Source organism: Callospermophilus lateralis, chromosome X (assembly GCF_048772815.1).
Source record: "Callospermophilus lateralis isolate mCalLat2 chromosome X, mCalLat2.hap1, whole genome shotgun sequence".
Classification (NCBI taxonomy): Eukaryota; Metazoa; Chordata; class Mammalia; order Rodentia; family Sciuridae; genus Callospermophilus; species Callospermophilus lateralis.
This window is the reverse complement of record NC_135325.1, coordinates 63,285,357-63,357,445: the sequence shown is the minus strand read 5'-3', so window position 1 is coordinate 63,357,445 and position 72,089 is coordinate 63,285,357. Positions and strand designations below refer to the sequence as shown.

At 33.0% G+C, this 72,089-nt stretch overlaps 1 non-coding gene across 1 annotated transcript; it reads right to left on the bottom strand.

Moving 5' to 3' along the window:
* Positions 1 to 32,424: 32,424 nt before the first annotated feature.
* Trnav-cac (transfer RNA valine (anticodon CAC)) lies at positions 32,425 to 32,497 on the bottom strand. Its single transcript has one exon. It is a non-coding gene; the product is annotated as a tRNA-Val (tRNA).
* Between the last annotated feature and the right edge of the window lie 39,592 nt (positions 32,498 to 72,089).

Genomic DNA, 72,089 nt, shown 5'->3' with positions numbered 1-72,089 from the left:
AGGCCATTGTGAATCAAATCGTTTTCCTAATTTCATTTTCAGCAGATTCATTATTGAACTATATGAATGTAATTGATTTATGGGTATTGATCATATATCCTGCTATTTTGCTGAATTCATTTATGAGTTTTAGAAGACATGGATTTTTTCCTTGTGGGGGAGTCTTCTAAATATAGGCTTACGTCACTGGCATACAGCTTATTTGAGCTCTTCTTTTCCTATGTGTATCCCTTTAAATTTCCTTCTATTGCTTGACTCTTCTGGCTCAAGTTTCAAGAACTATGTTGAACAGAAGTGGTGAAAGTGGACATCCTTGTCTTGTTCCTGATTTTAGAGGAAATGTTTTTTGTTTTCTCCATTCAGAATAATGTTGCCATGGGTTTGTTATACATAGAATTTACAAAGTTGAAGTAAATTTCTTCTATCCCTAGTTTTTCTGGTGTTTTAAACCTGAATGGGTGCTGTAATTTGTCAAGTGCTTTTTCTGCATCAATTGAAATAATTATGTGATTCTTGCCTTTAAGTCTTTTTATGTGGTGCATTACATTTATTGATTTCCATATGTTGAACCAACCTTGCACCCCTGGTATGAAACCCACTTTATCATGGTGGAGTATCTTTTTTTATATTTATTTTTTAATTGTAGTGGGACACAATACCTTTATTTTATTTATTTGTATGTGATGCTGAGGATGGAACCCATGGCTTCACATGTGCTAGGAGAGCACTCTACTGTTGAGCCACAACTGCAGCCCCTAAACTATATTTTTTAATGGGTTTGGTTTGCCAATATTTTATTAAGAATTTTTGCATCTATGTTCATCAAGGACATTGATCTGAAGTTGTTTTTCCTTTATATATCATTGTCTGGTTTTGGTTTCAGAGTGATACTGACTTTCTAGAATTAGTTTGATAGTATTCCCTCCTTTTTGATTTCATGGAATAATTTGAGAGGATTGCTATGAGCTCTTATTTAAAGGACTGGCAGAATTTGGTTGAAAATCCATTGGGTCCTGGGCTTTTTAATGGATGTTTTAAATTCATTGTTTGAAATTAATCTGTTTAAATTTCCTATATCCTCAATGGTTTTATTGGGTAGGACATAAATCTCTAGAAATTTGTACATATATTCAAGATTTTTAGTTTATTTGAGTATAAATTTTCAAAAATAGATTATGATGATCCTTTGGATTTCAGTAGTGTCTGTGATGATATTTCCTTTTTCATTTCAGATTTTGATAATTAGAGTTTTTCCCTCTTTCCATTTAGTTTGACTAAGGGTTTATCAATTTTGATTGTTCTTTCAAAAAACAACTCTTTGTCTTGTGGATCTTTTGTATTGTTTATAAATCTCAATTTCATTGATTTCAACTCTGATTTGCCTTATTTCTTGTCTTCTACTGATTTAGGTTTTGATATGTTCTTTTTTTCTAGGAATGTGGTATTTACTGTTAAATTTTTAGTATCTTTTTATTCTTTTAATGTATGACCTTAACTCTATAAACTTTGTTCTTGGAACTGCCTTCATACTGTCCCAGAGATTTTGATAAGTTGTGTCACTGTTCTCATTTACTTCTAATATTTTTTATGTTCTCCCCTGATTTCTTCTGCTCTCCATTTATCATTCAAATGTGTATTATTTAATCTCCAGGTGTTAGAGTAGTTTCTGATTTTTATCTTATAGTCATCTTTAATTTCATTCCATTATGATATGATACAATGCAAGGTATTATCTTTATTTGGGGGAGATTTGCTGAGATTTGCTTGTGACCTAAATATGGTCTTTTTAGAACATGTTCCATTTGCTACTGATAAGGAAGTGAATTCAGTCATTGGTGGAGGAAATATTCTATAGATATCTTTTAGTTTCCTATCATTAATCGTATTTTGAATTCTGTAGAATCTTAGTTTTTTTTTGTAGTTGTTTTGTTTTTGTTCATTTGTTTGTTTGTTTGATCTATCCAGTGATGAGAGAGCCATGTTAACCTCTCATGGTATTATTATATTAGCATCTATTTTATTCTTAATAGTGAGAAGAGTTTGTATGTTAGTACATAGAAGCTTCATTGCTTGTGACATACCTATTTACTATTGTTATGTTTTGTTGATGTATTTTTCCTTTATGCTGTATGAAATGGCCATCTTTGTTTTTTGTTATTAATCTTGACTCAAAGTCTACTTTATCTCATGTGACAATAGCATATCATAAATCTGATATGAGACAAGCATTGTCTGATAGTAGAATATCTCATTTAACAGACCCAGGTAAATTATATGGCTTTTTTTCCCCATCCTTTCACCTTCAGTCTGTGAATGTCTTTGCCTTTGAGATGAGTCTATTATAAATAGCATATTATTGGTTCTTTTTAAAAATTCAATCTTCCAGCTTATGTCTTTTCATTGAAGAATTTAAACAGTATAGATTCAATGTTTTTATTGAGAGATGATTTTTATTTCGTGTCATTTTGATTTATTCCTAATGTTTAAATTAGACTTAATTCTATTAATTTACTATTCTTCTGGTGTAATTCATCTCAATGCTGGCATCATTTTTATTTTTCATTTCTCCTTCATGAGTATGTTTTGTAGTGTGGGTTTTCTAGTAGTGAATTCGTTCAGCTTTTGCTAATTATGAAAGGTTTTAAATTCATCTAAAACCATGCTATTTAATTTTTCTGGGTTGCCATCCATTTTCTTTCCATGCTTGGTATATACTATTCTGAGACCTACTAATGTTTAGGGTCTGGCATGAGAAAGCAGCTGAAATCCCAATTTGTTTACCTCTAAATGTTACCAGACGTTTTTCTCTTGCAGCTTTTAAAATGTTATCTTTATTCTTTATGTTCAGCATTTTGAAAACATTGTTTTAGAGTGGATCTATTGTGATTTTGTGTATTTGCAGACCGATATGCATCCTGTATTTAAATTTCATCTCGTTCTTAAGATTTGGATTTTTTTATATTATTTCATTGAAATGATTGTGCATTCCTGTGGTTTGTGTTTCAAAGCCTTCAATTTCCCCAATGAATCTTCAATTTGTCCTTTCAGTGTTATACCAGGCTTCTTCAATATTCTGTTCATTGTCTCTTAACCTTTTTTTTATGGTCTACTTTATTTTCAAGATTATATCATTTGTCTTCAAGGTTTGAAAAATCTATCTTAAAGTGCTCTAATCCATTGGTGATACTTTGCATTAAATTTTTAATTCGTTTTATTCATTTCATAATTTTGAGGATTTCCATTTGGGATTTTTTCATAATTTCTGTTTATTGAATCAATGTTTCAGTTCTTGTATTTTCTCTCTGGTTTAACTCCCTACATCTTCTTTTAACTCATAGAGCTCTTTAACTATGAACTTTCCAATGTTCTTCTCTGATATTTCCTCCATTGTATTGTCAATGAAGTCTGTTTTTGAAGTGTTATGGACTGTATGGGATTTTTTTCATGCTTTTTCATATGGCTTTTATGTCTACTCATCTATTGGTATAGTTCTTACTTATTTTAGTGAAGGACTACTTTGTGAGCTTGCATTTCTTAAGAGTCCTAGTTGGGTGAATATCCTGATAATGACATTTTAATTCAATGTGTGATATCTGGTGATCCAAATATCAGCACCACTTTAAGGGATGCCACAGAGCAGTATTTATTATGATCACTTCAGAGCCAAGCCTGTTATATTAAACTTTTTAACAAACAAAAACTTGTTTCAAAGGCTCCCTGTGTTTCAGATATAAACCTAATGCAAAGTTCTGGAGTAGGTAAAAACATTAGTTGTTAAATTTATTAAATTTACTATAACCTTAAAAGTGGGAAAGAAGATTGGGTAAATAGAAGAGGGAGAGACAGGGGTATGAAAAGATAATTTACACAAAAGTAGAAAAAAGAAATAAATGAATCATTCTTATTTGAGATGGTTTGGATAATGCAAGAGGATGAGTAGGGGTAAGAAGATTATGTATAAACTAGACCCAGGAAAACAAAGATAGGAAGATTGACTACAAATAATGCTTTAAACTATTACATAAAGTACTTTCAAATGGATTGAAGGTTCAATATTGGCTAGTGAGTTAATAATTATCATTCAAGTTAAAGAGTTATTTATATGATCAATGTTAAAAATAGAGTTGTTTATAGTATACCATGACAAGGTGAAAAAAAATCTTGAAACTTTATTTGTATTTCATTGGAGTTTGGACATTTATCAGATGTTCATTGTAAATCTATCCTGAGTTGCAGGGGCAAAAGGAGCCAATTTTCTAGTTGCTATAAACTTCTACAAGCAGCTGCTGTTTCGCTATGTCAGGGTCTTGCAGCTGACTTCTTAGGGAGTGCAGGGTTGTGGGTAGGATGCTTTTATTGTGTGCAGTAGTTGAGGATGCAGACTGTGGAGTGCCCCTGTGATTGTTGCGGGTTACTCTATACCTGCTCCTCTCTACAGGATTTTTTTCTCTGTGGTGAAGATCTTGGTGGCTGTCTTAGAGCATGGTAACTCTGGTTGTGGGTTTTCTTTGTGTATTCTGTAGTCCATAAGTATTCCCCTGGTCCTTGCTGCTTACTGAGGTACTATAGTGAAAGGTCTTAGTTGGACCACCTGGAATCGTGTTTCCAATGTCCTAGGTTGTGAATGATGCATGTTGATTTCTTCTGATTAGTAAGTCTGAAGAAAGGTTCAGCCAGTATCCAAAAACTGCCTTATTACATGACAGCTGTAATTATGCTTCAGGCTGTACACCATTTATGGCTGGGATCAGCCCCTTCTTGCTGCAACTCAAGATAGCTTTAGCTATTCTGGGAATTTTATTGTTCAAAATGTATTTTAAGAATGAAATTCTACTTCTTTGAAGAACATTATTGTTATTTTGATGGAGATTGTATCAAATATGTATATTGCTTATGGTAGTATGTTCATTTTGATGATATTAATTCTACTATTAAAGAACATGGGGTGTTTTTCCATCTTCTAAAAACTTCTTCAAATTTTTTCTTTAGTGTTACACAGTTTTCATCATAGAAATCACTTGCCTTCTTGGTTAGTTTTTTCCCTAAGTATTTTTTAGGCTATTGAGAATGAGATGCTTTTCTTTATTTCTTTTTCAGCAGATTCATCATTGGAGTATAGGAATGTGATTGATTTATGAATGTTGATCTTGCATCCTGTGAATTGTTTTTTTTTCTTTTTCTAAATTAGGTCCATGTTGTCAGCAAACAGATAATTTGAGCTCTTCTTTTTTAAACTTGTATCCATTTAATTCTGTTCTCTTGTTTGACTGCTCTGGCTAGAGTTTCAAGAACTGTTATGCTCAAATTCGGGATCCCCAAAAGACCACTAGAGACTAAGATCGATGTAAGCAGCAAAGAGGTGTTTATTGTGAGCTAGCTGGGTTCTGCCCGCACAGCAACTGGTGACACTGAGAGGCCCAGAGCCCAGGGTTTGCAGCAGTTTTATACATTCTTTGGAGAAGAAAGGGACCCCCACATACATCATAGCATCTCTTAGCAAATCATCACACACCCCAGGGAAAATTAAATAACAACTCTAAAACATGATTAGCACATTCACTGGTGGGAACAAGTTGGGTAGGGATGATTGGTTACTACAAAAGGGGTATTTGTTTGAACTAATTGGTTTAAGCCAAGAGGGGTGTATGTGCTGAACTACATGGTTTCCCAACATGTTATCAACCACCATAAACTACTGGGAGGGTCATCTGGCATCCCAGGTATTTCCCTGTCTCATGCTGATTGGTGGCTGCTAGGGGGTTGCTATGGATCTCCACCTAGCCTGACTGAGTCAGGGACACCTGACACAGCAGATCTCTCCTGTTATTTGTAGATAAACAACTTAGCAGGGTGGGAATGTGCCTAGGAGTGCTCTGTGGGTCTTTCCAAGGACAAAGGTCATGTCCCTTCCTTGGACAGGCTTTGCTCTGAGATAGAGGCTGGTTTTTCAGAACTATGTTGATTAGGAGTGTGAGAGTGGGCATCTTTGTCTTGTTTCTGCTTTTAGAGGAAATGCTTTCAATTTTTCTTCATTCAATATAATGTTGGCCTTGGGTTTGTCATATGTAGCCTTACTATTATAAAGTTTACTTATTCAAAAATAGTGTGTTCAGTTAATAATTTTCTGTTACTCAGTAAAGTTTTATATTTTTATATAGGATAAATGTAAATATATACATATATATATTTATTTCTTTTCCCCAAATATTGGCTACTTTATGGCTTCATGTTGTCAGTACTTTCTAGAAGGTAATAGCCTTATTCAGAGCATATAATCCATTACTTATTGGCATGATTAATTTTATCTTAGAGAAGTTCTCCACAATTCCATGATAGCATGATAACTACTGAGAATATATATATGTATGTATTTATTTATTTTTGGATAGGATCTCAACATGTTGATCAGGCTGCTTTTGAAGATTTGAGCTCCAAATATTTGACCACTTCAGCCTCACAAGTAGCTGAGATTGTTTTCAGCTATATGCCATCATGCCTGGGGGGGGGGAAATATATATATATATATATATATATATATATATATATATATATATACACACACACACACACACACACACACACACACACACACTCTTTTGTATAAGGCTCAGACCTAATTATAAAAAAATTATTTAATCAATTTTAATATGCAGAAAGAGTTATAATCATGAACAATATGAAGATAATTTTAAAGTACTATAGGAAGACCTTTGGTGGCTCTAAACATGGCTTTCACACTATCTAAAATACTTCATATAACTGTGACAGTTTCTATTATAATACTCATACACTTAAGTTAACCAATTTATATCACTCCAGATTATATGATTTCAGGCATAATTAGCTTTTGTAACAAATATAGTCTAAAAAACAATAGAAATTTTAAAATGTCAATTTGGGAGGGCAACCATGAGCATGGTTATCCATGGACATAGGCATTTTCTGTTTTGTGGGTCAGCTATTTTTAACACATGTTTTCTGAGTCTTTTCCATTCAATTAGCATATAGGGAAAAGGAGTAAGTTTGTGTGGGAGAGTCTTTATTTCACTCTTTATTTCTCAATACAGTCAGAAATATCTCACTCACTCTTCACTTAACTCCCTCAAATGTGTATATCTTATGTAATTATAACATAATAACAATGTAGGAAATTGTCATTGTGTATGTGCACAAGTCTTTTTATCACATGTAGATTCATGAAATTACCACCTCATTTCAGATTCAGAACTATTTCATCACCAAAAATTCCCTGTGCTGTTATGCTTTTGTAGTTATCTTACTTTCCTCTCCTAATGCCCAGTCCTTCACAATAAATATTATTTTCTCCATTGCCAAAATGTTGTCATTTCAAAAGTTTTATATAAATGGAATAATATACTATGTGACCCTTTGTAATTGGATTTTTTTTTATTCAGCATTATTCACCTGAGATTCATTAAAGCTTTGCATCAATAGTTCATTACATTTTTATTATTGAATAGTATGCCATAATGTGGATGTACCACTGTAGATTTTTGTTTTTTGACCATTTTTCTATTGAAAAATATCTTGATTCTTTCTCATTAGGGACTATAGATACACTGGTTATGGATGAGGATTCCTGCTTCCCCACATGTTGAAGTTTGAATGTTAGAGAAGCAAGCCAAAGCAAGCATATGAAGAAGGGTTTATCTAAAAAGGGGTAACATAGACTTCTCCTGGGAGGGAGAAGGGAGCCATAGCTGGTATCCTGGTATCCCAAGAATCCAGGTATTCTGCCCTTTTTAATATGTCCTAGGCTTCCTTTGTTCCCCTGCCCTTTTCCCCTTATCTCTCTCCTTCAGGTACAAGACTAGGCCTAGGAAAGGCTCAGTGGGGTGGCCAAAAGTTGGAAAGCAGGTGGGCTGAAGGGGGAAGGGCAGGATGGAGCAGTCAAGGCCAAATTAACAATCCTATAGTTCCCTGTAGGGAGGGGCAATTCCTTGAAGTGGTTACCTTGGCAACAGGTTGGAGCAGGGGCAGGTTCTTGATAAGGGTGGAGGATGGGCTCTGAAAGAATTAACATTTCAATCCCCCAAAGCACAGACTCCAACTTCCCAGACTCAATCATAATTGACCTCCTGGATCCAACCTGACTGATTTACCCATCTCTACTGACTGCCTGTCTAATTCTGGCTTCACTACTAAAAATAGGGTCATAATTAAAATTTATGTAAGGCTTTTGTATGAACATAAATTTTTATTTCCTGGGGATAAAAGTATAAAAGTTCAATTGTTATTGTCGCAGTCTGGCTGGGCACAATTCAGGAGCCACTTGTCAAAAGAAATAAACTTTATTTTTAGAACCACATATCAAACCACAGAGCTCCTCAGGAAAAACCTTCAGGGCCCAACTGCCACCACCGGCTTCCCACAAGCCTCTCAACCTCCCCCACTCCTCCTGCTCTTGAGGCCGATTGGGTGGGTCGTGTGGGCAGAGTCAAAAAAGTCCCCCAATGAGCAGCTCCGCGGTCTGAAAGGGCAGGGAAATAACCCAATGAGCATCACTGCAGAGGAACCAATCAGTTGGCAGCTAGAAGTTGCTGGGGCCTCTGTGAGCCAATCATCAGCTGGCAGCTGGAAGTTTGCTGGCAGCTGGAAGTTTGCTGAGGCCCCTTCCGCTGTGGCTCTCAATAGTTATGTCAAATGGTGGTTTTGTATGTTTAATATTAAAATAAACTGTACATGAGAGGTTCTTGTTTTTTTTTTTTTTTTTTTTTTTTTTTTTTTGTGTGTGTGTGTGTGTGTATGTGCATGTATGTGTGTGGCTTGGAAATGGTTTGCTTCATTTTTTGGCTACATTGTTCTGGCTAGAAATGAGTTCAATGGCCACTCCTAAGTGAAACAGGGCCTGGGAAATATAGTCTATTTGCTTATGAAAAAGGAAAGTGTTTTTGGTGAATGCATAGAAATAGCTGGTACCCATCTTGTGAGCCTCATTCATTTAGTTTGTTAAAAATCTGTTTGAATGTTGTTGACCAGAATCCCTTTACTATTTGCAATATGAATAATGATTTAATTAAAATAGATGGGGGTCAGAATAATTAACTGCTTAACAGGAAAGTCTATCTGCCCCCAATATTATTTTCTCTTCTGTATATATGGCAATAATGTGCATTGCTCTCAATTTACAATATATTGAGTATGGATATAAAAATCTTGTTTCACTTTTTATCTATCTAACTGAAGAGTGCAGCATTTATTTGTCATGTGTTTTAGTTCAATTCATTACATAAAGATATGGTAATTAAAATGATTTGATCATTACAGGAAGTACACATGTACAGAAACATCACATTTTGCCCCATAAATATGTGATTATTTACTGTCAATATAAAATAAAACAAAACTTTAAAAATATCTCTAAAGAGTTTATGACATCAAGTAAATTACTTGAGCAGCTTCTATGCCCTTTCATTTTGAAGTGACTGTTTTGCATTTTGTACTCAAAACCAGAAATTGCCTTTGCTCAAATGTTCTTATTTATTTACTTATTTTTATTCTAATTTGTTATATATGATGGCAGAAAGCATTAAATTTTATATTACACATATAAATTACACAAAACTTCTCATGTCTCTGGTTGTACACAAAGTATAGTCACAACATTTGTGTCTTCATATATGTAGATGTAAAGGTCAGGCGAACATTGGAGGAAAAGACCACCAAGAGACTGTCTCATGCAACAGCAAAGGGTTTATTGGGGGTCCAGCATGCTGGGGCTCCAAGCCTACCTCGAAGAGGTAAAGAGCAAAGAACAAAGAGCCCCAAGAACTATTTAAGCAGAGTTTATATACATTCTTTGGAGAGGGCAGGGACTTTATATACATCATAGCATCCCTTAGCAAATCATCACATACTGCGGGAAAATCAAATAACAACTCTAAAACATGATTAGCACATTCACTGGCGGGAACAGGTCGGGTGGGGGTGATTGGTCAGTACTAAGAAGGGGTATACATTCAAACTGATTGGTTTAAGCCCTGAGGTGTATATGTGCTGGACTGCATGGTCTCTGGGAGGGGGTTGTTAAGCAACTAGGTGGTCAGGGGAGATTTCGACACACATCTAATAGGGAGTCCTGGGAATTGTTTTACTGCCACATGAATTTCAGGTTCTGAAAGCAAATTAAAAACTTTACAAACCTTATCCTTTACATTCCAATTTCTATGTCTTTTCATAATTAGGGTAATGGTATTTGTCTCATTCTACCATCTTTTCTACCTCAACATCTTAAGCAATTAGAGAAATGCAAATCAAAACTACTCTAAGATTTCATCTCACTCCAGTCAGAATGACAGCTATTAAGAATACAAACAACAATTAGTGTTAGTGAGGATGTGGGGGGAAAGGCACACTCATACATTGCTGGTGCAGCTGATTATGGAAAGCAGTATGGAGATTCCTTGAAAAACTAAAAATGGAACCACCATTTGACCCAGCTATCCCACTCCTCCATCTATACCCAAAGGACTTTAAAAAAGCATACTACAGGGAAACAGCCACATCAATGTTTTTACTAGCACAATTCATAATAGCTAAACTATGGAAACAACCTAGATGCCCTTCAGAAGATGAATGAATAAAGAAAATGTGGTATATGTGGAATATTATTCAGCAATAAAAGAGAATAAAATCATGGCATTTGCAGGTAAATGGAAGAAGTTAGAGAATATAATACTAAGTGAAGTTAGTCAATACTGAAGCCAGATTTAAAATTAGGTAGTCAGTGTAGTTAGGTAAATCAGGTCTAATATCCAGTGAAATCTAAAATGGAGGCCATGCTGAGAACCAATTCTGGAAATGCAGGACAACTCATGGAATGTTAATGAAGTCCCGGAAAAAGCCCTAGGCCCAAAGTCCATCCCAAAGGAATGTTAATGGAGCCCAGGAAACAGCCCCCAACAGATTTGTAGATAGCCCATCCCAAAGAAATATTAATGAACAGATTACTTGTTTGGCCCACCTGTGTCCCCCCTTCGGACCTACATTCCATCACCAAAACTATAAAAAGGGGAACCTTCAATGGATTCCACCTCTTGGGTCCCCTTCTTCCTCCGGGAGAAGTCTTTTCTGCTGTCCTTTAATAAACTCGGCATGCTCTCTGGTGTTATTCTTCAACACTGGGGAAGCAAGGACTCATCACCGGTCAACAGCAGTAACAATACCTAAAAAACAAATGCTAAATGTTCTCTTATATAAGGATGCTGATTCATAATGGGGTTGGGGGGGCACCATAGGAAGATTAGATGAACTCTAGATAGGGCAAAGGAGTGGGGGTAATGAGTTGTGGGGATAGAAAAGATAAAATAAAATAGACATTAAGTGTTCTTTATAGAACAGACATGTATGTGTTATGCTCGAATTCGGAACCTCCAAAAGACCACCAGAGACCAAGATTGATGTAAACAGCAAAGAGGTGTTTATTGTGAGCTAGCTTGGTCCTCTTCATGCACACAGCAACTGGTGAGGCTGAGAGGCTCCAAGCCCAGGGTTTGCAGCAGTTTTATACACTCTTTGGGGAAGGCAAGGATCCCACATACATCATAGCATCTCTTAGCAAACCATCACACACCCTGGGGAAAATCATAAAACAACTCTAAAACATGATTAGCATATCAAGTGGCGGGAAAGAATCTGGAAAGGATTATTGGTTAGTTCAAGGGGTTGACTCACTTAAAATTGATTGGTTTAAACTATGAGGATGTCGCAAGGGGGGTCCGCAAGGGGGGGTTCTGCCAAGCTGCAGGGCCTCTAGTTTAGATATTGGTCACCACACCTAGGTGGGTGCCATCTGGAATTTCAGATATTTTGATATCTTGGCCTATCTTAGGTGATCACCATCAGTGGCTTTTCCCAGAACTATTTCTGCAGAGCTTTTCTGTGGTATTTTCCTGATTTTAGGTGTGGGAAGTCATTCTCGCATGTGATTGGGCACCTCCCTGACTGGGTGTGAGGCATTCAGGCCAAGCTGTGTCAGAACTAATCCCCACCCTTTTTAGGTGTGAGAGCCCATCCGTGTGGGGGGCTGTGACTGACCATTGACCCTGAGACCAATCACTGACCCTGACCTTGGAATGCTGTCCCCCTCGACCTTCATTGGATGGAATTTTCCCATGAATTTCTTGTTCCCCAATAAAAGGCCATCCTCTGGCTCTCTCTCTCTCTCTCCTTCTAGTCCTGAGTAAGCCTTGCTGCCGAACTGGCTGGCTCCAGGTAGGAGCCAAAGGGGGGGCCCCGTCTCAGACCTGGTCAAAGAAAAAGGTAAATCGAGTTTATGTGTGTTTATTTTGATCTCACTAGTTAACTTCTATGCTTAGAACCTCTAGTATGAAGCTAGTGTGCTGGTCGCATGGCAGATTTAGGACTGCAGTAGGTCAGAGGTTAAGTTTCAGAGCAAAATGAGGTCCCAAGTAGAATGAGATTGCTTAGGTCTTTCATATGAGGCATTGGGTTCGATCCTCAGTGCTACATATAAATAAATAAAAAATAAAGGTACACCAACAACTTGAAAATATTTTTTAAAAAATTTAAAATATTTATCCCAATCCTACCCATTATATTTACCTCAAATATAACAGATGCCACTATTGCTAATTTCTTTTTATGGGATATCTTTTCAGAAAGTTTTGAATTTATATTCAAGTTCACAAAATATTTATTACTTAATTACTTCCTCAGCATGAAAATGGAAAGCTCTTATACATACTTTTTAAAATATTTTTCTTTTTATTAATTTAATGTGGTACTAAGGCTCAAACCCAGTGCCTCACACATGTTTAGCAAGTGCTGTACCACACTGAGCCACAAGCTCAGCCCTATATATACTGTTTTAAGTTAGCAAATATATGGTTGTCATTTCATATTAAGACAGAAAACATTCTCATTTTCTGATTTGTTTATAAATTATTAGGTTTATTTCTTAGAACTATTTTAAATTTATAGAAAAATTTGCTATAAACATTGATGTGGCTCTAGAATATATAAAGAACTCAAAAACCTTAACACCAAAAAAAAAAAAAAAATAATAACCCAATCAATTAATGAGCCAAGGAATGAACAGATACTTCTCAGAAGAAGACATACAATCAATCAACAAATATATGAAAAAATGTTCAATAAATCTATCAATTAGAGAAATGCAATTTCACTTATTGTATTTAAATGCAATGCAAATAACAATAAGTGTTGCTGAGGATGTAAGGGGAAAAGGCACATTCATACATTGCTGGTGGTACTGCAAATTGGAGCACAAATTGAAAGCATTATGATGAATCCTTGGAAAACTGGGAATGGAACTACCATTTGACCCAGCTATCCCACTCCTCAGTCTATATCCAAAAGACTTAAAAAAAAACAGCATACTGCTTGAGCCACATCCTCGCCTGGCATGCACACAGCACTGGGTTCGATCCTTAGCACCACATACAAATAAAGATATTGTGTCTGCCAAAAACTAAAAAATAAATATTAAAAAATTCTCTCTCTCTCTCTCTCTCAAAAAAAAATCCATTTAAAAAAAAAACATACTATAGGGACACGGTTTCCTCTATTATTAACATCTTGTATTAAAGTATATATTTGTTATCATTGATAAGCCAAAATTAGCACATTATTATTAACTAAACATAATTTATATTGGGGTTTCTTCTTTTTGTGTTAGTGACTTGTGGAATTTGCCAAATACAAAAATTTTTCTTTTTAAAAACTAGAAAATATTTCATTATATGTAAATAGCACATTTGTTATTAATGCATGAGTTCTTGGTTATTTCCATCATTAGTTTTTCTGAATGATGTTTCATTGAACACAGGTTTGAAATGATCTCTTCAACATTCTGCTTTCAGTTCTTTTGAATATATGCTCTATATTGAATTTCTGTGAAATAATGTAATTCTATTTTTAGCATTTATTTTATTTTATTTTTGTTGGTACTTTTTAGTTATACATGAAAATAAAATCCATTTTGACATAATTATACAAGCATTGGATATATCTTGTTCTAATTCAGACCCTAGTACATCTCCTTCCCCTTCCCTTTCCCACCCCAGCTCCCTTCCCTCTATTTGTTTTAATTTTTGAGGGAAGTCCATATTACATCCCACAGTAGCTGAACTTTTTCACATTCCCAGAATGTGCATAAATATATAAAAATTCTCGTCATCATGCCTTGTTTTTATTCTGTTTTGATTTCATTTTTCAAAAATATTTTTAGTTGTCAATGGATATTTTAGTTAATTAATTAACTAATTAATTAATTAATATGTGATGCTGAGGATTGAACCCAGGGCCTCACACATGCCGGGCAAGTGCTCTACCACTCAGCCACAACTCCAGCCCCTGTTTTTTTGGTTTCATTTTATGCTACTAAAATGGTGATTTTATGGTATAATAATGGCTATGAAATGATAGTTCATTGTGTTTTTATTTTCATTTATCTTATGACTATTGACATTGAGCATCTCTTCCTGTGCTCATTAGGCTTTTGTATGCTTTTGAAGAAATATCTCTCAGTCCTTTGCCCATTTTAAAATTTGCTGTTTCTTTTGGATTGGAGGAATTCTTTATATATTCTAGATATTAAAACCTTAACATAAGCATGATTTAACAATATTTTCTCATAATCTATAAGTTGCTTTTTCAATCTGTTGTCTTTTTCTTTTGGTGAGCAGACATTTTTAGTTTTGAAGTATTCTAGTTTATCCACTGCTACTTTTATTACTTGTGATTTTGCTGTTATATCCATTGAAGCTTTGGCAAATACAATGTTACGAAGATTTTCTTCTATGTTTTATTATCAGAGGTGTACAATTTTAACTCTTACATTTAGTTATTTAATACACTTTTATATAATTTTTATATATGATGACTATAAATTTATAGTTTTGAGTGTGTGTATCCAGTATTCCCAACATCATTTGTTGAAAATATTTTCCTATTTGTATTTTCATGGCAGCCTTGTCAAAAATGATTTGACCATATATATATATTGGGATAGATTTTTTTGGTAGTTCATGGTATTACAAGAGACTGTAAATCTATTTCTTTCTTTCTTTCTTTTTTTTTTTTTTGCCGCTTACTCAATATTTTGTTTACTGCAGTTCTATAGTATATTTTGAAATAAAAATGTGTGAGATCACCAGTTTTGTTATTTTTTACTGTTTTGTTGAGTTGAAGTCTTTTGAGATTCTATATGGATTTTTTACTCTCATGAAAAAATATGTAATGAGATTCCATAGGAATTGTAAGGATTTTGTAAATTGCTTTGGGAAATATTTATACTCTAACAATATTAAACCTTCAATTCCATTATTATGAAATATCATTTTATTTATTGATATTTTCTTTCATTTCATGAAATATATACATATATATATATATTTAATTTTCAGGATTAAAGTCTTTTATTTTTTGATCAATTTTATTCCTAAGTATTTTGCACATTTTGATGCTAGTGGAATGTTTTTCATAATTTTTCTTGGATTATTCAGTGTTACACTATTGGACATGTACTTATCTTTGATGGGTTTGTATCTTGCAAATATGTTGAATCTCATGCATTGCTGAATTTTTTTTTATTCCAGAGAATTGAACCCAGGGGTGCTTAAACACTGAGAAAATACTTTGAATTCATTGATTAGTTGTAATAGAATTTTGTGCAGACTCTTGGTTTTTCTAAATACAATATTATTTTCAAAATGTGATAAAGAGATTATTTTCCTTCTATTTTACTAATTTGGGTGACTTTTTGATGGTTAAGTCTTTCAGTACTATTCTGAATAGAAGTGGCAATGTACATGTCCTTTTTTTGTCTCTGATCTTAGAAAATCCTTCATTCTTTCATAATATTTCAGGAACACAACAGAAAAGTAAGACCAATATTCCTAATGACTATTGATGTAAAAATCATGGACAAAATAGTAGCAAAATTATTCAATAGCACATGATAAGGGTCATGCATCATGACCAAATGGGATTTTATTTTTTAGGATGCAAGATTGGTCTACCACGCGCATAAATAAATAAATCACACCACATTAAATTAAGAATAAAAATATTATTTTAATAGGCATAGAAAAGGCACTTAACAAAATTTGACATCATTTCATTGTTAAACCTCTCAAGAATTTTGTATCAAAGGTAAGTATCTTAACATAATTCAGTTTATATACAACAAACCCTCAGATAACATCATACTCAATAATGAAAAACTGAAAGGTTTTCTTCTAAGTCCAAGAAGAATATAAAAATGCACAAACTCACATCTTCCATTTGTTCCCCCCCTCAGTTTCTTTGTTTTCAAACATGCTTATAATAGTTTCTTGAATAATTTTTATGATGACTGTTTTAAAATTCTCACCAAGTAATTTCATACTTTTTTGTCATCTTGGTGTTGGTATTTTTTGATTGTATTATAATCAATTTTTTTTCTCATTCATTCAAATTGAATTTTTTTCTGGTTCTTAGTACAAAGAGATTTTTTTTATTGTACGAAGGACATTATATTATATTATGAGACTATGTACCATATTTAAGTAATGTAGTTTAGAAGACTTCTTTTCACAATGAATAATTGAAAGAAGACAGGGAGTGCTAGCACATTATTAACAGGTATGTGTAAAAAGTTTCCCATTCAGCTTGTGCTAATAATTGGTAGGTATTGGAGGAGAGAACTTTAGCATCTGCTGGGAAGGATTGTAAATCCAGACACCTATCTTGTTTTCAACTGATGGAGAGGAGCTTGACTATCTCCATACTACCCACTGGGATTGGAATTTCACACTTTTTTTTTTTTTTTTTTCTGAATGGAGGCAGAGGTCCAGGTTCTCACTTGGCTTTCATTTACATTTTAGGGAAGATGGATAACTTGTTCTTTAGGTAGTAATAGAAGTTCAGATTCCTCCTCCCTCTTCTGGTTCTGGAGGGATTTGGAAAGCAGTGTTTTCCATGGTGTATGGCTGGATTAGATTTGGTATTGTTAAAAATGTTCCTGTCTTTCTACGCCAAATATTTGCAGGTCTTTTGATTAAAGAGACCATATTGATTTTAGGACTTTGTTAAGTGCCTCTTGGTGTTCCTAAGTTGTCAAAACCTCCAGCTCCAAGTTTTGGATATGTGAAGAAAAATAAAATCCAGAGAATTTATTCCTGTGATTGTTATAACAAACCTGAGGAACATATCTATATCTATGGACTCGTTGTACCATTCAATTTTCAAATTTGAATGGCTTAAGCAACTGAAATTTAATTTAAGGAAATGGTTCATCTGATTGTGAACTCTGACAATCCCATATCTAGATGTTTTCAGGGTTGTCATTTTCTAATGGACCTCTCTTGGCTTACACACAGCTGTCTTCTTCCTGTGAGTTAACAAGGTCATTCCTTTCTGTGTGTCTGTGTTTGATTTGTACTTCTATGGGGACACCAATCACTAGGTTAGAGTCTACCCTAATAACCTCATTTTAATATAATTTCCTCTTCTAGCAGTTGTAAAGTGTCTTATCTTATTACTAAGTGTTTGATCCATTTTGATTTCACTTTTGTGAAGAGTGAGAGATATGGATCTAGTTTTATTCTGTAACATGGAAAACTGAGTGTTTTCAAAACTGAATATTCAGTTTTCTCAACACTATATCTTTAAAGTCTATATTTTCAAAAATATATTTTTGACACCTTTATCAAGCATCAGATGGCTGTGAGTATGTATTTTTCTTAGTGTCTTCTACCCTATTCTATTAATGATTTTCTTTATTTTTAAGCCAATGTCATTGTTGATACCATTTTTATGTTATTGTTATGTAGTATAATTTCATATAAGGTATTTTGTTATCTCTATCATTTCTGTTTTTGCCCAGTATTACTTTGGATATTCCATTATTCTTCTAAATAAATTTTAGGACCTTTTTTCTTTTTTTTTGTGAAGAATGTCATTAATATTCTGATGGGGATTGGATTGAAACTTTATAGCACTTTAGGTAGTGTGGCCATTTTGACAATCTTAATTCTGTTCATCCGTGAACATCAAAGGCCATTCATCTTCTAAAGTCTTTAGTTTATTTTGTGTTTTTCAAATTTCATTGTAGACATATTTCACTTCTTTTGTTATATTAATTCCAGACTGTCTTCTTTTTTTGGTTATTGTGAATGGGATGATTTTTCTGATTTCTTTCTCAGCAGAATCACTGTTGTAGCATAGGAACACTATTGATTAATGAAGTTTGGTTACGTATCCTGCTACTTTGCTGAATTAATTTATTATCTGTAGAAATATTCTGGTGGAGTTTTTATTGTTGCTATTGTTATTTTTGTTCTTCTAGATATAGGATCATGTCATCAACAAAAAGATAGTTTGACTTCTTTTTCTACAAGTGTCCCCTTAATCTCCTCTTGTCTGATTATGCTGTCTAGAGTTTTGAAATTTTGTTGAACAGAAATGGGGAGAGTAGACACCCTTGTCTTGCTCTGATTTTAGAGGAATTTGTTTCAACTTTTCTTCATTGAGTACCATGTTGATTTGGGTTTATCATATATAGTATGTATGATGTTGAGGTAGTTTCCTTTTGTACCTATTTTCCCCAACATTTTTAACATGAATGGGTGCTGGATATTATCAAAAGAATTTCTCTTCATCTACTGAAATGATCATAAAATTCTTGTCCTTAAATCGATTTAAGTAGTGAATTTCACTTATTGCTTTGTTCATGTTGAAACAACCTTGCATACCTGAAGTAGAATCCAGTTAATCATGGTGTCTTATCTTTTTGATGTGTTTTTGAATGTGATTGGCTATTTTATTAAGAATTTTTGTGTCAATATTCCTCAGGGATATTGGTTCGTAGTTTTTATTTCCATCATGTGTCCTTTTTTTGACTTTGATATTAGGGTTATATTGATTTAATGGAATTCATTTATTAGTGATACCTTCTTTAAATTTCATGGAATAATTTGAGAAAGACTGGTGCTAGATTTTCTTTAAAGATCTGGTAGAAATCAGCCTAAAATTTTTTTGGTCATGGACTTTTGTTTGTTCGACAGCTTTTAATTTTTGTTTCAATTCCATTTACTTGAGATTGGTCCATTTAGGTTTTCTATATCTTTCTCAGTCAATTTTTTTCTAGCTTATATGAGTTTATAAATTGGTCAATTTCTTCTATATTTTCTGGTTTGTGTTAGTATAAATTTTCAAAATAGTTTCTAATGATCCTCTGGATTTCATAATTGTCTATGCTGATGTCTCTCTTTTCATGTCTAATTTTTTTGATTAGGGTCCTCTCTTTCTTTTGTTAGTTTGGCTACAGTTAATCAATCCTTTATATTTTTGGAGAACCACCTCTTTTTTGCATTAATCCTCCATATTGTTTTTATTCTCTATGTCATTAATTTTAAGTGTGATCTTATTTATTTTATGTCTACCATTGATTTTGGAATCAGTTTGATTTTTCCATTTCTATTCCTTGATGTGTTGCATAAGCTCAATTATTTGGATTCTCCCTATTTTTAACTTAGTCACTCAATACTATAAATTTTCCTTTTAGAATTGCTTTTGTATTCATACTCAGAGATTTTGATATGTTATATCTCTATTCTCATTTGCTTCTAAGAATTTCTTTTATTTTTCTGTAATCCAATCTTCATTTAAAGAATAGTATTCAGTCTTCATGTGTTTATGCAATTTCTATTATTTTTCTTGATGTTGATTTCTAGATTTATTCCTTTATCATCTGATATGATGCATGGAATTATATCAAAATTTTTGAGTTTGTTGAGACTTGCATAGTGACATTGAATATGATTTATTTGGAAATGGTTCCTTGAACTTCTAAAAAGAAGGTAAATTGAGAAGATTTGGAGTGCAATAGTCTCTAGATATCTATTTGGTTCATTTGATTTATAGTATTATTTAAGTCAGAAATATCTTTACTATTTTTATGTTTTGATGACTTATTTGTTATAGCATGTGTAGGAGTTACCCAGTATTATGTTTTTAGGGTATACCTTGGATTTAATATCAAGAAATTTTTATGTACTTATGAGCACTGATACTTGGGGGATATATATTTTCTACCATTATATCTTCTTCTTATATTGTTCCTTTATCAGTATGCAATGGTTTTTGATACTTCTGATTGACTTTTGCTTTGGATCTGCTTTGTCCATTATGAGAATAACTGTCCATGCATCTTAGACTTCATTTACATGCAATATTTTCCCTTTCTTTTAACATTTAAACTATGGGTGTGTTTGCCTATGGGATGAGTCTTCTACAAGTAGGATGGATTTTAATCTGCTAATTTATGTCCATTCTGCTAATTTATGTCTTTCAATTTATTCAGTTTCTCTTCTAGTGATATTCATCTCTTTGGGAGTTTTGGGACTCATTTTTGGCTTCCCATGTTGTACAGTTTATCTTTTTTTAAAATTTTTATTGTTGGTTGTTCAAAACATTACATAGTTCTTGATATATCATATTTCACACATTTGATTCAGGTGGGTTATGAACTCCCATTTTTACCCCATATACAGATTGCAGATTCACATTGGTTACACATCCACTGTTTTACATACTGCCATACTAGTGTATGTTGTATTCTGCTACCTTTCCTATCCTCTACTATCCCCCCTCCCCTCCCCTCCCCTCCCCTCCCCTCTTCTCTCTCTACCCCATCTACTGTAATTTATTTCTCCCCCTTGTTTTTTTCCCTTTCCCCTCACTTCCTCTAATATGTAATTTTCTATAACAATGAGGGTCTCCTTCCATTTCCATGCAATTTCCCTTCTCTCTCCCTTTCCCTCCCACCTCTCATCCCTGTTTAATGTTAATCTTCTTCTCATGCTCTTCCTCCCTACTCTGTTCTTAGTTGCTCTCCTTATATCAAAGAAGACATTTGGCATTTGTTTTTTAGGGATTGGCTAGCTTCACTTGGCATAATATGCTCTAATGCCATCCATTTCCCTGCAAATTCCATGATTTTGTCATTTTTTAATGCAGAGTAATACTCCATTGTGTATAAATGCCACATTTTTTTTATCCATTCATCTATTGAAGGGCATCTAGGTTGGTTCCACAGTCTAGCTATTGTGAATTGTGCAGCGATGAACATCGATGTAGCAGTGTCCCTGTAGTATGCTCTTTTTAGGTCTTTAGGGAATAGACCGAGAAGGGGACTAGCTGGGTCAAATGGTGGTTCCATTCCCAGCTTTCCAAGAAATCTCCATACTGCTTTCCAAATTGGCGCCACCAATTTGCAGTCCCACCAGCAATGTACAAGTGTACCCTTTTCCCCACATCCTCGCCAGCACTTGTTGTTTGACTTCATAATGACTGCCAATCTTACTCGGGTGAGATGGTATCTTAGGGTGGTTTTGATTTGCATTTCTCTGACTACTAGAGATGGTGAGCATTTTTTCATGTACTGTTGATTGATTGTATGTCCTCTGAGAAGTATCTGTTCAAGTCCTTGGCCCATTTGTTGATTGGGTTATTTGTTTTCTTATTGTTTAATTTTTTGAGTTCTTTGTATACTCTGGATATTAAGGCTCTATCTGAAGTGTGAGGAGGATGTTTGTTCCCAGGATGTAGGTTCCCTATTTACCTCTCTTATTGTTTCTCTTGCTTAGAAAAAACTTTTTAGTTTGAGTAAGTCCCATTTGTTGATCCTAGTTATTAACTCTTGTGCTATGGGTGTCCTATTGAGGAATTTGGAGCCCGACCCCACAATATATAGATTAGAGCCAACTTTTTCTTCTTTCAGACACAGTGTCTCTGATTCGATATCAAGCTCCTTGATCCATTTTGAGTTAACTTTTGTGCATGGCGAGATAAAGGGATTCAGTTTCATTTTGTTGCATATGAATTTCCAGTTTTCCCAGCACCATTTGTTGAAGATGCTATCCTTCCTCTATTGCATGCTTTTAGCCCCTTTATCAAATATAAGATAGTTGTAATTTTGTGGATTGGTCTCTGTGTCCTCTATTCTGTACCATTGGTCCACCCGCCTGTTTTGGTACCAGTACCATGCTGTTTTTGTTGCTATTGCTCTGTAGTATAGTTTGAAGTCTGGTATCGCTATACCGCCTGATTCACTCTTCCTGCTTAGAATTGCTTTTGCTATTCTGGGTCTTTTATTTTTCCATATGAATTTCATGATTGCTTTATCTATTTCTACAAGAAATGCCGTTGGGTTTTTGATTGGCATTGCATTAAACCTATAGAGAACTTTTGGTAATATCGCCATTTTGATGATGTTAGTTCTGCCTATCCATGAACAGGGTATATTTTTCCATCTTCTAAGATCTTCTTCTCTCTTTAGAGTTCTGTAGTTTTCATTGTATACGTCTTTCACCTCTTTTGTTAGGTTGATTCCCAATATTTTATTTTTTTTTTTGAGGATATTGTGAATGAAGTGGTTGTCCTCATTTCCATTTCAGAAGATTTGTTACTGATATACAGGAATGCCTTTGATTTATGCGTGTTGATTTTATATCCTGCCACTTTGCTGAATTCATTTATTAGCTCTAGTAGTTTCTTTGTAGACCCTTTTGGGTCTGCTAGGTATAGAATCATGTCATCTGCAAACAGTGATAATTTAAGTTCTTCTTTTCCTATTTTTATGCCTTTAATTTCTTTCATCTGTCTAATTGCTCTGGCCAGTGTTTCGAGAACTATGTTGAACAGAAGTGGTGAGAGCATCCCTCTCTTGTTCCAGATTTTAGAGGGAATGCCTTCAATTTTTCTCTGTTCAGAATGATGCTAGCCTGAGGCTTAGCATAGATAGCTTTTACAATATTGAGGTATGTTCCTGTTATCCCTAGTTTTTCTAGTGTTTTGAACATAAAGGGATGCTGTACTTTCTCGAATGCTTTTTCTGCATCTATCGAGATGATCATATGATTCTTATCTTTAAGTCTATTGATGTGGTGAATAACATTTATTGATTTCCGTATATTGAACCAGCCTTGCATCCCAGGGATGAATCCTACTTGATCATGGTACACAATTTTTTTTATATGTTTTTGTATCCGATTCGCCAGAATTTTATTGAGGATTTTTGCATCTAGGTTCATCAGAGATATTGGTCTGTAGTTTTCTTTCTTTGACGTGTCTTTGTCTGGTTTAGGAATCAGGGTGATGTTGGCCTCGTAGAATGAATTTGGAAGAGCTCCCTCTTTTTCTATTTCCTGAAATAGCTTGAAAAGTATTGGTATTGTTTCTTCTTTAAAGGTTTTGTAAAACTCTGCTGTATACCCATCTGGTCCTGGGCTTTTCTTAGTTGGTAGTCTTTTGATGGCTTCTTCTATTTCCTCAATTGATATTGGTCTGTTTATGTTGTGTATATTCTCCTGACTCAATCTGTGCAGATCATATGACTTAAGAAATTTATCGATGCCTTCACTATCTTCTATTTTATTGGAGGATAAGGATTCAAAATAATTTCTAATTGTCTTCTGTATTTCTGAAGTGTCTGTTGTGATATTGCCTTTTTTCATCCTGTATGCTAATAATTTGAGTTCTCTCTCTTCTTCTCTTCGTTAGCATGGCTAAGGGTCTATCAATCTTATTTATTTGTTCAAAGAACCAACTTTTAGTTTTGTCAATTTTTTCAATTGTTTCTTTTGTTTTGATTTCATCTCTGATTTTAATTATTTCTTGTCTTCTACTTCTTTTGCTGTTGTTTTGCTCTTCTTTTTCTAGGATTTTGAGGTGAAGTGTGAGATCATTTATTTGTTGGTTTTTTTCTTTTTTTAAGGAATGAACTCCAAGCAATGAATTTTCCTCTTAGAACTGCTTTCAATGTGTCCCATAGATTCCGATATGTTGTGTCTGTGTTTTCATTTATCTCTAAGAATTTTTTAATTTCCTCCTTGATGTCTTCTATAACCCATTAATCATTCAGTAACCTATTGTTCATTCTCCAAGTGATGCATGATTTTTCCTTACTTCTTTTATCGTTGATTTTCAATTTCATTCCATTATGATCAGATAAGATGCATGGTATTATCTCTACTCCTTTATATTGTCTAAGAGTTGCCCTGTGACATAATATATGATCTATTTTTGAGAAGGATCCATGTGCTGCTGAGAAAAAAGTGTAACTGCTTGATCTTGGGTGGTATATTCTATATATGTCAATTAAGTCTAGGTTATTAATTATGTTATTGAGTTCTATAGTTTCCTTATTCAACTTTTGTTTGGAAGATCTGTCCAGTGGTGAGAGAGGTGTGTTGAAGTCTCCCATGATTATTGTATGGTGGTCTATTAGACTCTTGAACTTGAGAAGAGTTTGTTTGATGAACATAGCTGCACCATTGTTTGGAGCATATATATTTATGATTGTTATGTCTTGTTGGTGTATGGTTCCCTTGAGCAGTATGTAGTGTCCCTCTTTATCCCTTTTGATTAACTTTGGCTTGAAATCTATTTTATTTGATATGAGTATGGACACTCCTGCTTGTTTCCGAAGTCCATATGAGTGATATGATTTTTCCCAACCTTTCACCTTCAGTCTATGTATGTCTTTTCCTATCAAATGCGTCTCCTGTAGGCAGCATATTGTTGGATCTTTTTTTTTTTTTACCCATTCTATTAGCCTGTGTATCTTAATTGGTGAGTTTAAGCCATTAATATTTAGGGTTATTATTGAGATATGGATTGTTCTTCCAGCCATATTTGTTTATTTATGTTACTAAACATGGTTTGTTTTCCTCTTTGATTATTTTTTCCCTTTACTGTACTACCTCCCACTGTTGGTTTTCATTGTTATTTTCCATTTCCTCTTCCTGTAATGTTTTGCCTAGGATGTTTTGAAGAGATGGTTTTCTAGCTGTAAATTCTTTTAACTTTTGTTTATCGTGAAAGGTTTTAATTTCATCTTCCATCCTGAAGCTTAATTTCACTGGATACACAATTCTTGGTTGTAACCCATTTTCTTTCAGCGTTTGAAATATGTTGTTCCAGGATCTGCTAGGTTTCAGAGTCTGTGTTGAAAGATCAGCTGTTATCCTGATTGGTTTACCCCTCAATGTAATCTGCTTCCTTTCTCTTGTAGCTTTTAAAATTCTCTTCTTATACTGTATGTTGGGCATCTTCTTTATAATGTGTCTAGGTGTGGATTTCTTATGATTTTGCACATTTGGCGTCCTGTAGGCTTCTAGGATTTGGGATTCTGTCTCATTCTTCAAGTCTGGGAAGTTTTCTCAGATTATTTCATTGAATAGATTGCTCATTCCTTTGGTTTGGACCTCTATACTTTCCTGAATTCCAATGACTCTTAAGTTTGGTCTCTTTATGTTATCTCATATTTTTTGGATGTTCTGCTCATGGTTTCTTAACAGTCTTGCTGAGCTGTCTATGTTCTTTTCAAGTTGAAACACTTTGTCTTCATTGTCTAATGTTCTATCTTCTAAGTGTTCTACTCTTCTGGTAGTACTCTCATTTGAGTTTTTAATTTGGTTTATTGCTTCCTGCATTTCTAGGATTTCTGTTTGTTTGTTTTCTATAACCTCTATCTCCCTGTATAATTGATCTTTTGCTTCTTGGATTTGTTTATGTAATTCATTGTCAAAGTGATCTTTCATTGTCTGATTTATCTGTCTAATGTCTTCCTTGAGACTCCAGATCATCTGAAGCATGTATATCCTGAATTTTTTTTATCTGACATCCCATCTGCTGCAGATATTACCTCTTCTAAAGTTGAGTTGACCTGCATTGCTTGTGGTCCTTTCTTTCCTTGTCTTTTCATACTGCTCACATTTCTTTCTGCTTGGTGAAACTGTTGTGTTATTGAATATTTCCCCTATATATTTATATTGCTCTTGTATAGTTGCAAAGTCTCCCTTTTGTGGAGAAAGAGAATGTTAACAGTTCTCAATATCAATAGTACATCATCTAAGCACACGTTTTTCTTATTACTACATTTATATCTAGACTTTATGTCTACAAGTGTTGGTTTCGATTATCATTTAATAATATAGTCATTAGTTTCATGAAAGGCATACCGTTTCTGGTAGCTTAAAGAAAACTGAACTTGAGGTGTAGGATGTATGTTTATGGGGAAAGGAGTGAGTGTATGGGATTAATCTAACTTAGTAACTTTGGAGAGCTCTAATCAATAGATGGGTAATTTATGGAAGAATGTATATATTCAAATTCCTATCTGTATTTATAAGATTATCGTACTTATGAATAGTAATATTTAGGGGGTTGCAAGTGGGATAGAGGTTGTAAGAGGGAGGAAAACAGATAACAAGGAAAGGAAGATACAAAAGAGAGCGGGAAAAATAAAATACGAGAAAAAAAGAAAAGAAATAAAAAGGGGGAAGGGAGGTGGGCATATGCAATTCCTCTATAGTATATTATTCTGGTGATTCAGTTGTTAAATACTTTTTTCATGCACAATTTTTGGTTTCACATATGTTGAGGTTGCAAAGACCCGAGGGGGAAGGGTAGAGGAGATTGGGTGAATGAATGAAAAGAGAGAGAGAAGTGAGAAAAAGAAAGAAAAAAAGAAAAAAAATGTCTCTCAGAACTCTGTTTTCATTTCTTCCAGGTGGTGGCATTATCTATTCCTAGCTTGAGTCTCTGGGTTCAGGATGGTGGTGGTAGTCAGTGTGAGAGGACTTGAGATTCCACCTGTGGCCTCTCTACTCTTATTCTCTGAGATGTAAACCAGGTGTTTGATCTGCTGCAGAACCGCACTGGTAGCCACACCAGCCAACCGGTTGATGGGTTTTAATGGTTGGTGGGATTTTTTAAAATGAGTTCCATCAGTTTTTCTCATAAGGTGTTTGATGAAGTGGGGGTGTTGGGGAAACCTTATGTTTGTCAAGAGCTAGGTCAGGTGACCGCACCGGCGGGCAGCAAGGCCCCTCCTCGAGTTGGAGTGGTCTGTCAACCGCACCAGCGGGAGGCTGGACTCCTCCAACTGGGGAGGTCTGTCTACCAAGCAGGTGAGCCACTGGGCCTGTTCTCCAGGCCGCAGGTCTGCCTACTGTGCCGGCGCGGGCGGCGGCTGGGCCCTACCTCCAATAGGGGTGATCAGTCTACTGCGCCGGCGGGCTGCTGGGCCTGTTCTCCAGGTCGCAGGTCTGCCTACTGTGCAGGCGCCGGTGGTGGCTGGGCCCTTCCTCCAATTGGGGTGATCTGTCTACCACACCAGCGGGCCGCTGGGCCCCTTCTCCAGGACGCGCGGTCTGCCTACCTTGCAGGCACGGGCGGCGGCTATCTACAGTTTATCTCTGAGAACACTTTGTAGTGCAACTTGGTTAACCTGATATTTTTTTAGTTTGTCCTTGTCCTGTAAAATTTTTATTTCCTCATTAATGTTGAAATAAAGTTTAGCTGGATATAGCAATCTTGACTAGAAACTGTTTCCTTTTAGAGCTTGTAATGTCTCATTTCAGGCCCTCCTTGATTTTAGGGTTTGTGTTAAGAAATCAGAAAGAAGCCTAATTTACTTACCTCTAACTGTGACCTGACACATTTATTATTCAATTTTTATTACCTCTTCATTATATTCTGTCAGGCATTTTGATTATAAATTTTCTTTCTGATGTTGCATTTTGATCTTTGTTTGTGGTCCTATATGCTTCCTGCATGTGGATGTCTATTTTATTTCTCATATGTGGAACTTTTACTTTTACAGTCTTATTGAAAATGTTCTTAATACCCTTAACCTGTATCTCCATGTTTTCTTCTAATCCTATGACTCTTACTTCTGTTCTCTTAATGCTGTTCTAGAATTCTTGTATATTGGGATCATGATGTTTTATTTTGTTTCCTTTATTGCATACTGAGTTCAAGTTCATATATCTTGTCTTCAATGCCTGAATTTCAGTTTTCAGTGTTTGAGTTTCTATTTTCTATGAAATATAATCTGATATTGATAATTTCAAGTAAATTTTTAATTTGACTTATTGTGTCTTTTATTTCCAGGAGTTCTGATAGGTTTCTTCTCAATAACTCTGTTTCTTTATTGAAAGTCTTTTATCTTTTGCATTTATTCTCTTACTTCATCCCATAGATGGTATTGTAGTACATTGAATATTTTGATAATCTGTTTTTCATACTATTTTTCTGGAAATTCATTAATTTTTATATCTGTGGGATTGTTTGTTAAGGGATTGTGAATTTGGGAGAATTTTCTCCCTCTTTTCTCATGTTTTTAGAAGTTTTGAACTTGAAAATCAATTAAAAAAATTACCTTCATCTTTTATATCCATGTCCTTTTATGTGTAGTTATCTTTTTTGTTCTTTGTTTCTTTCTGTTTTTGATGTATGAGTATATGTCCAGGAGTGGGAGATGAGGTCCCCCTCTGGTTGTTGGTTTGGGGTTTTTGGCTCCCTAATTCAACGTACTAAAATAATATTGAGGTTTAGGTGGGATTAGATCATGACTTTTCTGAATTGTGAGTATTGCTTTTCAGCAGGATTTCTGCTCTTGGTATATGAAGTATTCCAATCACTTTTCAATCCTCTTAGAGAAAGGAGAGAGAGACAAAAATAACACCAATATTAGCAACATACATAAATTCTTAAGATAAATCTCTTAAGTCTTCTTGACATCAATAATACTGACTTTCACATATATTGCAATGGTGGGGTTATTTAACACAAGTACCAACAATATGTAATGATAATCAGGCATTAAACAGCAGTGTCTACTACCTCATTCACTGTATTAATAATCACAACAATATAAATGGATTAAGAATTCCATATGGTATATAATTCTTTTAGTGAGATTACAGTTTCTTAAGTCAAGGAAAAATAGGATAGTAAGGCAAGAGTCAGAAATATTCAAGTAAGTAAAGAGACCCTGGGAGTGGTGGTGCACATCTATAACCCTCACGGCTTGGGAGGCTGAGACAAGAATATTGAGAGTTCAAAGCCAGCCTGAGCAACTCTAAGGCACTAAGCAACTTAGTGACACCCTGTCTTTAAATAAAATACAAAATAGTTCTTGGGATGTGACTTAGTGGTGGAGTGTCCTTGAGTTCAATCTCTGGTCCCCCAAAAACAAAACTAAAAAGTAAACAGAGGAGAAGCAAGAGGTAGTTAGAAAATGTCAGCTATAAAAAAAAGATGAATAACAAATTACCTAAAAATAATAAAGAAACAAAAGAAGAGGGCACAGGAAATTTTGGCTGCTAGTAGGGGAAGAAAGTGAAGAAGCAGCAATAAGAGGGATAAAAATCAAGGTAAGAACAAATACAGAAATGTAAGATCACAGAAACTCAAACCTATATGTAATTATAACCCACCTAAGTCAAACCAAAGCTAAATAACAAACAGGTTCAGAAGAAAGCAATTAAAATGAGAATAAAACTATAACTCTTTGGAACCTATCTATGCAGTGAGATTATACACACATACACACACAAAATCTTGCAGAATGGGGAAAAGTATAAAATAATAACATTTAATGAAATAATATTTGAAAAAATTAAAAAGCATAAATTCAAAACAGAAGAATAAAGAATGATGGGAATATGGAGGAAAGAAATTAAAAATAAGGAAACATTTAAAAAATGTGTCATACATAGCTTGGTTTGCTTGAAGTGTTGAAATTATTGAAATCGTGGATTTTCATTCTTATTTACTTTTGAGCTCTCTATGCCTTTGGTAAAGGGTTGGAAGCTGTTATGTACCACACTTTTTGTGTTTCCTACCATACTGTCAAACACTTTAGCTAGGAGTCAAAGCTAGTTGTGGTAGCTCTCAGCTTCATGTCTTCCAGTATAAGGTGGGGTATACTGGGAAGTATTAATAAATCATGTGTTTCTGTAATGGGGTTGATATAGAGTTCTGAATTAAAAGTTTCAGTGGCTGTATTTTGTTCTTGGGTGATCTTTGGAACATTATCAGTGGGTATTTGAGTTTTGATCAATGTACCCTTGCTAGGGAGATGCTGGTCTTTCCTGGTTGTTTATTTCTGGGGCCTCTAGTAAAATCCACTTTTACCATGTAGGAACTAAATCTTCATAGGCTTTACATTCAACTCTATGAATGTGAATTTCCTAATATCAGTCCTAAAATATAGACAGTCTTGTGTGGTCATTATAAGCATATTCCCGATAGCTTTTGCTTGGTGCCAGTAATAAGGGAGATTTGTCTTCTTGGTGTCTAGAGCCTGTATGCCCTTTGGATGTGTGTGTGTGTGTGTGTGTGTGTGTGTGTGTGTGTAATTTATTTGCATAATTTTTAGTCACTCTGCTTTAGGAACACTCTGAGGATCATAATAGGTGAAAGCTGTATTTTCTGGCAACTTTCATTATGAATTCCCAATCTTCTGTTTCTGCTTCCTACCTGACAGGACTTATAAATGGTTCTCTTACCCCATGCCAGCAATCCATTTCCTGTGCCAGCAATCCAGTTCCCATGGAACTATTCACCCATGCATTGAGTTGTTTTCATTTATTTCCACTAAACCATTTCTCTCACAGACTCTAGGCCCCTTATAATCAGCCTGTCTCCTTATTTACAAGTCATTTTTTGTTATTATTTTTTATCCAAGTGCTTCCCTCTCTGTTTGTGCTCCCTACTTCCCACAGCAATCAATGCTGTCCCTACTTCCAGCCTAGATGAATTATTTCTATCATATGATTTCTAATATTATTGAACTTTCTGACTTTCTGTGTCTCTGTTGTTTATTTTAATGTCCAGTGTTAAGATTCAGTGAGTTTCCTTCTTAGTTAACCACCTCACTGAGGAGAAGTCTTCCCATATTTTATGTCTGATGCTAAGGAACTACTGGGAAGTGCATTCTTCCTCTACTCCTGTATCTTATCTCCCCTTATTAATTGTTTTCTGCTGTTCACAATACTTTTTTATTCTATTTAACATATTAATATATGGTACCATTTCCTGAGCTTTAGGAGTCCTATTGAGGAAGCAGTTACTTTTACCTATGTTGGAGTATTTTCCTATCTTTTTGTTTTCAAGTTGCAAAATTACTGGCCTATTCCAGGGTCTTTGATATATTTTGTATTGACTTTTCAGCAGGGTGTGAGATAGAGATATATTTTTTATAATTCTGCATACAGATAACCAAGCTTTTCAGCACTATTTCATAAAGAAACTATCATTTTTCCATCGTGCTTTTTTGTACCTTTGTCAAGGATCAGATGACTATCTGTATAAGACACTCTCTATGCCTTCTATTTTGTTCTTTAGGTATACATATCTCATAACTGTACTTCTGTTACTGTAACTCAGTAGTATAATGTTTTTTAAAATTATTTTTAGCTGTCAGTGGACATTTATTTTATTTATTGATATGTGGTGCTGAGAATTGAGCCCTGTGCCTCACAATGCTATAAACCACTCTGCCATTGAGCCACAACTCCAGCCCGAATAGTATAATTTAAAATCCAATATTGTGCTGTCTACAACATTGCTCATTTTGCTCATAAAACTTTTGGCTACTCTGGGTCATTTATTCTATTTGAATTTTAGAACTGTTTTTTTTCCTACATTTTAAAGAATGACTTTGATATTCTGATGGGTATTTAACCACTGAGTCACTTCCCGAGCTCTTTTTAGAGAAAAAGTCTTGCTGAGTTACTCAGATCCTCACTAAGTTGCTATAGCTGGTTTTGAACTCTCAATCCTCCTGCCTCCGTTTCCTGAGCCACTGGGATTACAGGCATGTTCCATTATTTTGAGCTCTCTATCATGAGTTTCTTCAGAGCTTTTGTCATTAATGTGTAACAAATTTTGTGAAGTACTATTCTGCATCTTTTGAAATAATTACGTGATTTTTGCTTTAAGTTTTATTTATGTCATGTATATTTTATTGGTTTGCACATATTGAAACATCCTTGAATTTCTCAAATGAAGCAACATTGATCATATTGTACTTATGGATGTGTTTTTAAATTGATATGATAATATTTTATTAATGATTTGTGCATTTATTTTTATTGGTTCTTTTTTTATTCGGACAGTATAATTCATTTTGAGAAGCACAAAATATATCTTATTGTAATCAAGCACCCTGTTATGGTTTGGATGACGATTAGGTTATAAGAACCTTAACTTAATCAGTGAATTAATTCCCTGATGGGATTAACTGGGTGGTAGCTGAAGGTGAGTACAGTGTAGCTATAGGAGGTGAGTCATTGGGGGTACACGTTTGAGGTATATATTTTGTATCTGGTTAATGGAGTCTCTCTGTATTCTGATCATCATGTGAGCTGCATTCCTGTGCTGCACTCTCTGCCATGGTTTGATTTCTTCCTTTCCTACTTATATTTATTTTTTTCCTGCTTCACCTAAAGCCCTGAGAAATGGAACTAGCTGTCTATGGACTGAGACCTCTGAAATCTTATTTATTTATTTATTTATTTATTTATTTAATTTTTTTAGTTACACATGGACACAATATCTTTATTTTGTTTATTTATTTTTATGTGGTGCTGAGAATTGAACCCAGGGTCTCTCGCGTGTGAGGCGAGTGCTCTACCACTGAGCCACAACCCCAGCGCCCCCCCCAGACGTCTGAAATCTTGAGCACTGAAATAAATGTTTCCCATTTTACAATTGTTCCAGTAAGAACTTTTAATCACAGTAATGAATAACCTGACTAAAATAGCCCCATTCTTGTGGATAGAAACAATGGTGAAATTCAGTGTGGTTTATTCATATATGTAAAATAGAAAAAATATGTCAGATTCATTCCACTGTTTTTCCTTTTTCTATCCCCCATCCTTTTCTTTCATGCCCCTTTGTGTAATCTATTGAACTTCCATTCTTCTCCATACCCCTTTATTGTAGGTTAGTTTCCATATACCAGCAAGAACATCTGACCTTTTTTTTTTTTTTTTTTTTTTTTTTTTTGGAATTGGCTTGTTTCACATAGCAAGATATTCTCCAGATTACCCATTATTGTCAAATGTCATAAAGACATTTTTATTGGTGGTTAAATCATATTCCATTGTGTATATATACATCACATTTTCTTTATCCATTTATCATTTGGAGGGCACCTAGATTGGCTCCATAGCTTAGCTACTGTAAATTGTGCTGCTATATATTGATTTGCATCTATTTTCATTAATGATATTACTCTGTAGCTTTCTTTCTTTACATGTCTTTATTTTGTCTAGGTATCAGAGTGATACTCAGCTCATAGAAAGAATTTGAAAAGGTTTGCCCCTTGCTGCTTAATGGAATAATTTGTGTAGTATGGACATTAATTCTTATTTAAGGAATGTTATATAAGTAAGGTGTGAATCCATCCTGTTCAGGGCTTTTTAAAAATATTTTTTTAGTTGTCAATGTTACTTCATTATTTATTTATTTATTTATATGTGGTGCTGAGAATCGAACCTCATGCCTCACACATGCTAGGCAAGTGCTCTACCACTGAGCCACTACTCCAGCCCCAGGGCATTTTTTGTTAGAAGACTTTTATTGATTTTATTATTTTTTAAATACACAACAACTGTGGAATGCAGTACAATCCTTATTACAAATATTGAGCATAATTTTTCATATCACTGTATATAAAGTATATTCACGTCAATTTCTTCCATTATACGTGTACTTTTTTTGCATTACAATTTGTAATACACATATATACCACAATTTTTCATATCTCAGTTTGTATATAAAGTATGTTGACACCCAATTCAAGTCTTCATACATGTAATTTGTATAATGATGACCATCACATTACACCTTCCTTGCTAATCCCCTTCCCCCTCCCTTTCCCTCACACCCCTGTGTATTTAAAAAAAATAAAATCAATAAAAAAATGAAATGCCAAAAAAAAGAAAAGAAATAATGGAGTTTTTATGATGAAATGGATGGACACTAGACAGCAATTTGAAATAGCATAAAGAAGTAAAGAACATCAATAATGGTAATTATATAGGTAAGTATTAAATATCAGTATAAATGTAATTTTTGAATATTGCATGAAGCAGTAATGAAACTGGTATTTATGAACATGAAGTATATAAAGATGTAATTTGTATATAAATATAAAGCATAAATTTGAGGAAAGTTATATAGAAGCAAATATTCTATAACTAATTGCAATAAAACAAACATTTATATAAACTAAAAAAAAGACTTTTATAACTGCTTCAATCTCACTGCTTATTATTGGTCTGTGTCTTCCTGTTTCAATTTTGGTAGGTTGTATGAGTCTAGAAATTCGTTCATTTCTTTTATATTTTCTACATTTTTGGAATGTAGTTTCCAAATCTGTCCCTAATGATCCTATGAATTATAGTGGTGTTTGTGATGATATCTCCTGTTTATTCTCTATTTAAGTTTTTTTTTTTTTTTGAGATCTCTTTTGGTGAGTTTGGATAAAGCTTTTTTAAACTGTCTTTTAAAATATATTTTTAGTTGTAGATGGACACAATACCTTTACTTTATTTTTATTTAGTGCTGAAGATTAAAGCCAATCTCTCCTATACAAGTGCTCTACCACTGAGCCACAAACCCAGCCACCTGTCTTATCTTTTGAAAGAGCCAACTCTTTGCTATATTGATCCCCTGTACTGTTTTTTATTCTCTGTCAATTTTATCTCTAATCATGCTCATTTCCTTCTTTCTGCTGGATTTGAAATTGATTTTACTTTTTTTTTTTTTTTCATTTTCTTGGTCTAGGATCTTGAGGTGCACCATTGAGGATTTTTGTTTGTTTTGTTTTTAATCTGGGATCCTTCTATTTTTGTCGCTCCCTGCGACAAGGGTACCTGGGAGACCAATTGAAGGTGCACAACTTTATTGTGTCAGGGACAAGGTTATATAGTGATAGGAGGGGTTAAAAAGAGACAGTAGCAAGAACCAATAAGGGGCAGTTACTATCACTATCACTTTCACTAAGGGGCCAAGGCAGATTTCAGATTAAACCATTAGGCATGGCTAAGGTCAAAAACCAGTGCTAGGGCTAAAAGCCCGTGAACGCCGATCCAGCCAGGTCACATATATGGAAATGCTCTGGAAGAACCCATGAGGCCACCTCAGCCAACACCCAATAATGGCCGCCATCCCAAGGGAGGTAAAAGGTCCCAATAATTTTTCTTTTTTAAAATTATTTATTTTTTTAGCTGTAGCTCCACACAATACCTTTCTTTTATTTATTTTTATGTGGTGCTGAGGATTGAACCCAGGGCCTCACAGGTGTTAGGCAAACACTCTACCACCCCAGCCCCCTATTTTTCTTTCTTTTTTTTTTAATGTGGGTATTCATAGTTAAAACTTCCCTCTTAAGACCAGCATTATAGTGTCCCAGTAATTCTAATATTTTGTATCTATTACTGTTTAATACTAAACACTTTAAATTTTCTCCTCTGATTTCTGATATGATCCAATAATTGTTTAAAATTTTATTTCTAAATCTCAATGTGTTTTTATGTGGTTTAGTTAGCTTTTTTTGTTGAAGCAACAAAAAAAAGCATGACAAGAACAATTACAGGAGAAAAAGTTTACTAAGTGGCTCACAGTTTCAGAGGTCCCAGTTCATAGAAGGTCAACTTTATTCCTTGGGGCCTAAGGTGAGGCACAGCATATTTGCTGATTTAATCATGGGGAGGATTTATAACCTTTTGGATGTATTTTATTTATCTCCTTTCTTGTGTTTTCTGTGGTTTAATTTCTGAGCATTTTTTGAAGTGTATTCCTCTTCTTTTATGTGAGGGTCCTTCAATGAGCCTTGGGTTGGAAGTATATCTTTGCTTCAACACATCTGATGAAATTAACCAAAGTTCTGATTTCAACCACTGTCATCATTTGGGGAGAAGAGAGTAACTACCCGCAATAGTGGTAATTAAAAAGAAAACTATACATCTAAATATGCTAGAAAAATTTTCTTAATGATCTCTGCAGCTTTATTAACTGAAAAGTATGTCAGAGATAACACAGATAGGTTGAAATAGTGAAACAATTGATGATTGTACACTAAATTGAATTACAAGAAGGGATATATTTTTAAAAAATAAAAGAAAAAGCAAAAAAGAAAAAATAGTGGAGGAGGGGGAGATAGAAGAGAAAATGAGGCAAGAAAAAAGTTAGTAAATGAAGGAAATGGAATGGAGATGATAAAGAAGAAAAGAGGCATCAGGAGATGATGCAATTATTTGACAAACGATGTAAATTAGAACTCTGAAAAAATGTGGGAATGCATTAGAAATCAGTTTGCATCAAGTAGCAAATTCAATGACAATCATAAAATGAATTACTTTGCTTTCTGCTGAACTGCTATAAATTGATATATTTCTTTCTGGGTTTTATTTTATCTGCTCCTGTATATGAGGAAATTTGTTTGACACAAATATCATATTTTTCAGTTGTACTCAGCTTTGACCCAATCTGGCCAAACCTGATATGGGAGATTGTATACTCAGCTCTGCTTCCTCCTTGTCTGGCATCATCGATTGGGGAAGTATTGTCTGTTTCAGAGAAGATTTATCCCTCAAAATGGCTTTGTTATTGTGACTAAGTTTGGGAGTGTAAGTCTGACAGGGATGTTGGCCTGTTGTCTCACCTCCAAAGCCTGTGGACCAATCTGGATTGTGCTGCACCCCTTGTTCTGAGAGCCTCAGTATACTTGCTGGAAGGATGTGTATGGGTCATATCATCTTATCTTTGACACACTTCTTGTTGAGGGAGATGTGGCATAGGGCCTGAGATAGGATGTTTTGGGGTCATTAACTTCCATCTGACTTTTTTCTATCCCAGTTCCACACTGTCATCTATGTTTCTTATGAAAGAGTTCCGGTTGCCAAATTCAAATGAAATTATCCTTCACTCTTTTTCACTCTGCTAACTTTTAAACTTAGAGATGTTACTTTCTTTATTGTCCTATGCTTTTCCCAAATTTGTGTTATAATTTTGCTTCTATGCCCTCAGAGATTTATGGATTGGACACCCATCAATCCAGTGAAGAGTAATTTTAAATAACTGTTTGGTATTGGGTACTCAAAAAACAAGTGTACAAAGAACAACAACAAAAAAAAATAAAAATAAAGAGGGAAACGATGAAAAATAAAGTTACAGTGCAGGAATTTTTTTTTTTTCATTTAAACCTCATAAAATACTCATTTTCTGAAATCATACAAACTGGTTTTCTAATTATATTTCATAAACTCTAGGATTACCAAAAGGATAAAGGGAGGATAATGTACTTCCTAAGATTCAATTATACTAATTTAAATTAAATTTGTTTGGAATATTGGAGTTGTATACCAAATTCCATTTAAAAGTGTGTTTACTATTTTTTTTCAAAATGAAAGGTAGCATGTATCTCAATGCCTGCTTTTCTTGGGTACACACCATCATACTTCAGTAATGGAACAAGTCGTTCATATATAATTTCCATTTTACATAATATTATTAGAAAGTTGTATATTTGAGAATTTTGATAAACAAAATTAAATATCTTTACTGCCTCACCAAGCATATGAAGTGTAACTGACTTTTATCTATATTTAACAGTGAAAATACAATAACTGCTGAGTTTTGCAAAGGTTCCTGAGCTTTAATGCGCTATTGTTTTGTTGTCAACACAGTGAACAAGACAAATCATTACCTTAGTATTTTTGTAATATCAAAATTAATTTTCATAATTTGATTAATTTCATTCTTCATAATAAAGAGTGAAATTAGTGTGAAAATGATATTAACCAAATTATGTAAAAATTTTTTTTCATCAAAAATTATTTGATGTTACAATCTCCTTGAAAGTTGCTTGGGAATAGTAACAGTTCTTCTCCTACTTTCAAGAAACCACACTTGCCAGGCATGGTGGCATATGCCTGTAATCCCAGTGGCTTGGTCTGGGGTGAGGGCCACTGAGGTAGGAGAATTATGCATTCAAAGCCATCCTCAGCAATTTAGTGAGCTCCTAAACAACTCAGAGACTCTGTCTCTAAATAAAATACAAAAAAGGATGCTAATGTAACTCAGTGGTCACACACCCCTTTGTTTAATTCCTAGTACAAAACAAACAAACAAACAAGCAAACAAACAACTTGGAGGCTTAAAAATAAGGAAACTTTTGTGAATTGGTTTAGTCAGAGAATGACTTCACAGAACAAGTATGATAGTTTGATAAGGATTGAAGTTTGGACATGTGGTTCTGGGAAGAGAAGGCATCTCAAGTTTATCATCTGCATGAGTCAATTATGATCAGTGCAGTAGAGGAAGGGGATTGAGGGGAGGAAGAAGGGATGGGAAAAGGGAAGAACTAAAAAATGAAGTTAAACAAATTATGCTATGTACTTGTATGAATATAACACATTGAATCCCACCTTTATGTACATCTATAAAGCACCAACTAAAAAATCAATAAAATAAATAGAGTGAACACCAGCAAATTGGAAGGGAGGAAGGGAGGGGAAGAGAAAGTACTGGGAACTAAGATGGAGCAAATTATATTCCGTGCATGTATTCTTACATCAAAATCCCAGTATTAAGTGTAACTATCATTCTTCAATTTTCTCTGAACTATATTTGTAAAGAAAATGTTTTGAGGGCTGGGGTTCTGCCTCAAGCGGTAAAGCGCTTGCCTAACATGCGTGAGATACTGTGTTTGATCCTCAGCACCACATTAAAATAAAGATATTGTGTCCTCCTAAAACTAAAAAATAAATACTAAAAAAATGTTACAAGAGCACAAATGCCAGGCTGGGGATGTGGCTCAAGCGGTAGCGGGCTCGCCTGGCATGCATGCGGCCCGGGTTCGATCCTCAGCACCACATACAAACAAAGATGCTGTGTCTGCTGAAAATCAAAAAATAAATATTAATATTTTCTCTCTCTCTCTGTCTTAAAAAAAGAGAGCACAATGCCAGGCTCTTCTGTTAAAAAAAAAAATAAGAAAAAAAATGTTTTGAGACAATCACTGATATTTTTTCTTCTTCCTGTGGGAGATTTTGTTTGTGTTAATGGTCTTCATACTCTGTAGAGTCAAGTGAAAGGACCCGTGCTTTTATTCATTGTAGCTCACAGATGGAATGCTATGAATGTAACCATAAAAGGTCTTTTCATGAAGGAATACCGATTTGGGAAAAAAAAATGTTAGATGGCAGTAGAAAACCCTAGAATGTACCAATCATATTTGGATACAAACAAGAACTTTGTTAATTTTCCTGATGTGAGTGAAGAACCCTGCATGCATTTTTCCTGATTCTATTTTGCCTATAAACTTTTGGAAACAAACAACACCATAAGCATATTGTATAAAATCCAGTTTTGTTATCTTACTAGTCAGTGAAATAACAAATTAGACTCACTCAAATGCACACACAACTAAATTCACAGGTTCATTAGTTTCAATTAGTTGTGTGTTTTGGTTCACAGTGATTATCATTGATTCCCCATCCCTTTCCTTTTTCCATTCTAAGTAAACCAAACTAAATATTTTATAGCAGAAAAGTAGTCCCAAAGAACTTAAGTTTATTTTGAGTTTCTTCCTTAATTTGGTTTAAATCTTCAGTAGGTTTCAGTTTTTGGAGCCAACTCTACATTTATTTAATAAAGAAGGAAAAGGGATTGGCACAGTGGTGCATACCTATAATCCAGTGACTGGAAGGCTGAGACAGGAGGAGTTTATGTCCAGACTCAGTAACTTAATGAGGCCCTCATCAACTAAGTGAGCCGCTGTCTCACAACAACAACAACAACAACAAACAAAGGAGATTGGTGATGTAGCTTACCAGTAAAGTGCCCCTGGATTAAATTCCTAGTGCTAAAAAAAAAAAAGAAGAAGGAGGAGGAGGAGGAGGAGGAGGAGGAGGAGGAGGAGGAGGAGGAGGAGGAGGAGGAGGAGGAGGAGGAAAATGTCCTGTGAGTGTCTCTGTGACAGAGGAAGAGAAAAATTGTTCATGTGGTATGTGTGTGTGTGTGTGTGTGTGTGTGTGTGTGTGTGTGTGTGGTGTTCCAGGGTGTACATGTCTTCTTTCACACATAGATATTATAATAAAATATCTAATTTTGGCTCTTAAAAAGGTCTTAGATCCTATAATGATGACAGGAATAAACATCACTCTCCAAGTAAAAAAATTAAACTCCTTCTTTTACTCAGAGGTATTCAGTTAACTATTTTAATATGGAAATCCATTTATCTTAAAATTAAAAAATGATTTTTCTTATGGCAAAATGTGCCTATTCATTATAGAAATCTTTAATTAGTTGTATTTAATATTTAAACATACTATTAGAATAGAGTCATAATTTTCTGTGATATTGCAATTTTGAGAATGTCTCATCATTGTAATGGAGGCTGTGTTTACGTATCCATGTCAATGTATATTAAAACATCAATTTATGATAACTATAATGTATTACTAACCTAGAATTACCAGATTGAGCAAATAAAAATAAATGATATTCAGAGAAATTATTTAATTTTTAGTATTTATAAGCCTCAAGAATTTTCCTTCCTTTTCTAATTTATAACTCTATTGCCAGAACTTTAATATTATCCTCTGTGTTTCAGTGAATGACAGACAAAGATTTAAAAATCACAACAAAAACAAAACATTATTGGGGAATTAATTATAATGGAATTAGTAAAACATAAAAAACAATTCTGGAGCTTTGCACACATGTGGTATCACCTGTGAACCAAAATAACTAATTAGTTGAATTAAAGAAACCTGTACTCTTCCATACTTACTAGTGTTTCTAGTCCCAGATGGTGAGAGTCAGATCCATATTAAAGCAGAGACATTCAGAGCCCAGTGAGTTTTGTTACCAGAGCTACTTGTATACTACTATTCTTAACTCTCAATTTCTTGTCTCATTTCTTGTCTTTATAATTGGGATAATGCCTATTCTATATTGATATAAAAAATGAAAATAATATGTATAAAATATTTGCTTTATAGTTACATGCTTTTTTCTTCACTTACACTAAAGTGAACTCAATTACATTTACCAAACTCCATTGTGGCAAAATTGTTCAAACTAGTACATATTTGACTTTAAAATTTTTTACTGTAAAAATATCAAATATAAGCAAAGATAGAATACTAATATTAGTATGAGTTGAGAGTGTGGCTAAGTGATTAAGCATTCACTTGGCATGCAAGAGGCCCTAGTCTAATCCCCTAGGATTGGGAAAAAAAAAAAAAAAAAAAAAAACCTATATGTGAGAATAGTAAGAATGGTATCCCATATTCTTAATACCCTAATTCAATAGCAATTCACATTTTACCATTTATATCCCACTCTGCTTATTCTGAGGAATTCTAAAGTACATCACAAAAATACTTTTATTCATGCATATTTTAGTATCTATTAGGAAAATTTTTAGAAAAAAGTAGTATATTTCTTTTCCTAAAATTATCTGGAAATTGGACTCTCCTCTCCTATTATTTGAAACTTCTAGTTAATTGGAATATATTATAAATTAAATGTCAAAAGAAAGAAAGTTTTTAAATATGCAGATTATATATTGTTGCAAAATTGCAGTTTGTGAAACAACAGCACAATGAGACAAAAGTTCTCTACTCCAGAATTAAAAGTCATTTCACAGACACTAAAAATAAAATTCTTGCGAAATAAAGAATTTTTACTTGCTATCACAATAATATATTTATACCCCTGGGATGAAATTATGTTCTTAGAATTAACAGATGAGTGGAACTTGATGTATTCTGTTTGAAAACCTCAATTTTTAAGGTGACTTCAAGCCTACATAGTAATAAATGAGTTGAAGCCCACAAAATAATTGCCAGATTATCCTTCTAATAGCTGATTTTTTTCCAACCTGCCAATCTGAGTAAATGGACCATTTCTCAGTTTTATGTAAAATTTAAAGTACTTCAATTAAGGTAAAGTAAAAGTAAAAACATAAAATGCATCCACATAAACTTTCTACTGGAATGTGTGCTGAGAACTGGGGGAAATTTAATCACTATGAAAACACTGAAAATCTTATCATCTCCAATGGAAATAAAGTGGAAAATGGGGAAGAGACTCATACTTGAAAGACCTGGAATATATTCTCAAGTTCTACTACTAACTAGCTATAAGGGTATAAAAAGGATGTTGTGAAGATGAGTGCCCTCCTTCACAAAGGCAGTGTGAATAATACATTGTTATTGTGACATACACATAAGTTTTCCAGTGAGAAAGAATTTCATCACTTAAATTGAAATAGCAAAGCTATTGGAGAAGATCATGGTAAAGGTTTTCCACTTAATAGTGGAACACACGAATGCAAATATCCATAGAAGTTGGAGGTATCAATGCCTGAGAGCAGCATAAAAATCTACTTTCTATTTCACAATCTGTTTTTAGGATTTGTGCAGTTTATTCACATAGACTTGCAGCTAAATGCCTCCTTTTCCCTCCTTTCTCTTTATTCTAACCCAGTGTAGGGTTGTATACCTTCTCACTTCCAAAGTTAAGATGATAATAAAGAAAGTTTGGACAGGCAGGAGGAGGGAAAATATTGCTGAATTTCTCAAATAAGCCTAATCACAAAAACATAGCTAGCTATATTTTATCCTTTCTGCCAAAATCAGAGTCTGAGTTAAATATTTTCTTTTCCTTTAAAATCAGTAAGCATTTTGTACTTTAACTGGAAATTTATTAGCCTCTAAATTCAATGTATTTGCATCACTAATGTGAGTCAAACCATTCCAGTATGTTCAAATACTTTTGATTTTGACATGTGAGAAGAACAGTGCTAGGATATGTGTTCCATGCATGCAGGTGTTATTGAACTGGAAACGGGAAATCTGCCCCAAAGGGAACGGATGTCTTTTCCACTACCAGTTTCCAGTTTCAAGTTCAATATCTAACCATACCAACTACAATCAACGTTTTATTTGAATACGTAAATTTGCTAAATTTACACCACTATATTTTAGAAATGAGCTTTTATCAGATCTCTTTTCCTTCTTGCCTCTCCACTACATTTTAAAATTCTCTTCTGAAGTTTTTTTTTCTTTCCTTTTTTATCCCCTTCAAGATAGTGCTTGAATTTTGCAAAGTAATTCATGAATGTAGCTAAAAAGAGAAGCCTTTAACAGCTAATCTGCATTTTTGTTTCAGCACAATATCGATCTGACAGTAACAGTTTTGATAAGGTGCACTTTTTGCTGGGTGGAACAAAGAGCAATAAATTAGTTTTGAACTTTTGTGATCTTGTATTATAAAGAGTTTACAACAGACTCTGTATTCAAATCAATTGTCAAAGTGAAGAAGGATTAATAACTGTTGTACTATATAACCTTTTACATAACTGCAGCCTAAGGAAGGGCACACTTTAAGATCTACTGCCATATTTCATTATTGCAATTTTTAATAAAAGACCCTTTCATTCTGGAAAGAACAAAGAAAAAAAAGGAGCAGCTTAGTTTGTAGATTTGTTTATAGAACTAATTTTAATTTTAACAGAATCCCTAATTTTCCTTGACATAATTGGGACACCTAGTTTAAAGCAGAACCAGAGAGGAAAATTCCCAACAAATTCGGATTATGACTTAAAGGACAGATTACATGGCAGAGATACTGCTTTTCAGGAGATATTCCATTACATTATATTGTCTTTGTCTTGTTTTATAACTGATAGTGCACCTTTATCTGAATTTTTTTGGGGGGGCAGGGCTGGGGATTGAAACCAGAGTCTCATATGTGCCAGACAAATGTTCTCCAATTGAGCCACATTCTCAGTTCTAAAATATTGAAATTTTCTACAAATATGATAAATTTTATGGGCCATGGGTCACTTATATGTGACCACAGAATAGGGCTTTCTGTTTTCCAGAGAAAGAAACTGAGTCATAAACTAGTTAAAAACTGCTTAAATAACTGCCTGAAGATAATTATACAGTTCAGTGAGTCTGTACTATATTTTAGTGACTGAATGAATAAACCCAAACCTTCAAACTCCTGTGCTAAACCACCATACTGACTTCCTCTTGTTCATTATTGCCCTTTAATGGGGATTCTGAAATAATAATTGCCTCAAAACTTCTTAAGAATTTTTGCTTAATAAAGAGAAACCTGCTTAACATCAAAGATCACAAGTATTTGATTTTGCATAGCAAAACCACGGGTGTTTTTTTGTTTATTTGTTTGTTTTAAACTGTAGGATGGACTGTAAGACACTGAAAGTATTCTAAAACCTTTAGAGTCAGATAGCTTTGTAAAAGTGTGTAGACTTAAGTACAGTGATGGAACAATACTTTAAGACTTTAGACTCAAAATTAGGGATAGGATAGAAAACTGGGAGTTAGGAGATGTAAACCAGAACCCCTAAACATTTGTGAGGTTGTAGGCAATTCATTCCCACTTCAGGCCTCAGTTTTCATATCTTTAAAAGGAAAAAAAAAGTTACGCTAGAATCAGTTATTCTCCTTAAGGCATTGATGTGGTATTAGTCACAAAAATTCTCTGATGAAAACTCAGGACCCCAGAAAATAGCAAAGAGTCATAGAGCAACTCTAATCCTCACATGTATTCACACTTCATTTTCCCAAAATTTGAGGAGATCTGTGGCCTCTCTGGATTTTATACCTAGACTCCAGTTTAAAAGCCTGAGAAAAATGGTTCTTACAAAATTTGATTCTATGTTTTTCTAATTCAATTAAACAATGTTTCTTTATTCACACAGCATACTAATAGAGATGACTGCTCTGTCAAAATATGTAAAACTTGGGGCCAGCAGGAGCAGGGCCATCCCTCAGGATTAGTCTTCCTTTTCAATGGTCTCACATTCTTCTCAGACTTCAAAACCTGAAAAAATATTGGCTTTAAAATATGCAAAGTTAATAGAAATGTAAAAACTTACAGTTTAAATTTCTGAATAACACGTCATCGAGTAAACTAGTAAACATCAATTAAACAATGTTTAAAGCACCACATATTCTTAAAACTAAAAATTATACTAATATAATTCTTTAAACATTTATACCAAGATTTCTGCATGCTAATTATATTCTAACTTTTTAATTTGGTATGGAATAAGGATTCCAAATATAAGAATATTTGAGGCCTAATCATTCTCAAAATAGCTGTGGTTCAAGAACTACCCTACCCTGGAATGGAAAAGGTTTTGTATAAATTATGCTCTGGATCATGAAAGTGGACAGGAAAACAGTTGGACATCACCTAAGATGCAAGTAGAGAGGGTATAAAACAGAAAACTAGTGCTGTCTTAGAATTTCAATGTAGTGGTTCCCTTAAGGTCTCTGGATATGTAGTTTTTTTTTTTTTCCTTTCATTTTTTTAAATTAACTTTTCATTGTGAAAGCTTTCAAACATACAGAAAATCTGAAAAAAATAGAGGCTGTATACTGCATATCACTATTTAGATTCAATGACCCTTCATGCTTTGCCATATTTTTTCATTTATTTTAAAATATTTTTAGTTGTAGATGAACACAATATATTTATGTTATTTATTTATTTTTATGCAGTGCTAAGGATTAAACACAGTGCCTCACATGTGCTAGGCAAGTACCCTACTACTGAGCTATAACACAAGCCCTTCATCTACTTTTCTCTGAAGTATTTAAATGATAATTTTAGACATTATATTTTGTCTATAATTTTACTAATATTTTTTCTAGAAATTAAGGACATTTTATGTACATAACTACTCTGTAATTATCATGTTTATTAGTGGACAATAATTTCCTGTATAATTTAATTTCAAGTCCATATTCAAGTTCCTTAGTAGTCCCAAATATGTCTCTATTAGTTTATTTAAATCAAGATCCTGTCAAATATCATGTATGGTTTTTTCTAATTTAACAAATCAGAACTTATTCACAGCTTATTCTAATTTAAGAGACTACAAGTTCTTTTGTTTTAATTACAAACTTGAACTGTTAAAAAGATGGGGGCATTGATTCTCTAAAATGTTTCATTTTTGAGATTTAATTACTTGCTTTATTGTGGAATGTAATTCATTCTTAATGTCTCTGAATTTCCTCTATACTGAAAGTTAGGTATAAAGTCTACATAAGATTAGGGGCTGGATGGTGACTCAGGGGTAGAGTGATTGCCTAGCATTTGTGAGACACTGGGTTCTATGCTGGCACCACATAAAAACAAATAAAATAAAGGCACTGTGTAAAAAAAAAGTCTACATAAAATTTGACAAGTATATTACATAGATGCTGTTCCATACTTCATGTGACATTTTATAAAAAGGGACATAATGTATGGTTGGCCATTATTAGTTATGGTGGTGAATGAGTGTTGATTAGTTAGGATGGAAACAATTTGATTTCACCACTGAAAAGGTTTTATTTTCCCTTGGAACAAGCAAGAAAAATCATGCTTTTGACCATGCAGTTTTTCAAAGATCAAAGAAATGATATGTCTGAAATTGCTGTTTAGCACTTTTAAAATTCTTGTCAAAGAACATATTTTTTTTTTCACTTTTTCTGTCTAAACCTCTTCTTTCTCCTTTTCTATTCCCTTACTTTTATTGTGAAATATTGACAAGTAGTTAGTGATATTTATTTTTAAAAATGAACTTAAAAAGAAAACCTGAGTATTTGATTTTAATGATAATAAATTTAAAAAAGTATCTAAAATTTTGGAAAACTCTTTTAATAGAAAATAATGGTCTTTAGAACCATGACATAGGAAAGAAATTATTTTAAAAATATTTTAAGATAATTTTTTATGTTTATCTCTTTTCATTGCAATTTTTAATACTTACTTCAATGAATGCTCATTCATTTTTCTCAAGCTCAATTGCAACAGAACACTTAATGTGATAATGATTATGTCCTTTCTTTTTACATGTTTTTTTTTGTGCTGATTTCACAGGCCTAGGAAGAATTGGTAAAACTGCAGAACTGCCTAGTTCAGATCTGTCCTCAGTGAATTGAGTTGCTCCACCAACTGAACAGTCACAAGCAGTTGTTATATTTAATGGCAAATAATTTCATTTTTGTAACAAACATCTGTGAAAATCACAAAAAAATTCTTCTGAGGAAATCTTTTTCAATGACTGATTTTTAATAAATTCACCTGTGTGACTGAAGATTTGAATGTAGAAACAAAAGAATCTGAAATTGCCTTCGGGAGAAAGGTCAGGAGAAGGTTATTCAAAGGAAGTGTCAGTGAAATGGCATTCATGGCTTTTGTTAAATTTTTTAATCATTACACACACACACACACACACACACACTCACACATAGAACATTTATACTTAGGTTCTCTGGATATAATTTTATAAAATCAGATGAAGACTTTTATTCTTATAAATTGTCTTTCTGTGTGTATTTCAGCTTCAATCTAGAAATTTGAAATAAGAATAATAGAGAAGATTAAAATAGCTATGAGGTATAGAGATATTCAAATTATTGTTTTGTCTTTGAAAGGAGTTGAAATTTTGTAGAATATTGAAACAAAAGATTTTATGTATTTAGAATCCGTGGGGTATATTAATAAAGATGTAATGTGCAGCAATTTTATCATGAAACATTTTAGTCCTGAAAAACTTTCTGGAAATGGTCTGTGATTATTTTCAATATATTTCAATATATCTAAAATTGGTAATGTGAGCAAAAATATTTTTTTTTTTACCATGAGACTGTTTACTGTAAGTAAAAAATGTTCATTCCCATGAAAAGAGATTTTTCTTGAAGAAATACCTCAAGTAGGTTGCTCTCAGACAATGTTTTAGTAGTTAAATGGACTCATAAAATGTTAATCCACCCCCATTTTTCCTTTTATTACTCTTTTTCTAGGTCACAAGCAAAATTACACAAATAACCTAAAAATGTTGATATTAGATTGATGAAGTTCTTTCTTTAAGAAAGGAAAACCTTTAAGTATATTTAAGCTTTGTAACAAACACTTTTATTCTTTGATTTAACAGGATGGGGTCAAATTTTATTAATGTTATTACAGTCTTAGATACTTTCCTCAAAGTCAGACAGCATTATTTTTCTTTTCATTTGATTATATACAATTAATATCCTGTAAAGCCTTTTTTTGGTTGTGAGGGTGGCATATCTTTTTCTATTTCTAATAAATACATTGTTCCAAAAGAAGAGAAAGGAGAGATTGGATAGATTAAGGTTCATTTCTTTGATAGTTAGACATAGAAACCTGGAAAAATGTATATATTGCCACTCTCTAAATGTATTAGAGCAAAAGTAGTTATTATACTAATTTTCTAATGAATTCTGCTGAAGATTATTTGTTACATCAACACAGAAAAGAAAAATAAAGTTTATATAAGTACATACTGCTGGACCTTTATAATCTTAATCAGAATGAATTATAAGAAACTTTACTGAACAGACAACCTTTATTATGAAACAAAACTGTTGAATTTTGTGCTTTGTTGTGTCTGCAAAACCATAAAAAGAAAAAAAGGAAGTTCATGTTATATCTTTGCTATTTGATTCTCAACAAAAAAAAAATTGTTTTCTCTTTTGAATTTTCCCTGTTGTAACCCAAGATTGAGCTAGTAAAATGTACAGAGTTGAGATGGTTAGTGAATTACAGCATTTTTAGGATTTACATTTTCCACACATAAAATTATTTTGTATAGATTACCTGAAAGATGCTGACAAGGTGGCGTGTTTTGAAACACTATTTTTTTTAAATTTTGAGACAGTACCAACAAAAATGGGCATTTTTTTAAAACTCAGTTAAGCAATCTATCAATGTAGAAAAAAAAATAACCTAAAGAAACAAAATACAGAAACAAGCAAAGAAAGAAAAAAAGAAAGAATCCTAGGTAAACCTGTTCAGTTATTAGTACAGTTTTCAAAATGGCTCTGTAACTCATTTTTCTTCTTTCTTTCTTTCTTTCTTTCAGATGAAAATGGAACTATTCTCTTAAAGAGAAAAGAAATTTATTAGAACAAGTGGATAGCTAGAACTATAGCTTTTACAGGAGGAAGTTAGCTAAACAGAAGGTTAAGGAAAAAAATGAAAGTACTTTCTGCTTATTTTATGGTAAGTGGTTTTAATGTAGGCCAGGCCTATAGAACTGAGAGTATTTCAAAATGGAATAAAAAAAAACTGTACATGCAGGTCTGATGTGACGACCAATGATTTACTGTAGACTGAGAAATTTTTTCATAATTATAGATCTTTAATAATGAAGATCTGCCTAAAGAAAATGGACAAGCCACACAATCTCTTGGTCTATTCTTTTGTATATAGAAATAGAGCAAATAATATCTACATCATAGTGTTATCATGTTAGAAAAGGAAGAAGTAATCTTTAAATCTTGTCATTGGAAATTTTATGTATGGATGAAACAGTGATAAATTTAAGCTTTTGTCTAGAAAATTCTATGCAGAAAATTCACTTTAGTCTTAGTTTTGTATAATTTTAAAATAAATGTTTCTTTTGACTTGAGCTAGCTTTATATTCACCTTTCTTTTTTATACAAATTGTAATTAAAATTATTTTTACTTTCATGTGAAAAAGTAAAAAAAAATGAAGTAAAATACTTCTTTATTCCTTTTAGATTTAAATTTCTCATTTCCTTTAGGACTTATAGGTTTCATCACATCCTGATAATTGTATAGCAAATGTTTTCATCTCTGTAAAATGAAGGTATTACCTCCCCCTTGTAGGACTGTAATGAGAATGAAGTAATTTAAATATATGTGAATATGTTCTACAAACAAAAAGATGTTATGCAAATACTAATTGTTTTTATTCTTATTTATGGTGGCTTTTGTACATGGAGAGAAATTATCATAAGAACCTGGTCTTTAAAAGTTTTTTTGGTTGTGGTTTTCAATTTGTGGTGAGCAATCACAATAACCTGGTTTTTCTTGTGGCAAAATTATGTGTTTGCCACTTGGCTCACTAAGGTGATGGTGGTTGCAATACCTATTACTGAAAAGAATTAATGCTAATTTCATACAAGGAGATAAGGTTTGTCTCCATGTTCTCATTAATGTCATGATTTAGACAGAAGAGCTAACCAGCTATGGGACTGAGCTAATGTCCCAGTACATGATTTCCCCACTATCTGATTGTCACAATTATATTTTAACTACATTCAGAAATAAGAATATACTTATGTGTCTAAAGATTATTCAGATTCTAAGAAGAGTGATAGTGATTCTTTATTGTATAGAAAAGTGTTTGCAAATGTGATTAAAACTTACCAAACATGTACAATTTGGAAAACTTGGCAATGTTTTTAATATATATGTTCCTCTCAAATTTTACCCAGCTGGCAGTGGGACACTCTAATATATTTGCATGCCTCTTGGAAAGCTAATGACAACATTCGTTAGTATAGGTATTCATTCACAAACTCTCCATAAAAAAGGCTTCTCATTGAGTTGGTGAAATTATAAGAAAATCTTCAAACAGCAACATTGCTGTCAAAAGACACAGATGAGGCAGTATCTGAGGTCATTTCTTACAGTATTTAAAATTAATTTACAGTAAAATACCTACCTAACTAGGGGCTAATTTCTTTTAAGAATTTCTGAACTGGAAAATGAGCTCACCAGCTTACTGCTTTAAATTTCTCTTTGTAGAACTGATCAAGCGGAAGGATGGGTATTATCTGAAATGTTGATCTGGAAAAAGAACATTAACAATAATGGCATTTCTTCACGGTGCTCATTTAGAAATATGAGTGTAGCAAAAGTGTATGGATAGAAGATGCCTACACTTCCAACCAGTCTTTCCCCAATGGGGTCAGCAGAAGGTCAGATGTTTTGCCACCTTGGGCCATTTAGCAAAAACTAAATCTTTCTCTCTCACCTCTAGAATTTCTTTTATTTTCTTGGAGATTAATTTCCCTTTGGCAGCACTCCAAAGTGCTAATTTCATGGGTTGAGGGTATTTAAAATGGAAAATGAATATATATCTTGACTCCTAGTTGCTGTTTGAATTTGCCACTAGATGTAGTTGAGGGATAAGAAAAAAGGCCATTTTCTCACAAAGCAAAAAGGAACATTGGGCACCTAGGCTGTAGATTGACTGCAATTAAATGTATGTTTAAGGAACTTGAGAAAGTGTTAGAGAGAACAAATATGTGTAGAATATCCAATGGGCTATGTCTTCAAGTTTATTATTTATTTTTTAAACATAAAATAACAGAATTTCTTGAATTTCTTACATTTATCATCATGTTGTTATTGCTGCTGATTCATATTTCATATACTGAACTCATTTATGCTTTTCATTGTTGCTTTTTGAACTCTTGCCAAGATGTGACTGGGAAAAACTTACTTCCCATGCAAAAATGGTGCATAATATCTCACTACTTCAAATCAAAATTTTGGTAAACATGTACCACTGGGAGTTTTTTGCGTCACTACTCACTATTGTCAAATACTTATATGAAATGAATGTATTCAGTACTAGTGGAGGATGTAGCCTAGTCAAAATTATTAATCAGTGGGTATTTTCATATAATTGTGGTGATATGGAAGAAGAGTGACCAATTTTTACCATCTTTTTAAAGTTTTAGTTGGTTGTCAATGATGCAAAGGTATACATGTAGAGATAAGAAGTAAATTGTAGGAGACATAAGAAATGAAAGGGCTCTTAGAGGCCTTGTAGTCTCACACATTTATTGATGCATACAGAATTGAGACCCGATAAAAGAGGACATATTATAAATGATACATAATTTATTAATATGTATTTTCCCAGACGTGGTTACTTCCACCATATTATTCAAATATGCACTAGTTAACCCTTTGATCTGTCTTCACCCACCTGTCACCTTGACCCCTTGTTAGTCACTTTGCTTGCTTGCATTGTTTATAAACAAGATTGAAGTTGAAAAACTTAAAATTCAAAATAATAATTTTCCTTGCCTCAAATGAATACAGCCCATTTTCTGCACAACTGGAGAATGTTAACAGTTAGAAATGTCTTAACCTTATGAGTTTAGAAATATAATTTTCAGTATATATGCCAAGAAGTCTCTGAGCTTTTGCTTGGATACCTTTAGAATGGGAAGTATTTTTTGTTTTATTTTTCATTTTTAAATAAGAGACCTTGCTTTATTTTCTGATAGCATTTTTGAAGAAAGCTTTTGAATGTTAAACTAATATTTGTCTCTTTGTGATTTGTATCCATAGTTATTTTTCCCCTCCAACATGGAACCATATAAAACAAACAATTCCCATTCCATATGACAGCATTGTAACACTTAAGAAAATCCAGTCTTGCCTTTTTCTGCCTTCTAATCTCTAGCTATTCTTTCTATGAGAATATCTTCAGCTCCTTTGAGATCACATAGGCTCTTGCTTTATGGTCTCCTGAGAGTCAACATTCTCCTTAAAATTGGATCACAAATGGGTATATTAGAGATTTAGACTGACCAGTAAAAAACACAGTAGGATAACTTTTCTCCAGAGATATATTTCTTTCTACCATAGCCTATCATGTGCATACTATTGTTAAAGAACCTGGGCCTTCTGAGAAACTGAGACAATGTGAAGACTCTACTTCATTCCCGGGGCAGTCAAGTCAGAAAGCTTTCAGACATGTCATTCAGAGTAACAGTAATGAGTTTATTGAAGGGATAAGAAAAGGGACAGGGTATGCCCTGAAGGGAGAGAATGGGTCCTCTAAGAGAGGAGAGGGACAATATAGCTCTCCTGCATCCAGTTTTATTGGGGTAAAAAAGTTTCCAGAGAGTCTTGCCTAGTTCTAACTCTTGACCTTGGACTAACAACAAGATACATCAGACCTCCAAGTACCCACTGCCATGGAAACTCTAGGTCATCTTGGCTCATGCTCACCAGTTCTAATTGGTTTCTTTTTTGGAGGGTAGGGTACCATGGATTGAACTCCGGAGTCCTCAACCTCTGAGTCACATTTCCAGCCCTATTTTTTTTTTTTGTATTTTATTTAGAGACAGTGCCTTACTGAGATGTTTAGAGCATCAGTTTTTCTGAGGCTGGCTTTGAACCCACTATCCTCCTGTCTCAGTATCCTGGTGAGCTGCTGTGATTACAGGTATGTGCCACTGCACCAGGGTTCTAATTAGATCTTTAACCATACCTTTTTTCAGATTGTGTAGTTAGGAAGAACTCTTCGTATCTCCAAGAGTTTCAGAATCTGGTCACAAAAGTCTCCTCTTCAGGGTAACATGGGTTCCTCATATCAACATTATTTTGGGCCTACATTTCTCTTGCAGTTGACAGGGAGTTTGCTGAATAATGTGACATATACTGTGCACTTGGGCCAGACAGTATGCAGGTAAATTTCTTCTTGGAAAAGAAAGCATGTGGGGGTCAGCATAGTAGGACCATTTTAGAGAATTATTCTTTTTTATTGATATTTTTAAATAAATGACACTGGAATGCATTACAATTCTTATACATGTATACAGCACAATTTTTCATATCTTTTTTCACCTAATGTTTCCACCACCTTCGTTTGTCTGTTCACTAATACTACATGTCAAAAATTGCTTTGGGCTTTACAGAAATTAGCTAATTAAATCTTTCCTGTAATAACCCTATGAGGTAAGAATTCTTAGTATTCTAATTTCATATATGTGGATGCTGAAAACCATAGATGTTGAATCAGTTAGCCACATACTCATAGCTAATAAATGGCATATTTGAACCAAGTTTAACTCTAAAATTGGAGTATAAACCACAACTTCCTCCTGCCTTTCATGCCAATTAAAAGGTATACTTGTGATCATGCTACTGTTGCCTCATTTTAATATTGTGCATAATTTTGAATCTTTCTTTTTTCACAACTAACAAATTTATTGTTTATTTGTACAATTGATTTTAACCATTTCTAGAGAACTTACATTTCTTTTAGTCTTTTTTCATTGTGTTAGTTTTCGTCTAACTTTCTAGATTTGTGTAACCTGTTTTTTTGTTTAGTGTCATCCATTGAGAAGACAAACGAACCATTAATATAATTGTTTAAATTATCACATGTTAAACAAGGCAGGGAATTCCTTCATTAGCCTATGTTCTTTGTATATAATTGTTTAACCATGTGGAACCTTACCTAACAGAACCATTATACAGTTTATGTTTTCCATTTAATTCACAAAGACATTATAGAAAACTATGAAAGGCTTTCTTAAAGCAAAGCTATACTCTGTTGATAGAGACATCCAATTAATTAAACCAGGTGTGGTGGCTCATGCCAGTAATCCCATGGCTGGGGAGGCTGAGACAGGAGGATCACAAGCTCAAAGCCAGCCTCAGCAAAAGCAAGGATCTAAGCAACTTAGTGAGACCCTCTCTCTAAAACTAAAATACAAAACAGGGCTGGGGATGTGGCTGAGTGGTTGAATGTCCCTGAGTTCAATCCCCAATACCCACCCCCCAAAAAAGCCCAAAAAAACCAAAAAACAAAAACACCTCCCATTTATTAAAGAACTATTTTTTTTCAGAATCTGCTAGACAACAATGGGATGCAAAGAAACCTATTGCCTTTAAAGCATCAATAATATTTTTAAGAATATAAGGTTATAGTATATTTAACTATAATGCACACTAAAAATGTTTTTAAAAATACAGATAATATGCATTGATTGATCAAAAGAAGGAGGGATTATTTCTAGTTTGTGAAGAGAAAATGAATGATTATTAATCTAAAGACCTTTTAAAAAGTTAAAGTAGCTTAATTTGGGGTTTGCCTATTAGTGAATCCATGGTAAAGCTCAGTAATCATTTCAACTTGAGTTAGAAAGCAAAAATCTTTACATGTAATTTTCTGTCACAAGAATCACTTCTTGGGTTTTTGATAAATTAGAATAAAATAATTTGGCAATTTTAAAGTCTAGGAATTTAAGATATATTTATTCTGTGTTCTGCCCAAAAATATAGCAAGTTTTTAGGACTAGCTACTGTATGACTTTTCTTTTCCATTGATACAAGGGAGCATTTATTTTTATTTATGGGTCATTTACATCATAAGGGATCACTGTAAAAAGCTGTACATTTTACAATTTGGTGTCCTCTCAGAACCCTACTGCTTCTCACAGGGGTTCTGCTGTTTTGTTATTCTGAATATTTTAAACATTTTCAAACAGAAAGAAAAATTTAAAAACACAGTTACACTGTGTTTTCCTCAGTGTGCATAACATCTTTACAAATTGAGCCAGTATCTGCATGTTGGAAAAACACCTGCTTAATTCTGTCTGGTGTTTTTGTTATATTGATATAGTGACCATATGTCCTGAGTTTTCTAGGAGAGTTCTAATTTTGAATACTTTGTGCTATCACCCTATAATTACACTTTTAGGTATAAAATATGTCCTAATTTGTGGGAAGAAAATTACATCTGCTGATTTTATAGATAAAGCACATTGGGGGTTTATTGAGTTAGTGAAATGAACCAGATATTTAGATGCCATATAGATGAAACTTAGATGTCATTAGATTATGATATGTTGCTCTTTCTTTTAATGCCATTTTCTTTCACCTAATGCATGGTTATGAATTCTATGAGGAAAACAAAAGCTAAATAAACTTATCTTGAAAACAGTAAAGTTTCTTGTATACATCATAAACAACAAGATGTAGATGAATATCTATATTAAAAATAACATTGTAAAAGACAATGGAAAATGGACAATTACTCTCTTAAGTGTTTTTTCAGATACCACAAAAGGAAATCATCATATCGGGGCACATAAAAATTACTAATTACTGAATGTATTTTCTACATTAAAGAATCAGTCACTTAATATCTCTGAGGCACAATTTATTTATCTATGAAGTTAGGATCACCAAAACAACACCTGCCATAAAAAGTGCTATAAAATTAAATAATATAATTTTTTTTCTTTTTCTTTTTTTAATTTTTTTAAATTAATTTTTAATGTTGGTTGTTCAAAACATTACATAGTTCTTGATATATCATATTTCATACTTTGATTCAAGTGGGATATGAACTCCCATTTTTACCCCGTATACAGATTGCAGAATCACATCAGTTGCACATCCATTGATTTACATATTGCCATACTAGTGTCTGTTGTATTCTGCTGCCTTTCCTATCCTCTACTATCCCCCTCCCCTCCCTCCCCTCCCCTCTTCTCTCTCTACCCCCTCTACTGTAATTCATTTCTCCCCCTTATATTTTCCCCCTTTCCCCTCACTTTTAAAATGGTTAGTAATGATCTTGCTGCATAGTACATACTCTATGAATATTAGCTATTATTGCCATTATAAGAAGAAAAACTATCATTACCTAATTTAATAGAAAATATATAATACTGAAGCAGAAGACAGAGTTAGGTGTTGAATTTATAGTTAGAGAATAGTCAAAATTGCTGAGAAGACAATGGAATATTATTCAAACATAGAAAGGAAGAAAGTCTGTTGTTTTCAATAACATGGATAGAATTGCAGAACATTATATTAAATGAAATACATGAATAAAGGAATATACTGTTTAATCTAATTCCCAAGTGAAATTTTTAAAAGGTGATCTCATATAAGTTGAAAGTGGTTGCCACAGGTTGGGAGAATAGGGAGGACATTTTGATAAATGTGTACAATGTTATAATTAGATAAGAAGAATAAGTTTTGGTGTGCTATTACTCAGTAAGGTGATTTTAGATAGCAATAATATATGGTATATTTCAAAAAAGCTGGAAGAAAGTACTTTGAATGTTTTCATCACAAATAATGATAAATATTTGAAGAGATAGATTTGTGTACACTGATTTGAACATTGCACAATATATAAATGTTGAAACATTGCATGGTACACCATACATATGTACAATTGTTACATGTCAAATACAAAAATAGAGAAGAGTACAAATTGTAGGAGGAACACTAAGTGAATGTAGTATGAAAACCAGTAGAAAAGAACAATTTGAAGAAAATGGAATGATTAACTCTGTTGATCCTACCAAGAGGTTAAGTGAAGTATCCACTGGCTTTCACAACAAGGTTTTTGTGACTGTGTCAAGGTCATTTTCTTTGAAGAAGTAGTGATAGAAGCCATATTATAGCAGGTTAAAGAGCAAAGGGAGGGGAGGATTTGGAAATAAAAACGTGGAGCTAAAAAAATTACAAGGGAAAGGCAGCTTGAAAAAGTAGGTCTAGAGAAGTGAATTAAGGAAAGGAAATCATAAATTACATAGATGGGAAGGAGGATGGTGAAAGACATAAAAAAGGCAAACTTGACTATTATATAAAATTTTCAATTTGGTTTATTATAATAAACAAAGAATTTCATGCAGTAATTTGGTACATTTGCTAACAATCTTGTAATGATAATTTTATGCTGTTTTTCCATTCTTTATGAACCATGTATAGTTATATGAACTTGATTCAAAGGGTAAAGTGAACATAAATCTGAATGCACTGTTTGTAGGCACTCTTTTACTAGTGCTTCATATTCTTCCCTTAATTAAATAAATCTGACCTATATCACAATTGTATTTAATATTGCTGATTTAATTTTTTTCTTTGTAGTTATACATGACAATAGAAACCATTTTGATATATTTATACAAGCATGGGGTATATCATATTTAATTAGGATCCCAGTCTTATGGATGTGCATGATGATGAAATTCACTGTGTTGTATTTATATAAGTTTTATTGGACATGTTTTTGACACCTGAGTGTCTTTAGATTTCGGATTGAGGATCCATCTGTATAAAGAATAATTATTAGGACAAATGCTTTATTATCTTTTACTATTTAACAAGCTCTGAGACAAGTTCTTTACATCAACCCTCATGTTTACCTCTTAAAACACTTACAGGTAGGTAACATTATCATAATCTTAATTTCATAGGTTTTGAGAAAACAGATGCATAGGAAAGACAAGTAATTCTTTCAGGCTACATAGCTGTAAAGTGGTGATAGCTAAATTTTGAATCCAGACAGTTTGGTACTAGATTCTATTTTACTATACTGCACTACTCTGTATCAGAAAGTGCAGTCACTGGTAACATTTATCTGAAACACATGGCACATGCTTAATTAATATTTATTGAATGGGTGAGAGAGAATAAATAGATTAAAGTTCAGATAGGCTAAATTTTTAGGACAATATGACTTTGTTAATAGAGTTATGAAGAAGAATGCTGGTTAATTAACCATTATACTTAATCAATGTTAATGACTATGACAGCAACTCATTTTTGATTCAATCATGTAGGTTGCTTTATAATTACCTAAACTTACACTGAGAATTTTCTAAAACAAAGTTTAAAGAAGCGATACTTTTAGATTAATTTAACATCAAACCCAAGACCAGTGTTTCATATTTCAAATTATTCTGCTTGCCAATAAAGTCTAAATTTCTTTCTAAAGATGCTAGAAGATAGTGAGTAGAGAAATGAAAAGGAAATAAACTGGCCATAATACAATCACTATCAAGGGAGATGTGGTAGAACAATGTAGTAACCAAACATTGGACTTTCTAGAGTAACACAACTGATTATTGTTTGGAAGGCCTGCTATACATTGCATAATTAAAGTTTTATCTCATACTATGTTCATGTGAATTTGCCTATTTGTATTGAGTTTTCTATTGTGACATTTGGCTTTATTCTAATAAAATGTCTTATTTCCATTTCTGCTTTTTATTTTATAATGGATAGAATTAGTTCTAATCTCTATTTCACAATGCCTGTGTTTAGAAACAGGAATCTTTTAATTTATAAAGAGTGAAAGCAGTTAACATATTGAAAGGGTATTTATAAAATAGTTTTCTTAGTTTCTGAGAAGGCAAGCCTAACAAAAATGCAATTAGATTCTCTATCATAAGGTAACCTAGGTTAGTCATGGACTATAGTTTGGATTTCATATGAGATTGCTTCAGACAAGGGATCATAGCCATCTCTCCATTTATGAAAGAATCTGTGAGTCTTTACTATATATCAATGTAAATCTCTCTCTCTCTCTCTTCCTTTATTCTCTATCAAATCACCTATTTATAATTTGTTAATAAATTTTCATCTTTAAAACAAGGAAACAGAATAATATCAACTTTGAATACCGCATTCCTCTAGTTTGACAGAGAAAAAGCAACTCAGCTTTATTTCATAAAATCCACAAGAGTTTCACAGTTTTATTTTTTCCTCTTTCTTTTTGCCCTTTCTCAAAAGGAGATCAGAAAATATTCTGTTGAGAAAATGTTTATTTGAAAGACATGGTCAATATTCAGTTTCACTGCAGAGGAAAACTGAACTGTTATTTAGTTTGTTGATTATGCTCTCAAAAAGAAAAAGAAAACAAAACAAAAAATGTAGTAGCAACATGTTCCTTTTTATTGAATTTATTTTCTGTATCAACATATAATTCTTAAATGTTTGATCAATATCCTATCTTTATATTTTGAAGTCATGACCTTTTGAGAGATTTCTGTGGTCTAATATCACATTTTCTATATTTTTCTAAATTTATAACTCTGTGGATAGTGTATTTAAGTTCAGTGGCTTCCCATCTGAAATTTGATTTTTCTGAGTATAGCTGCATTAGCATTCAGCTGTGAGTATGTAAGATAATAGTACTAAAAGCAACCTTCCATTTTATTGTCATGGATGCAGCACAATCCATTACTGGTGACACTATACCACTAGCATTTGTACAATTGCATTTTTACCTACAAATTTTAATTTTATTACATGAGAAATTCAAGCACTGTAATAAAACTTCCTATTTGACACATAAACAATTAAAATATTTGAATCCACTGGTTGTTTTTGAAGCAAGAAACTTTTTCAAAAATTATCTTTTTTAGGCACAACATCTCTGCCATTATTGTGAAAAATCAGAAACAAAAATCATAAGATAATAGTTTCTTATAATGAAAACATTCTATTTGTCATTATACAGTCAGTGAGTCTTTCTTTATATGGTGTTTTGTGTGTATGCTGTATGAGGAGAAGTAGCAATATTCTTAAAATAATTATATAGAAACCATTTTAAAAAATTTTTGTGAATTTGCATAGATTTTTACAGTTCTCATAATATTTTTAATAAAAGATATACTATCAATTTTAAAAGATGCATTTCATCAGAATAGGTACACGTTTGCTTGATAGAATTAATCTTGGTATAGGAAAAATTGCTTGCAAAAATGCTTGTCCCAGAACTTAGGGTCAAATTTGGGTCTTGGAAAAAAATATACAAGCTTTTGAAAAGCAGGCATTTTAGAATTTATCACAAATTTAGTTTTTTTAATCCAAGGACATGATAAATTATTTGGCAGATAACAAAATAATTGCAAGTTGCTTATAAAGTGTAGCACCCCAAATATTCTTTTTGTTTGTGAATATGCTTTCTTGTTGTGGGGTTAAATACCCTCTTAGAATATTGTTACATAAAAAATCTGTGTCCCTTCATTTTTTCACAAAAATTAAATTGCCATTTCAATTTTAAATTAACAAATGGAGAAATCTTTGTGTACTAAAATGAATTTTTTCCTTCTCTACAATTTAAGTCTGTCTAAAATTTTACTGCATAAAAAAATTTAGGTAAACTTCTCTATGGAGACTCCAGGATATTTTTAATTTATGACAATTTACCCATACAACTTAAAATGTAAAATTAAAATTTAAAAATTGGTATTTTTTTTACTTTTGATAGGTTTAGTGATAGCATCTTTTGTTCTTATGTAATTGAATTTACCTTTTGTTTTTCAATAATTTGAACTAGACTGGTTAACATTTATGTTATAATTTTACAAAATATCTCTTCCTTTATTTATATAGAGACTAATCAGATCATTTATTGTCTTGGCTGAGGGTGAGTAGAAAGCAGGGAGGTTATGGGGTGGAGGAAATCTGTGCCCATTCATAATTAAACAACCATGAAACTACATGCATCAGTCAGCAAAAGCAGGCATCAACATTATGGAGTGAAAATTAAAGAGTCAAACACCCAAGTGTCTACTGTATCTGCCTGCTGCTAGACAGTGAAGCATGGAGAACAGGATACACCTCTATGGATGGATAGCTTTCCTTATTAAAAAAACACAGTGGGAAGCACAGTAGGGGAATGTACTAAAACAAGGCTTTGTAGTAATTTCCTTGAAAGAAATTTCCCAAGACAGCAACTTGAAAAGCTTTTAATCTTATGACTAGCTATACAGTGTGCTTTGCATTAGGTGGTATTTAAAAATTCCATTAGTTTGCAACGGATCTGGTAAAATTTCCCAAAATCTTCTCTTTTTATTTTTTTCCTTAAAAATTATTTGCTATTCAGAGTCATTAAAATTCATACTTGTTTGTGAGTCTGAATCCCTTTGAAAAAACTTCTCAATAATGTATTAATTATTTTCATTTTGGATGAAAAAAATTGACTTAGAAAGTGTCATAATGGCATCACTGTATAAAATGATTCATTTTTATGGTTGCATTTACTACTTCATTCACTTCATGTCTCACATATTTCATCAGGTGAATACTGAAGGCATTGTGACATCCTTTTGATTCTTATAAATTGCACAAAAGACTTAAATGCTCTGAAACTATGTCATTTCAGAATATCCTTCACTCATAGTGAGAAATAAATATTTCACATACCAGTTTGAATGTATGTTTACCCCCAAAAGTAGTAGTTTGTATCCTGTCCTGTTCTGAATTATTTTTTATACTTTAGGTGAAACTTGTATTTTGGGGAAAATATTTATTTTTCTTTTCAACTTGAGCATGTCTGATGTTTACATTGTCACTAAAATATCTAATCAATCAAGACATTGAGAAATTACTATCTACATCTACCAAAAGAAGATTAACCAATTAATGCAACCAATTAATGCAGCACATTTGAGGACCCATAAATATTTAATATTCATTAAATGGATCTTTAGTAATGTAACCAATGTTTTCTACTATAATGAATCTACATACATTGTACATATAGGCAAGTTAAAAAATTTTAGTTACAATAGAAATAGAGTGGAAATTGGTGTGTTTTGGAGCAAGTTGACTATAGACAGGTTCAGTGATTTTGGATGTAAAAATAAAACATAAAGTTTCATATTAAAATCCATTTTAGATTCTTATTTCTTAATTGTAGATTTATATCATTCAACTTCAAGATCAGAGATTCACTCTGAATTTCTTATGATTCCTTAAGAAACTAAAAAAATAGAACTTAACAAATCTAACTTGACTATGCAGCCAGTTACATACAGTGTAATAATAGATGAAAGCATACTATTCTAATTAATCTTGATTTTTAAAACATTTTATGTATTTTTGAATACAGATATACTTTTAATATATTGCTACTAATTCTATAGGTGATATAAACTAGAAAAAAATTTAATTTCCTTTCTCTTGGAAGAGCATTTGTAGAATTTGGTGGTATGATTTTGGTTTCTTTTATTATATTTTATAATCTTTCATGTAAATTTAATATGCAAATCACTTAATTACTCAGAGTGTCTAAAATGACAGAATTATGTGCCTAAATTTTGTCTAACATTTTTAGCTGTGTTTAATTGAAATGTAAAACTTTCTTTTTATCTTATAAGTGAGAATTAAAATCTACTTCTGGTTTAAAGTAGAAGGACTTGGGTGTCCAAAAATGAATGTTTAACATTGATTTGTTAATTTTATTGTGACTATTACAATATGTCACATTTGAAGATGTATATGTTTAAGTGGCTGCAAATAAAGGTTGCATAGTTTTGAATAGTTCTATATTCTACAAGAAGAATTAGTAGAAAGGGGAATTATATGATATTTTATTTGTAGTGATTTCTTACTATAAAATGCACATAACCTCCCATTTTAGCAATTTTTATTCACTGCAAACTCAAAAATTACATGTTCTGATATAGTTACAATATTTTGACATAAAGGTATCCATTATTGCTTGATATATAGAAACATATTTTAAGTTTGAATTTTAAATTAAAATTTGAGGCTCATAACATAATTGAAAGAGTTTTCATATTACTAATGAGTGGCTGTTACTTATAACACGTGAATTTTGTGATCCTTATAACATCATTGAAAAGTAATATGTTAGATATAAGGATTATTTTCATGAGGAGAAAATGAACATACATTTATACATTCCCAAAACATCAATGTAGAAATGTGGAAGAAAATTACATTTCAACATTAAGTGCAAATGTTATAAAAAGATTAGATTTAATTTTATTTGTCTTATACATTTTGGGAGATTAACAAATTCCTGCAGGGAAACAGTTAATATATTTTTAACTAAAGCTTTACTTTTGTAATCTATCCAGTGCTTCAAGTTCTGTCATTGATCTATGATTTATGTGATTTAAACCACCTCTTGGCTGTAACACTGGTTTCTGTCCAAGATGCTGAGTTGAATACTAATTACAAGATCAAATTTATGCTGTTGGGCTAAGCAGCTGAATGAGTTCTCCATGAAGCACTCCGTTCTCCATCCTTGCTACAGTTGAACCTTAGGGAAGTTTTGTCAGAGTAAAGGATAAGGGGAAAAATAAATGAATCAAAACAAAGCATTCTATACATTTTCGTATTTTAAACAATTATTTCAAAACCACTCATAAACCATCATGAATGGAGATATGTTGTGAATATAGAAGACATAAACTACATATTTACTAATTAATTTGTGTGTTTCATGTATATAACCATAGAATATGCAGTTGAATTAACATATATGGTGTCATCTGAAATCCAAGTTAAATGAATAGCTAAGATCTAGTCTTCAACTGTACTTCAAAGTTTTCAAATAACAACCCCTATTGAGTCACAGATAACGAATTATTTTATTGGAGGAAAGAGTCCCTTTTTTGAGTTGATGATTTAAAGAAAATGGGTAACTGACTAATTTTTTATCCAAAGCAGTGTTATAAAAGTGAGCATGATGGTGTGCACTAGATGACATTTTGACAAAGACTGAACACATATTTGTTTATCAAAACTGAGAGAACATTGTACTACTTGGCATCTAGTAGGTGGAGGTCAAACATTCTGTTAAATATTCTACAATGCACAGGACTACTCCTTGAGACAAAGAATTATCCAGTGGCATAAGTCAATAGTGACACTGTTGAAAATCTTTGTCTAGAAGCACAATACACTTCTCAGCTCCTAAGCAAACACATAAGTATTCCTAAAAAATGTCAGTAATTGGTATTTTTCACTTTTAAAAAACATCATACAAAATAATGGGGTAAACATGTGATGAGATAGGAGTAGTAAAATATAGCTTTGTCCCACCAGTACAATTGGACTCCTTAACTTTGAACTCACCTAAATATTGCATATTTATGTATTGTTGGTATCTGTATGTACTTTTAGCTTGAAGATCAGCAGGTGGTTCAAATTCATTTAGGCACATTTGTAATTTATGTCAAATATTCAGTTGAATCATCTTTGGGGTGATGGACATTTTTCTTGAAACAGTTACATTATTAATCCAGGTCTCTTACTATTATTTCAGGAAGAACTACACCAGATATACTGTAGGACAAAAAAATGAGGTCATCATTTCACACTCTAATTAAGGCTGCCTGAGTACTCTGATTGTTCCTTTAAACTGAAGAAGTCAGAGGAACATGTGAGTTTGTGTGTGTATTTCAGGTTAGGGATGTCTGTAGGCTCTTAGCTTTAACTACTGTCCATAATATCTTGTGACAAGGGTGGAGATGCCTTATTTACCACAGTGGAATGGGGCTGGTTATAAGGAAATAGAAGCTAAAATAAGACCATTTCCTAATTCTGCCACCTGATACTAACTAAATTCTATGTCTTATTTTCTCTTTTATAATCTTGCATTAAAAGTACTCACATGATAGAGTTTTTTTAAAGAGTTAATATATGTAAGTCTAGAGTAAGGAAATTAGAGCTTTCATTATCATTAGCTTCTGAAATATGCAATTCCCTTTTAGAAGAAACAATTCATCTAAGGAAGTTCAGTTTTCTTGAAAACTTTATTTGAGGAAGGTTCTATTAGAGTAGTTGACACCAAGTTGACCCAACATAGAACAATGGCTTACCTTGACAGGTCTTCTGATCACAGCAGTGGGAAAGTGAGAAACAGGTGACATTTGGAGAGCCAATTAAGCAGGCACGACTTTGGTAACAGGGAAAGTAATCAGTAGGTATCAGAACTTTAGACAAGGAGTATTTTCTATGGGAGTGATTCAAGATACTGGAGGTGAAATGGCAAAATTAGTCACCAACAAAATCATTTGGGTCTCAGGGTAACCCTTTCTTTTTTCCCAGAGGAAGCTAACAAGCAAACTATGGACATTCTTTAATGGATTTTAGGTAGAAACATTTGCAGTCTAGCACTACAATGATTTTGTTGTAAACACCAATCATTCTAATCCATTGCTCTCTCTTTCCATAAGATATCTAAAATATAAGAGATTGGGATTAATATAAAGGATTTACAAAAATATAATAATCATGATTTTTTTCTCTAAGGAAGTTTATTGATGTTATTTTTTTAAAAAAATTAGCCAATAGGGCAGCAATCTAGTTTTAAAAATTGTCTTTGTTTTACATTTTCCTTTTTTTTTGTGTGTGTGCGTATGTGTATTACCGGAATTGAACCCAGGGGCGCTTCATCACTGCACTACACCTTGAGCCCTTTTTCTTTTTCTTTTCAGACAGTATTGCTAAATTATTTAAGTTCACTTGGAACATAAGTTTCCTTGGAACTTGCTGTCCTCCAGCCTCAGCCAAGTCATTTGTGTTATAAAAGTGTGCTACCATGCTCATCTTAAAAATTGTATTCAAAGTCAATAGAGCTATATTGTCATCTGCAAATGATTTTTAAATTTATATATTACCATATATATCCAAAAATGAAATTTGGTGAGAATAATGAAGATTATGGACATTTTACTTGTGTCTTCCTCCTCTCTTTTACTGGCTGCATTTAGATCCAATCTTGTTAATAACACAGTAGATTTTAAGACAGTGAGATATAAAATCTTCAGATTTGAGTACTTTGAATTGGATCGGTTACTATGCTACTTTAATTTAAATTGTTATCATACATAAATGATGTATGGCTAAAGGAGTTATTTAGTTGCACAATTCTTTCTAATTTTGCTGCATATAGACATTACTGCATATATTTAGATATTATTTAATATTGAATTCTATTTCCATGGAAATTTGAAACATGATCAAATTGCACTACAGAATTTTGTTAATTCAACAAATGGAATGCTCAAACTTTTATTATCTTTCACTTGGATCACTGAGATAGTATCTTAACTTGTTTGCATTATTACAGTTTCTCCTCATTCTAATTTTTCTTCATATAAAAACCAAAATCTGCATTGGTACATACTATTCCTCCTCCTCCCATTGCCTAAAAGAAATACTCAAATTTTGCTATATATCTTTGCCACCTAAATTTCTTTATATATTTTACCCGTGTCCTGAGATTATGTGAAGTTTGATTTATCTTCTTTTGGCAGTACTAGGATCCCAGGACCTCCTACATGCTAGGCAGGTACTCTACCACCTGAACTTTCTAAATTAAGACATTGAGGCTTCAACATCAGGAATTAAATTCACAACTTGTTGTAGAACTCTCTAATCTGAATTTCAACATTCTTCCAATTGACACTGATATTTGCCTTCACTTTTTCACATTTTTAAAACTAATGGAACTTTAAACATGACTCAAATTTTTTATAAATTATTTCGTCATTCTCTAAAGCACAAAATGATAATCCTTATTTGGGAATTTTAGGGTCTGAGTATGATATCATAAACCCAACATATTGGAAGTTATTTTAAATGCTACCGAAAAGTTAGTTTAGAATCTTCATGAATCTACAAGGTTCCAAAAAGCTAATAGGCCACCGGGCAACTATGTGTGTATTTTTGTATGTGTATCTGGAGGGATTTCAGGAAAAGCAGGTCATCTTGCATTTGTTTCTTCTGGATTGTGAGGGTAGCTACCCTTATTGCCATTCACAGTCAATACTACTCTTACTCTCTGGATCTAATCTAACTCCTTTATGCCTCCCTTCATTCTGATATTTCAATGTCATTCTTTTCCATAGCTTCATTTTTTTTTGGGGGGGGGGCTCCAATTCATTCTTTGGTATTGCAATTTGTGACCATATAACACAATTATTTTTGGTTCAAATGTAGACGAGCCAAAACTTAAGTGCATATGTGGGAAAGAGGCAAAACAAAAAACAAAAAAAACAGGGAGATAAATCATTGTGACTTTTTTATGGACTAATTAACTCCACAAGGACCCATTGTGTACAGGAAGAAAATGGATTCTACAACTCAACGAATCAGAATATTTCATCAAATAATCACAGTTCAGTTGCTGAAACACTGGCCTCATTTTTTGAAAAATATTTATATAATAGGGTTTTTATGTATATTTGCTGAAATTCTTTTTTCCCTCAACAAGTTTTTCCTTTATCAATACTTTCACACAATGCTGTGTATTAAATGAATATCAAATGAAAGATGTTATGCCAGGATTTCTTCTACAACTCTAATTAATAACAATTAAACGTTGATTTTTCCTTTATTTTTTTCTCATATCCATGACTATGTTATTATATTTCACATTCTCTATTATCCATATCCAAGACTAGGTTAATATTATTCTCACATTCTTGGCTTAGCAGAAGACAAATAAATGAAAAATACTGAATTTGATTAACTTTTGAAAAGTAAATGGAGGAAGGATTCTCCCCAATGTTGTACATAAGTCATGATAGATATGGAATTGTTTTCCACAATGCCTGTACACTGAACATTGATAAGTTGAAATAGAATACCCATCTACAGATCAGACCTTTTGAAGTGTTCCCATCATTCTGCGAAGATCAAACATTATTTTACTCAAATTCACACCCAGTTGTATTGTTTTGATGTATGTTACTAAGGGAACATGTATATATGTTAATGAAAATCAACCTCAGGTACTTCTTTCCATTTATAAATAAAACTATTGCTATGAGAAATATTAAGATATGCTTTACTAACTTGAATATTGTATTTTAAAAATCCCTATTTGTACAATTTGGTAGACAGTGATAAATGGTGTTTACAGTGATGATTCTGGGGCACTGTAAAATCTTGAACTAAATTCTAAATCCCAAAAATACACTGTAGGTGGGCTCAATATAGTTGTAATATTATGAGTTGTGGTTTTATGTATCTGATTTCATGTCTCTGAAAAATATGAATTCATTTATGGTAAATGTAAAAGGACATCTACTACATTTGATTTTCTCTTCCCATTTTTTTTCAAAATTTTATTAATCATTTTGTATTTCTAATAACCTGGATACTATATATTCACCTGATTTTTGCATTTTATTAAATTTAAATTCCCCAACTGATGGATTTTGGTTGAACAACAAATGTAATAACTCAGACAAATTTTGTATTTATTGTTGTTTTTCAGTGTAAGGTCCAGAATAAAGCCATTAGTAAACAAGAATTTCTAATGCCTTTACTGTGCTTTTTTCATTCTGCTATGTAATGGTGAAAACCATGAAAATTAAAAAAGAACACTTTAATCATTCAACAAGTATTTAGAGAGCAGTTACTAAATACAAGGCAATATACTAACAAAAATAGTTCCTGTATTTCTCTCACAGAACTTAAATATTGTTGGTGTAAACAAGAAAAATATATTAATCAAATAATCACACAAACAACAATCAAATTCTAATAGGTAGAGAGTCCTACAGAGGCATGATACATATGAAAAAGGGTTTACTTGGTCTGAAAAATAAGGATGCTTTTCTTGTGATAATGATTAGGTATTAAGAAATTGAAGAAGGAAAGATTTAGAACACTGTTATTCGAGATTAAGTCTGTGGTAGGAAGCATCACGGCACTTTTGTGGAATTTAAAATCTAGTGTTGAAATATTGCAAAGGCTTGGAGCTAGACGTGGGATATGAAGGATATGGTTCAGTCCACACAGGTAAAACTGGGGACTTTTAAGGAGTTCTAAGTGGAAATAGGTGAACTGACACAATGAAATCTACATTTTTGAAAAATATTATTTTTATTATCATGCACAGAACTGAAATAAGTGTGCCAGAATGGAAACAGATCAACAAATGAGGATACTACTGAATTAATTCATGTGATAGATGATGGCAGTTTTAATAATGTGCTGGCTGCAAAAGAAAGAAGTATATCCATTAGAGAGATATTTAGTAAGAAAAATTCTAAGGTTTGAAAATTGGAAAGATATTTCTTGAAATGGGGAAAAAGGGGTCGGAGGTTTACTCTTATGGAATGTGTAGGTAGTTACCAAGTTAAATTTCAGATATATTTGCCTTTGAATTACTTACTAGACCCTTGGGGGAGGTGAGGCTTACAATAAATCATTAGAGTGCAAATGACAATAGTCCACAATAGGGACATGGTAGTTGGTGGTTAAGCTTTAAGTGCTATGGTATTATCAGGAAAAGAGAGAGAAAATTCTGTTGTCCCTTCACTGAGTATATGGATTTAGGTTTGATTGTGTTGTTGATGTTGTAATCTTTTTAAAAATACTTTGTTTTTAGTTGTAGATGGACACAATACCTTTATTTTATTTTTATGTGGTGCTGAGGATCAAACCCAGTGCCTTCCACAAGGCACAAGGTGAGCACTCTATCACTGAAGTATAACCCCAGACCATGAAGTTGTAATCTTACTCTAGAAATTTCAAGCTTTTAAAGACAGAAGTCAAAAAGAAATAAGAATCTATTACTGAAAATAACTCAATTCCTCAAACTATGCATTAATGTCTATAATATAGACAGAGTGGGAATAACAGACTTAGATGATTTAAGGCCAGTTATACTGAATGAACACTTGACAGTGATCACTCATAAAATTGCAGTTATTTTCTACCATCAAACTCCAAGAGGACTGGAAAGAGTAGTTTGAGTGAGTTAAAAAGTAAATAATACCCAAGGTAGCAATGCCTTAACAAACTCTCACCCACAAGTCAACCTTGATTGACCTATCTGGGACTCATGATCAGATGAAAGCATTCCAAATCTAACATTAAACATTCCGAGCCACTCTGTCTTAATTTTTTTTCATTTTGGGATTATCTTTCAAAAAATGTAATATCATCAATAAAAATAAAACCAGGAAAAAACTCATGGTAAAAATAACAGAAAAATTAATAATTTTTGTCTTACTACTCTTCAGAATGAAATGATTGTTTGACTATGCATTTTGGATCATTCCAAAACTTCTTAAAAAATTTGAACTTTCTATATTAAAAAAGTAAAGAGTTTAAGAATTAAATGGCTTTATTGATCACTATATACTTTATTTATGACATTAATAAAGATTGTCAAAAATAAATTTAAAAAATAAGTCACCTTTTGAAATTATTTTGAATTCCATTAGACTTAAAACTGTTTTGGTGTAAAGAACATTTCTGTCATTTCTCTGTTACCACCTTCACCCCCAATAAAAAGCAACAGAATAGCAGTGAAAAAACTTTTCTGATTTCTTGTTAATGTTTGGTATATTATATATAGAAATTATTAACCCTGTGATTCATCCAGACCAAAATTCTTTTTCTGATGTTAGAAATTGTCTATATTTCAGTCAGTTTTATTTCACTATGGCCAAACTACCTGATATGAATAACTGAAATGCAGTTATTTTGGTTCATGGTTTCAGACGTTTCAGCCCATGATCATATGGGTGGAGAAAAGCCTCTCGTTTTATAGCAGCCAAGAAGCAGAGGCAGGGATAGTGAAAGAAAAGAAGGAAAAGAGTGGGAGGACAAGATATAATGTCCAAGGGCATATCTCTAAAGACTTGGACCCTTCAACTTTGCAGTTAATTTTATTCCCCCAATATATTCTCCACTATATATTTTCATATTTCAATTTCCCTATCTCTGTGGAAATATGTGGCATGAAGTTGTGTTTAAGGATTAGTAGCTTTGTTTTAAAATTCTAAATCTGTAAATGACTATAGAGTAATCCTTGACACATAACTTTCTCTCACAACCCACATCCCAATACATTACCTAAACCTGCTAGCTATATCTTCAAAATACATTAAAAAAAAATCAATCCACTTTCACTTCATACCCTGCTGCAGTCCTGATCTAAATCACCATTATCTCTTCCTTAGATCACAGTAATAAACATGTAATCATTCTGTTTTCTCCCCTCCACCCAGTAGTTTATTCTCTCCAAGAAGCCTGAATGGTTCTTCAAAAATATGAATTATGTTATTGTTCTTCTTCAAACTCTTTAGCCTAGATATTCCTTATCTTTATTTTTTCTCTTTCTCTCCCTCCTTTTCTTCCCTTCCCTTCCCTTCCCTTCCCTTCCTTCCTTCCTCCTTCTCTTTTCTTTTCTTTTCTTTTCAAGACACTGGGAATTGAACTAAAGGATGCTTTATCATTCACCTACATCACTAGCCTTTTATATTTGTATTATAATTTTTTTTCAAATTTTGGGACAGAATCTTGCTAACTTGCTCAGTCTGGCCTTGAACATGTGATCCTCCTGCCTCCTGAGTTGCTGGGGTTACAGTTGTGTATCACTGTGCCCACATCCAGCATAAGGATTCTTATCATTTTTTAAAATTATAATGTCCTTTAGTAGTTTGGTGAAATCTCTGGATCCATACTCAGCATAATTTTATTTTTCCATGTTTTATTTATTCTAATTACATATACATGACAGCAGAAAGGATTTTGACACATTGTACACAAATGGAGCACATCTTCTTATTCCTCTGACAACACGATGCAGAGTTACATGGGTCATGCAATCATGCATATACATAGGGTAATAATATCCATGTAATTCCACCTTTCTTCCCACTACCACACCACCTTCCCTCTCCTTACTCTACTCTGCCCAATCCAAAGTTTCTCTATTCTTCCCTTGCAACCCCAATTGTGAATATCATCTGCATATCAGAGAAAACATTTGGCATTTTATGTTTTAGGATAGGCTTATTTTGTTTAGCATGATGTTTTTCAGCTCCACCCATTTACCTGCAAATTCCATAATTTCATTCATCTTTAAGGTTGAGTAATATTTAATTGTATATATATACATGCCCCAGGTATGTATGTATGTATGTATGTATGATGTGTGTGTGTGTATGTATGTATGTATATATATATATATATATATATATATATATATATATATATATATATATATAATCACAATTTCTGTATCCATTGGTCTGTTGAAGGGCATCTAGGTTGGTTCCATAGTTTATCTA